Below are 72,089 nucleotides of genomic sequence, written 5' to 3'. Positions count from 1 at the left end.
CAAATAGAGAAATTTAGCAAGACTCTCAACCAATTTGACCTAACTGACATTTTTAGAAAAACAAAAAACCATTTTGGTTTTAGAAAAACCAAAATCTCAACCTAACTCAGAAAATTCAACTCCAAGTAAAACAAAAGAAACAAAAACAATTTTTAAGTGCACACGAAATATATATCAAGATAGATCATTTTCTTGGCCATGAAACAAATCTCAACAACTATAAAATATCTGACTTATATATAAATATTTTTTGGCCACATGGAATTAAGCTAGAAATCAATAAGAGAAATACCAATGGAATAATTCATTGATTGAAAAAAAGTCATCAGTGTTATTAAAAGTATTTTGAAATGAATAAAAATAAAAACACAATGTATTAATATTTCTGAGATCCAGTTAAAGCAACTGGAATTTATATCACTAACTGTTGATGTTAGAAAAAAGAAAGGACACTAATTAATGACCTCAGCTTCCACCTTAAGAACCCAGGGTAAAAAACAGAAAAGGAGAGAGAGATTTAAGTCTAAGAAGAAAGGAAGTATTAAAGATCAGAAGAAAATTAATCATATAGAAAACCAAAAAGCAATAAATAAATAATCAATGATCTAAAGCTATTCCTTTCAGATCAGTAAAATTGATTAACCTCTTTGCTGGTCAGGAAAAGGAAGCAGAAAGGAGACGAAGGAGGAGGGGCAGGAGTAGAAGAAGAGGAAGAATAAGACACATAGTAACAGGAAGACAGAGATGATTTACTATAAATTCCATAGATCTTAAAAGGAATAAGGAAATCTTTTTCTAAATTTTTTAACATTTATTCATTTTTGAGAGAGAGAGAGAGAGAGTGCACAAACAGAGAGAAAGGGAGAGAAAGAGAGAGAGAGAGGGATGGAGGCACAGAATCCAAAGAAGGCTCCAGGCTCTGAGCTGTCAGCACACACCCTGATGCAGGGCTTGAACCCACGATCTGGGAGATCATGACTTGAGCCAAAGTCAGAGGCTCAACTGACTGAGCCGCCCAGGTATCCCTGAATAAGGAAATATTTTGATCAACTTCATCCAATTAAAAAAAGTGAAAATAAATAGACTTCACAATTAACACAAATTGGCTGAAAGACATATATGACCAAAGCTCACTCAAAAAGAAAGAACCCAAATAGGCCAATATCCATCCAAGAATTTTAATTTTGCAGAATAAAACTTCCCACAAAGCAAAAATGGGTTTACTGGTAAGTTCTAACGAACTGTGAAGAAAGAAAGAAAACCAATTCTACAAAACTATTTCAGAAAATTAAAAGGGCAGGAATATTTGCCAAGTCATTCCATGAAGCTCAACAACAAAATCATCAGGAAAGTAAATTACCATGTATTATTCCTCATGATTTTAAATGTGAAAATTCTTTTAAAAATGTAAATCAAAATTAAAATTATATAAAATGTACAATGAGGAAGATAACCAAATGTAATTCACCATATTAGCAAACTGCTAAATAAAAACCATATGATCATTTTAAGGGATGCAGAAAAAGCATTGACAAAATCTAATGTACGTTACTGCTCAAAAGATTCAGCAAACTAGGAATCAAAGAGAACTTTCTCAACCTGATATAAGACATCTATAAAAAACTTAGAATTAACATTATGCTTAACAGTGAGACATTGAACAATTTCCCTCTAAGAACCAGGAAAAAAAACAAGGGTGTCCACTCTTACCATTCAATATTGTATTGGAGGTTCTGGTTGACATAATTCAACAAGAAAAAATACTAGTGGAAAGGAAGAATTAAATCTGGCTTTTTTGTAGGGGACATCAATGTCTATATTTAAATCTGAAGAACTCTGCAAAGAAACTAAGATAAACACATGAATTTAACAATGTAGAAGAACTGAATTTTTCAGTAGCTTCAAAGAATGTAAAATACTAAATTATGAAACCGACTAGGAATATGAAATAGCTGTGCACTGGAAAGTACAAAACATTGCTGAGAAAAGTTATGAAAAGACCTAAATAAATTGAGATGTAGTTGTTCCTTGGTTAGAAACCTCAGTATTATTAAGATGTAAATTCTTTCCAAATTCATATTTAGATTTAACACAATTTCAATCAAAATTCCAACACACATTTTTTATGAAAATTGACAAGTGTATTCTAAAACCCATATAGAAATAAAAAGTCCTGGAATAAGCAAAATAAATTTTGAAAGACAACACAGTTAGTGGATTAGCACTGCCTAATTTTAAGACTTGTTGTAAAGCTACAGTAATCAAGACAAAGTGGTATTAAAGGATAGAAGAATAAATGAATGATAAGAATAAGGTTGTACATATATGTCTTTTCAACAAATGGTGCTGGAACATTTGGATGTCCACAGCAAAATATGACCTTAAATTGATACCTCATACCATATACAACATCAAAATGGATAACTGACTTTAAAGCCTATTGAATTTCTAGAGGAATGTAAAAGAAAACCTTCCTAATTCTGAGTCAGGCAACTTTTTTTTTTAATTTTTAAAAAATTGTTTTAACCTTTATTTTTCAGAGACAGAGAGAGAAAGAGTGCAAGCAGGAGAGAGGCAAAGAGAGAGGGAGACACAGAATCTGCAGCAGGCTCCAGGCTCCAAGATGTCAGCACAGATCCCGACACTGGGTTCAAACCCATGAACTGTGAGATCATGACCTGAGCCAAAGTCGGGCACTCAAATGACTGAGCCATCCAGGTGCCCTGCAAAGGTTTTTGTTTTGCCTTGTTTTTTGTTTTTTTGATACAACACCAAAATAACAATCCATAAAATAAAATAATTAACTGGCCTTCAACAAAATTAAATACTTCTCTTCAAAAGATGCTTAGAATGAAAAGATATGCTGCAGAATTGGAGAAAATATTTGCAAAGTACAGACCTGATAAATGACTTATACTAGAATATGTAACTGACTCTCAAAACTCAATAATTAAGAAAACAATCCAATAATAAACATGCAAATATTGGAACATAAAGTTTACCACAAAAGATAAATGAAAAATAGATAAATAAGAACATAAAAAGATGCTCAATATAATAAATCATTTCATAAATTAAATGAAATTAAAATCATAATGATATACCATTGGACTAAAGTAAAAAAGACTGACCATGCCACTTTTGTTTTTTTTTAATGTTTTATTTATTTCTGAGAGACAGCATGAGCAGGGGAGGGTCAGAGAGAGGAGACACAGAATCCAAAGCAGGCTCCAGGCTCTGAGCTGTCAGCACAGAGCCCACTGCAGGGCTCAAACCCATAAGCTGTGAGATATTACCTGAGCCGAAGTCGGACGCCCAAACAACGGAGCCACCCAGGCGCCCCTGACCATACCAAGTTTTGATGAGGATGTGGAAGAACTTGAACTCTCACTCACTACTAGAGAGAATGTAAGGTAGTAAAACCACCTTGTAAATCAGTTTGGCAGTTTCTTTAAAAAGTTAAATATACATCTATCATATGACTCAGTCCTTCTACTCTTAGGTATTTATCCAAGAAATCAAAAATCATGTCTGTACAAACAGTTGTATATGAATGTTCTTAGTAGTTTTATGTGTAATAGCCAAAAACCGGAAACAAGACAAATTCTGTCAACAAGCTAATAATGAATAAACAAATTGTGATTATATAGAAATTATTCCTTTTGCTATACTGTGTTATTGTAGTAAATAGAGACATACCTTGGAGCTCATCTTATTAAATTTGGTATTAATGTGGAATTGCGCTCCTTTTAAAAGTAAAATATAGGGTCAATCATTCTCAATGTGATCAATTAATTTTGTGATTTTCTTCAAGTCTTGAATTGAAAAGTTCTTTTCAGTGTATTATAATTTCTGGATTTCTGAATTGGCAAGTACCCTAGATAAAAGGATAGACTTCACAACCAACCAGCCTGGGTTCATGATAGCTCTGGGACTATCCAGCTGAGAGGCCTTTGGCAATTTACTTAACCTCTTTACCTTCAGTTTTCTCAGCTGCAAAATGATTATCATAACAGTAATATTTCTCAAGTTTACTCTGAGAATTAAATGTGTTAAAATTTATGAAGAACTTTTACAAGTGCCTGACCTATAATAAGCAATGACTAAAGGTTTGTTATTATTGTTATTCTGATAACAATATTCCATTTTTCCATTTGGGTTCAGCTTCTCCCACCACTCTCAGTCCATATGTGGTGTGGATAATGGTCTTTCCCTTTCTCCAGGCATGTAACTTCAACTTAATACATGAGAACATTCCATTCCTAGGACCAAAGTGATTTACTTAGGGGTAGAAACAGGACCTAATCAGAGCTACTGAAATATAATGAAACGTTTGCAACCTTGGGAAAAAGAGATGAACTTATTCAAATTGTACATCATCTCAGATTATTTGAGGTCTGGAGTTGCTACAGCCACCTTGTACTAAGAAGATTGACAATGAAGGCAAAGCTGAAGGAGCAGGACTGAGAATTAGAGAAATCAGTTCTTAATGACATTATTTCACCCCATCATCACACCACTCCTGAATCTAGTCAAGCACTGAAATAGTCTAGGTTTATAAGCCAATAGGGCTCTCTCTCTCTCTCTTTCTCTTTCTCTCTCTCCCACTCCTTCCCTCCCTGACTCATCTATCTATCTATCTATCATCTATCTATCTATCTATCTATCTATCTATCTTTTATCTTTCTATCACCTATTTCACATAAAAAGTTTGAACTTTCTATCACTTGAAAACAAAGATCCTGACTAATTCAGACATTCAGAAATGCGTAGCAAGTACTAATGTTACATGTGGATTCTGCTTATCTGGGATTAGGTGGAGGGTGAAAAGTAACTCTCTAGCCTGGAGTGAATATTGACAACCCTTTTTATGCTATAGAAAAAGTTAAAACAAATGGCTCTAGTTTTTGGAGAATCAGACCTTGGCCATGTCAATACCCCAGCAACAGGTGATTTTCCAGGGTGCATTTAAGATGTTGGAATGTGCCGAGTACCTATAGCCATCCTCAATAACATAATATGAGAAAAAAAAGTGCCTGTGACTGAAACTGCCTTACTTCAAGTTGGAGAGGAAAAATAATACAACTTTAGTAAGATAACCCCCTTCTATTTACCTTGTAATCTGAGATGGGTACAAACTCAGTGATATGTATTAGAAGAAAAGGACACTGTATTCTAAACCAAAATTGTTGCTAGCAGAGGCTGAGAGATGGAATCCATAGCAAGAAGAAGGGTCAGGTCCTGCTAGAAGTTTCCTCCACTAGCCAGGACATGGAAAAACTACAACCCATGTATCCGATTCATTCCTACGTGGCATGGTGTTGAAATCTCAGGCATTTGGAATCGTACACAGGAATGGGATAAGACGGTTGTCTAGATTAGAGTCAGCAAATTCTTTTTAGAGATGTGAATATTCTTGGTGTATTTATGGGAAGTATGTGTTTCTATAAATATGTGTGTGCGTGTGCATTTTGTGTATGACAGACAATAAAAATAGCAGACTCTATGAATAACTTCTGTTTGTGTCACATACCATTCAATCTTCTCTTTCTTGTTACTTCAGTAGGTTTCTCTTTGAGGGTAAAAGTCTGGCCCCATTTTTTAATCTTTTTCTTTTAATTTTTAATGTTTATTTTTGAGAGAGAGAGAGAAATAGAGCATGAATGAGGGAGAGACAGAAAGAGAGGGAGACACAGAATCCAAATTGGGCTCCAGGCTCTGAGCTGTCATCACAGAGCCCAATGTGGAGCTCGAACCCATAAACCCTGAGATCATGACCTGACCTGAAGTTGTGCGCTTAACCAACTGAGCCACCCAAGCGCCCTTAAGTCTGGTCCCATTCTTATCTCATGGTTCCTAATAGAGTTGACCTTATCTATAGTTACTCAGGCCTAAATGATCAGAGCACTTCATATATTGATTTGCAAGGGATAGGCTGATTACTCAGGTGCTTCTTTACCAATGAAATTAAATGAGACTTTTGTTGAAGGTTCTGGAAAGGAGCCCCTCACTCTCTCCTCACTAAATTTCAACCTAAATGAACAAAAGCAACAAGAGCTATAGAATTCATTTTGTGACTGCCTGAGACCTAAAAAGAGTACTCAAACTGATTAAGTGGAAGAGAGGAAGAGAGACAGACCAGTTCGCAGTGACATCAGGTAAGCCCTGGATCAAGTCAGTTGAAGCCAAAAAACCGTGAGTTCTTCAGTTACTTGAGCCAATAAATCCATTTCAATCTTAAAAGCCAGTTCAGTGCAGTTTTTGTCAAATGCAGCATATTTACTTGCTGATGAACACAGTGAAGATTTTCCTGCTCGGAGCCCATAAAAGCAAATAAATACAAGAATACATATAAAGCTAAACAAATAAATAAACCAATCAGCACTCCACCCTCACAGAATCCAAGCTAATTTGTACTCCTCATTAATTAGGACACTCAAAATCTTATTTTTCCTATTTTTCCACTGTTCTAAACTCTTGAGTTATTTTCAATTTTCCAATTGACCTGATTACATCAGGTACAGTCATTATTAAAATGAGTTACCCACAGTAAGTGCCGAGGAGTTCTTACAGTCAAAAGGATGTTTGAAGTCTGGTCTAAAGCCAAGAAATCTACTTTAAAGAAGCTTTCCCAATTTTTTGTCAAATTGTCTTGAAAAGAGACGTTCAGAGCAGTCTATAATAATGCCGAATTTGTCCCATTGATTGATGGTTTACAACTATCATGTAATGAAAGCCTTGTAAAAATAAATAAGCCTACACACTCCTGTGATTAACCTCTCAAAAACGTCCAGTGACTGGGTATGAGCTTGATTTACTGTGTTGATGGGCTAGGAATACTCTTCTTATTAAGATAGTCCCTCAAGAATGTGTTGAGAAATGATGGAACCTGGGACGATGACTTTGAGAATATGTAGCCTTGCTTGATGGTGAAATTTCTTTGACAATCTTATCATATGGGACAGCATTTCAGATCCCTATTTGCATGGAGTTTGTCAGCCAGTGAGGATATAGGAGTAATTACCACTGATGTTTAGTTCTGTCCACTACTGTCAGCCCTTTGATCTATGCCATCCAGTTTTACTTAACCCAATAGCTAGTCTTCTATATATGCTTTGGTATTAAGGGGAAATTTTGCTTAAGACATATAGTCATCAGAGCTTGTCAATTCTATTCCCCTTTGCTCTTAAGAAGTTTAAGGTTAACCACGTGAAGTTCTATTCAAATTAACTAAGTGACTGGAGGGGTAGTTTGTGAGGTGGCCAGCAGTCTGGCTATATCCCCCACAATCTCTTCACCATGGATATCAGGGTGTTGGTGGCTGGGGTGGTGGAGGAGGCTCCACATGAGGAGTTGTCCCTCAGGCGGGCACTGTCAGCAGCAACCCAAGGAAGAGTCAAGACACATTCTAGGGGTGAAAGCAACTGCCCAGCTCTCTCCACCCCCAGCTTATTGCAATATGAGTTTAATTAAACAATTTCATTGTTTGGGCCATTTTCAGCTGGGCCTTTTATTTCTTACAACCAAAAGGATTCTAGCTGAATAAGAGCTTTTGAGGGGTGCCTGGGTGGCTTAGTCGGTTAAGCGTCTGACTTTCGCTTAGGTCATGATCTCGCGGTTCGTGGGTTCGGGCCCCGCATCGGGCTCTGTGCTGACTGCCAGCTCAGAGCCTGGAGCCTGTTTCAGTCTGTGACTCCTTCTCTCTCTGACCCTCCCCTGCTCACACTGTCTCTCTCTCTCTCTCTCTCTCTTAGAAATAAATAAAATATTTTAAAAAATTAAAAAAAAAAGAGCTTTTGATGCTTCAAAGATGGTAAGAGAGAAAGACCTAGAGAGAGGTTGATCAGAGTTACCATGTGTGCAAACAGGCTTAGGAGAATCAAGAAAGAGCATAAGGGCTACTAGAAGGCTGGTCATAGAAGATGGAACATATCAAAGCAACTCAACTATTATCAGTCATTCAAGGGTGCTTTCTAATTAATTGTAATCCTAGTTTAGCAACAATCTTGATTCCGTCCCCAAACTGGAGTATATCACAACTTATGTCCTGCCTGTAAGCTGGTTCCACTTGCCTAACTTTGAACATTTGTTAAATACATTTTCAGGACCCTAATTCTTAGTTCTCATAACATTTCTCATATGCATTAAAGTCTAGTAAGTTCCTTGGGGCACCTGGTTGCCTCAGTCAGTTGACCATTGGATTCCACAAGTCATGATGCTAGGGTCACAGGACTGAACTCCATGTTGGGCTCCACGCTGAGCATGGAGGCTGCTTAAGATTCTCTCTCTCTCTCTCTCTCTCTCTCTCTCTCCCACTGCCCCTCCCCCACTCATGTGCATGCACCCTCTCTCAAATAAATTATAAATAAATAAATAAATAAAGTCTAGTAAGCTCCTTAACACAACCTGAGCTCCATAAATATAAGTCAACATCACTGCAACAAAAAAGAGGAAGCTCTTTCTCACATACAGCATTGAGAAAAACAAAAATAAAATAAACTTAACATATGTGCAAATGTATTCTACCTTACATAAAATACACATAAAGTATCCCCTCTTACTTTAGAGGAAGAAAATGTAAAAGAACTTCTTATTCTGAATATTGTTTTTCCAAGTATTCAGACTTTGAGAGTATTTCTAACTGCTTCTTTTAGTATCTGTTGATCCCTTCCCAATGGAGGGAAGGATAAAAATTATCTTATTCAATTTATCATAGATATACAGCAGCTATCTATATTTGATATGATTCTCATTTAATTTTTGCAAATAAACTCAGATATTGTCCCATCAGTGCATCATCAGTGCATATTTGAAAATATTAAAAATAATTATAAAATAAATAATAAATAATGCACATCATTTTTCATTCCTTTCTACCTCTCTCATTTGTTTCTCAGATCAGTGACCTACAGGCTCCCAAGATGTCTTTCTACAGGGCACACATTACATTGAGCATAATGCAGAAAGCACAATGGGAAAATATTTCTTGAGGTCCTTTAAATGAGTGCATCTGATTACAAAATTTATTTATTCATATAAATGTTAAAATATTACAATGAAAGCATTATTGGTGTTTAGATGAAATTGATTCAGTGAAAGTGAAAGTTAGAAGTAGTCACTCATAAAAATAATAAAGTAAAACCGAAAAGAAATTCATGTGACTTGAAAATAATAAGTGAACTATACTGACTCTAATTTTTAAATATCCCAATAATGAATTTAAAAATAATGAGCTAACATTTATTGACTCTTCACTGTATGCTTGTTACTTTTTAAATTATTTTACAAATGTCATGCCCAAATAATCTCTATGTTAAATCCATGTTACATGTTAAAATCTATTATTGCAAAATTTTAGAAAGAAATTATTGTCCATTAAATGGGAAGAGCAAGTACGTTGGATGAATGTGACCACCCAGCGTTCAAGATAATTGTTTAATTTCCATAGACTTCACCTGAATCTGTTCAGCTAAATCTACCTGATTTTATTTGAGAGATAATTAAGTCAGTTGCCAGCCCAAACATATGAGCTTGATCACTAGTTTTGGAAGAAAAAGAAGGAAGTGTAGAAGTCACTTAAATCCATAAAAATAATTAGTAAAATTTAATGTAAACTAACATATATTTTTAAATGAATTTAAGGGGTAGTATTAAATTTCTCAATAGATTCAAGTATTTTTAGATTTTCTTTGCATTTGTATTGCTCTTTTTCTATACCATCCTTGTCATTGTTCTTTAAGACACCCTTTGAAATAGGGGCACTTGGATGGCTCAGTCAGTTAAGTGTCTGACTCTTGGTTTCGGCTCAGGTCATGATCTTATGGTTTGTGGGTTTGAGCTCCATTTGGAGTTCTGCAGTGACAGTGAGGAGCCTACTTGGGACTCTTTCTCTCCCTCTCTCTGCACCTCCCCTGCTCACTTACTGGCTTTCTCTTAAAATAAATAAATAAACATTTTTAAAAAGACCTTCTTTGAAACAAAATCTTTTGTAAGAAATTCCAATAAAAAGGACAAAGTTGCTCATATGGGTCCAGAAATATTCAGTCCAACTGTAAATAAGCTAGGCCAATAAACTAGAAACCACTGTCACTTCCTATACTCAGGGATTATGCAGAATCCTAAGGATTACTTATAGCATATTTGCTTCGACTTCTTCCATCATCTGTACAAAGGTATTAGTATCAACATTAAGATGTCTCTGGTTTATTTACACAATTTTATAGTAAAAGGAGTAAGTTATAAAAAATCGGGAGAGTAGTTATATCTTGCCAAACCTTATATACATTTTTTATTTTCTTAATTTAAAAAAATGTTAATGTTTTATTTATTTTTGAGAGAAAGAGAGAGAGAGAGAGAGACAGAGAGCCAGCATAAGCAGGGAAGAGTCAGAGAGATAGGGAGACACAGAATCTGAAGCAGGATCCAGGCTCTGAGCTGTCAGCACAGAACCCGATGTGGGGCTCGAACCTACGAACTGTGAGATCATGACCTAAGCCAAAGTCTGACACTTAACCAACTGAGCCAACCAGGTGCCCATCTTATATACATTTTTTAAAAAGTTAATTTATTTATTTTGAGAGAAAGAGAATGAGCCCGTGCCTGTGTACATCAACTGGGGAGGGGCAGAGAGAGAGGAAGAGAGAGAATCCCAAGCAGGTTCTCTGTTGTCAGCACAGAGGCTGATGGGAGGCTCAATCCCATGAACCATGAAATCATGACCTGAGAGCAGAAATCAACAGTCAGATGCTTAACCTATTGGGCCACCCAGGTGCCCCTTTATATACATTTTTGTGTTAATATATTTATAAACATTTTACTACTATATGTCGAAGGTCGCGCCGGCTCCGACAGGTCCAGGGGTCCCTGAAGGATGGATGGTGTCGGCGAGAGAGTGAGAGAGCTCCGAGATCCGTTCTGATCACCAGGCAGACATCTCCATCCTGTCGGTTTTGGTGTCTTTATTTATAGGTCAAAAGTTAACATGGCATCAGGAAATGGAATTTTTACAATGGATAGCTCTTTGTGATAAGTTGTTTTTGGAAAATGTACAGAAACAGGTTTTACAGAAGTCTTCTTGCAGAACTGCCCCAATTATAGTGAGGTTGAGTAACTAAGAAAATAACAAGGTGTTCACATTTTAATAACGCTAAGATCAAGTCATAGATTTGTAGATACTCTTATCCATCCTCATCACAGCTGCCAGGGTAAGGGAAGGTGTTTGTGGAAAGCAGGCCTTAGGGAAGGGGCTGCTATACACCATCAGTTAGCAAAGGTGTAGGTACTAACTTATCTTCTGCCCTTATCTGTTCCTTCTCTCTAAGTTAGGCTCTTTGTCTCTGGGCAAGACTTGATTTTCCAGTTATATGCTTTATGGCACCAGAGAGCCAACCATACCTTTAAAGAGTTTAGCTTATTTCCAATACATAGAATAGCCTCTTTGAGTGCATTTACCTTTGTGTCTACTTTTATGATTTCTTGAATAGCTAGGGCATGAGAGACATTTTTGGTTAGTTGATTTACATGTTGAGCTGTATGACCATCTTGGACTAACACAACAGTAGAAACAGAATTGTACATGTAAAGGTCAATCTTTTATGACTAGGGGTCATTAGCCTGTTCCTAGCTCAAGGGAAAGTATGGAGGGAAACAGGACCTTCTGGAGACACGATGTCTGTTCCCATAATCAAAAGAAGAAGTTCCCACAATAAGTTCCTTCACAAGGTGCAATCATCATACCAGGGCCGGAATAAGGGGACAAGTCACTCCCGATATTGATTAATAAGGTACCTTAGGGGTCAGGGCTCAAGCAGAAATAATTGAGTGGGGGCGGATATCGGTCATCATCTGATTGGCAAGAGACTGTGCAAACTTGCTTTAACCTCACCAGGAGTTTTCTCGACTAGTGGGCTCAGAATGGCTTCCAACAACTATACATTATAAAATCATTTGTATAATAGAATGTAATTAGTCTCCATAACTATTATATATTCTGTATTATTATTATTTGCATTTTTACATATATATTTATATACAGATAGATGACAGAAACATTTGGAGGTAGTAGATAAGGAAGTGATTATTTGTCACTAAAGTGCCTTAAAAAGTTTTTTTTTAAGTTTAAATGTTCATACTGATTATAATTTTTTTCATTTTACATTACTACATTTTTAATTTTTTAAAATTATACCAGTTCTCCTAATTTTTCAAAAATTATCCTGTCTTCCTTTATTCTGCTAATGTTACCTCTTCCTCAAGGGAATAGAGGTTACAAAGCTTTATTTTACTTTAAATCACATGTCTACATTCTAACATTCATTTTTAAAATGTCTTTTGTTTTACTTTGAACAATCTCAAAAGTAGATTGTTTCTATTAATTTCTTTGATTAAGTCTTTTTTTATTCTTCACCCATTGCACAATTAAATTTCCCCTCAGGCCATCAATGTTGCCACCCTAACATGATGTCTATACTCTGCCTCCACATATCTTCAAGACTTTCCATTCTAAATATAACAAGTTTCCCCAAAGTCATCAGTTCGTCAACCACATTCCTTTTTAATGCCCAAACACAATAACCCGAATCTCCTTGTCATTGTTCTACCGAAAGCTTAGTGCAACATCAGTGTTCTCCAATGTTTCTAGAAATCCTCAGGTAGTGTTAACCTGTTCCACTAACCTGTGCTGGCTCATATTTGCATTCATAGCCTACTGCCTGGGTGGAGACCTCTGTTCTGCTTGTCCTCCTCTATGGTATGATATTTCCACCATCTTGAAGTAGGATTTTCTCAGGCTATGGTTGCCCTCCCCTGTATTTCTTTGGCTCATGTGTAGGCATAGATTTTCTTCTCCATTTTACATAGTGAAAGCAAAACCTAGTCTACAAAAGAGTTAAGAAAACTTAAGTGAAAGCTAAAAGATAAAAATTTAATGACACTATGTATTTACAATTGTCTACTCGAAGTGCTACTCTTTTATTCCAGAGGTATAAGTCCTTTTTAGGACTCCAGTACTAAGTACTTCTATGTCCAGATCCTAGCTTGCCTCACTCTGATCAAGGTCTGTTCTCTACCTGCCCTTGTTTGATAACCATATTTCAGGCTTATGCAGCTGCTAATAGAAGTGACTTGTCTACCTGAAAACAGACATGATTTTCAGGCTGCTTCTACTCCGAATCTAGTTACCATCTAAGTTCTTATCTCTGTCAGGTCTAGTGAGTAGGACCAAAGCTTTATTACTCGTGTCTCTCAAGATGAACCTCTTCATACAAATAACATTGTCTGCTACTGCCTGAAGAAAATGTGGCCATTACCCTGAGGTGTCACTTTACTTCAATCAGACAATACAACAAATAAAAGAAAATCAATATATCACTGTCCTCCACAAAGATCTAACTGATTCAATCAAATAAAACCACACATTGGGCATCAAATACCAGTATGGTTCCATTCTTTTTAACAGCTTCCCCTCCCACTCAAACATAAAGTTTTGGCTACATGCTGGGGACATGGCTTTTGTGAAAAAGTGTTTGAATACATCATTCATACAGTCATTTAAAAAGTATTTATGGAGTACTTACTCTTCGTGAGAACTTTTGCTAGTTCTTGAAAAGAAACAGTGACAAAAATCAATGGAAATGACAACTTCCTGTGGAGTTCATATTCTGCTGCCAGGAGGCAGGCAGTAAGCATACATGATGTTTTGAGCTTTGTAGAAGGTAATAAGTGGTATGGAGAAGACAGTGGAGGGAAGGGAGCCAAGTAAGGGCTATGAGTGTTTGAAAAAGATACACTTTCAAATAAGGGGATTGTCAGACTAGGCTTCAATTGAGAATGTAATTTTTGAAAAAGGACTTGAAAGAGCTGAGGGAGTTAGCACAGTGGGTACCTGGGGACAGAGCACTCTAGAACGCAGTTATAGTAGTTCCTCTTGTTGATGTTCATGTCTCTGGTGAATGTCTGAAAGCACAGTAGGACTGAGCTCCATACATACTATGTTCTTTTCCTATGCATACATGCCTATGATAATGTTTTACTTCTAAATAAGTCACAGTGAGAGATTAACAACAATAACCAGTAATAAAAAGAACAGTTATAACAATATACTATAATGAAAATTACGTGAATGTAGTCTCTCAAAATACCTTACTGTACTGCACTTGTCTTTCTTCTTATGATGCTGTGAGGGCATAAAATGCCTATGTGAAGAGATGAAATGGAGTGAATGACACAGGCATTGTGTCGTAGTGTTAGGCTACTGACCTTCTGACAGTAAGTTAGAAGGAGGATCGTCCGCTTTGGACCGCAGCTGACTTCGGGTAACTGACACTGCAGATGGGGGGNGAGGGGAGGGGGGGGGGGGGGGGGGGGGGGAGCTAACATGTAGGCCGTGTGAAAACCCTAAGGTGAGAGCACGCCCAATGTGTCTGGAAAATAGTACGGGGTTGAAGTTAACCGTAGCAATGAGCAAGGGGTGTAGGCAAGGAAATGAATTCAGGGATGTAATGGAAGATAACTATATAGGGTTGAAAGCTATTTTAAGAACTTTCATTTCTATTCTGAGTGACATAGGCAGCTGAATTTTGAGAAAAGGAGTGGCATAATCTGACAGATGGTTTTCATGAATGACTCTGATTGTTCTTTGTGATTAGACTCCAGCAGAAGTAGGGAGGGAGCAATTCCAGAGGGGCTAAGAAGTCATCCTAGTAACCTGAGACAGAAATGACAAAGGATCAGACCAGAGTGGGAGCAGTGGATGAATATTTCCAAGGCTAAGACAAATTACACATAAGCTATGAGTGAAAGAATCCATGATCAGCTAGAGAGTAAGAGAGAGAGAGCGAGCGAGAATGAGAGCGAGAGAGAGAGAAAGAGAGAGAGAGAGAACAAGCAGCCAGGAGCATAGGTATCATCAATAGAGGTGGGCAAGGTTGGAGACAGTACCGTTTAATAGAGTTCAGTTTGGGACATGAAAAACGTGAAGTACCTCTTTATCCAACAGGCAGTTGGATAAATTAAGCTGAAACTGGGAAGAGAGGTCTAGAGATACTTACTTATCTGACATTGACTCACACGATACTGGACAAGACCATCGAGGGATAAGAGGGACAAGAAAGTAGATAAAAAAGAGGACCAAAGGGAACTCTGGAGGTTTTGAACATCAGAAGGTTGAGAGAAATGGGAGCCAGAAAAGGTGACTGAGGAAAGACAAGGGATGTAGGCATGAAACCGAAGAGAGAATGATACCCTAAGGTTAAGAGAAGAAAGTTTATCAGGAGCCAGGGAAGGGGAAATTGTGCCAATCCTGTTGAGAAATCACGTAATTTGTGTGATGTCAAATTACCTTCAGGTTTGGCTGCACAGAGGTCTTTCGTGACTTTGTTAGAGGAGTTTTGATGGTGTAGTAGGAACAGTTAAAGAGAAAATGAGAGGAGGGGCTCCTGGGTGGCTCCGTCAATTAAGCCTCTGTCTGACTCTTGATTTCAGCTCAGGTCATGATCTCATGATCTCATGTGTCAGACTCCTCACTGAGCATGGGCTCTGCCCGGGATTCTCTCTCTCCTTTTCTCTATGCTCCTCCTTCTCTCTCTCTCTCTCTCTCTCAAAATAAATAAATAAACTTTTTTTAAAAAAAGAAAAGAAAAAATGAGAGGAGTTGCGTCAAGTGTGAGGTAAAGAAATAATCACACATATAGACATTTTACTTATAAACAAAAATAATTTTTAGAGACTCTGAACTGTATAGGTGAATTTAGAAAATAAATATTTTACTTAGGGAAACATGCTTTTCAGAGTTGCAATTCTGCCCCTAATGAAAAAACATTTTTCACATTATTATAGTGTATGGTTTATCCTTGAAGTCACAGCCCCAAACTCCCTTCCTTTCACTCATTTTATACCATATGATAACTAACTACAATTTAAATAAAAACTTTGAAACATTAAAAAAAATTGCCTATAGGGGCACTGGGTGGCTCAGTCAGTTCCTCTCTCTCTGCCCATCCCCTGCTCACACTCTGTCTCTCTCCCTCTCTCTCCCTCTCAAAAATAAACAGTAAAAAAATTTTTAAATGCCTGGATTTTCAAAAAGTAGTAAATAACAATACATAGGAAAATATACATTCTAGTGCTTATAAATTGATAAATGCGCATTTTAGTTATTACAAATTCATACTTGAAAATAAAAGCTTTTTCTTTACTCTAAAAAAAGAATATCATTGCTTCACATTTTTATAAATAAAAGCTTATTTGGTTTGTTTGGGTGATTGTGGAGTAAGAAAATGAGTTTATCTTAAAAGCATATTAAGACATCATTTTTGTAGGATATTAAAAACTTCCTGAAATTTTAAAATTAGGAATTTTTAATACAGTCTGTTCTCATTCAAAAAATTAAAAAAACTACAGGATTTTTGCAGGATCCTGTCATTACATGGCAAATTTTCTCAGATTTTGTGTCATCTGCTGATCACCAAGTCTACCTTTTTTTATATCCTAGTACCTAATTTCTAAAAAAGTATCAGCGTCTAGGCTGAGGATTCTCACAGTTTCCAGGCTTATGTTAGGGTTTGGTGGGAAAACACCCTGAGACAGCTAAGCTGAGCTAGAACCAAGTTCAAAAAAGAAAGAGAGAAATTCAAGAATTCTACAAACTGAAAGGAGCAGAAGCCGATATCAAAACTGGAGTAAACATTAGGACTCTGAGAAAAGTTTGCTGAAAGCACATCAGGTGGTTGTAGTCAGAAGACAGAGTGAAGGAAAATGTGGAAAATTGTCTCCAAGGGCTCCTGGGTGTCAGTCAGTTAATCATCTGACTCTTGATTTCAGCTCAGGTCATAAGGCTTGGGTTATGATCTCACGGTTTGGGCATTCGAGCCCTGCATCAAGCTCTGTGCTCTGTGCAGACAGTGCTGAGCCTGCTTGGGATTGTCTCTCTCTCCCTTTCTTTGTGCCCCTCCCTTGCTGGCTCTCTCAATTTCCAAAATAAATAAATAAACTTAAAAAAGAAAAAAACCTTGCTTCCAGTTTAGGTTAATGTATCAGCAAAGACATTTAAGTAGAACAAATTTATGCAGGTACTAGATGAAATTCATGTAGGTACTGGAATTCATTTCAGATCTTTCATTCAAAACCTAGTTGCTTACTGTATTGTAAGTTTGGATACAATTGTGAAAAAAGGCAGCCTAAGTATTTGATAAATATTTACTGGGTACCTACTATGTGCCAGAGGTAAATAATGCATAAATTATCATCTCTGACTTGAAGCAGTTTATACTCCGTTTGAGAAAATAGAGTTGTAAACAGCTTATTTCAATGCAAAAATAAATAGATATACAAATGAAAATGAAGCATGGGCACCTGGGGGGCTTGGCTGGTTTAAGCATTTGATTCTTGGCTTCAGCTCGGGTCATGATCTCTTGGTTTATGAGTTCGAGCCGTATATTCAGCTCTGTGCTGACAGTGCAGAGCCTGCTTCTGATGCTCTCTCTCTCCCTCTTTCTTTCTTCCTCCCCAGCTTTCTCTCTCTCTCTCTTTCTCAAAATAAATAAATAAACTTAACAAAAAAAGAAAACATATCAGAACAGAAACAAATGTCAAAGAACAATACTTTTTAGGTGCATACAGAAACTGATGGCATATGTAAACAGTTCGTTTCAACACTGTCACAAGGAGAAAAGGCTAAAGAGGCCAAGTCAAATATGATCTCTCTTACCAATAAAAGAGAATGGTTAGCTAATCATGGTTAAAGTGAACATGTAAAAGGAAAGCCTAGTGATCCTTAGAATCCCTCTTTCTGGTTCTTGGTTGGTTAGGTGAGGACTTAACTTCTATTTTTTTTTTTTATGTTTATTTATTTTTGAGAGAGAGAGAGAGAAAAAGAGCATGTGCAAGCAGGGGAGGGGCAGAGAGAGAGAGAGGGAGAGGGAGACACAGAATTTGAAGCAGGTTCCAGGCTCAGTGCAGCTCAGAGCCTGATGTGGGGTTTGAACTCGTGAACTGAGATTATGACCTGAATGAAGTCAGACATTTAACGACTGAGCCACCCAGGCACCCAGAGGACCTAACTTCTAAACATAAGGCTACCCAAAGAACCACACTGACCATCAAAATAAAGGATTCCAAATAACTGCTCTCTGACAGGCAAATCTACAAAAAACTGCTGAAGCAATTATACAATTAGCTAAAGATAATTGCAAAAACAGACAGCAACCCATTCACAAACAAAACGCTGCAGGCAAACACAAAATATCTTCCTGCAGCCAAAACATTTCTGAATTAATTACACAATCATTCCAGCCTTTCTAAAGAGTTGGTCATTTTTCAGTAATAATATCATCCCAGCCATGGGATTCTTCAGAAACAATCATGAGATTTCTCAAACATTAAACAGCAGCCAGCCATAATTAGTTGTAGGATTCCTCAAATATCCAGGAATTATTTAGACATAAACCACTGACAAGAAACCTTTTGTACAGCACTAGGCTCCCAGTGGAGACTTCCCCCAATATCAAACCACTTCTGTAAAGTGTTTACCTCCGGACCAACACCATATATTCCAATCCCTAATTTGGACTGCTCCCAAACTCAACAGAACAAATATCTTCAAGCTGGCCGCAAAACTTTGATAAACTAAGGTTCTGAAAATGATCTCAGCTTGCTGAGTGTCAGCAGAACCTCATGGGTTGATCACGGCATCAAACAAATTGGAGAGACACAAATAATCTCAACGGCAAGTTTCTTGTGACCTTTTTGTTCGATTCGGTCATGACGCTGGCTTTACTTGAACGGGTCCTCATGAGTTAAACAAATATTTATGGAATATTCCCAATAATATTTTTTGACAGATTAATTATTCATACATGTCAAAGTTGATTTCCAGCCTGCTGCAAGAGGAGAGCCTCGTGCAAGCCCATTTCAAAATTCCTTCTTGGAAAGGACATCTTATAAGGAAAAGGGAAAAGTTCGATAATAATAGCTGGGTGACAGATAAAGAGGAAAATAAGGTAAAAAAAGGTCACTGTCAGTTGAGAATCAACTGGATGAGTGAGTTGTTAACGTCTTGTTAGGCCATATCATTTAGCTGCATCAGAAAATAAAATATTCTATCAGAAACGGTAATCTCTTCCAAGAAAGAGGTTTGCAAAGTAGATTCTATCAAAAAGTTATATGAGACATGAAGTTTCAGATAATTTTCCTTTCATGGTGGTAAGTATACAAGTCTTTCATTTATTGCCTGTTCATTCAATCTATACTAGGTGTTGGGTAGTATGTTAGATGCAAGAGAAAGCCACACGGAGGAAGATTGGTGGGCACGCACATTGGGGTGGAAAGTGTCACATAAAGCATTTGAAAAGTTCACTTTAAGATAAATCCTAGTGGAACAGGCCTTAAAAATCGTCAGGGAAGGACAATGCAGTTAGGGAACAAGCATGCCAAAGCCCCCGATGTGGATAAGAATGTGGTGGGAACCGGAAACCAGAAGGACAGTCTGGCTAGAGAACAGTGTTGAGGCTACCTGTACACACTGCCAGAGTCCAGGGGACCCAGCGCTGCCAGCCTGACCAGGAAATTGACTCTTTCTAAAAGCATTAGAAAGCCATGGAAAGCTATAGAGTTTTGAGCAAAAGCATGGAATAATCTGATTTTATTTTTAAATTATTTATTAATCATATAACTTTACTTTTAATTTGATCTGTTGCTCAATCATACTCTGGTAACTCCTTTTTTTGTGTTGTTTTATTTTTTTAAATCTTTTTTAATGTTTATTTTTGAGAGAGAGAGAGACAGAGCATGAGCAGATGAGGGGTAGAGAGCGGGAGACACAATCTGAAACAGGCTCCAGGCTCTGAGCTGTCAGCACAGAGCCTGATATGGGGCTTGAACTTAGAAACTGTGAGATCATGACCTCAGCTGAAGTCAGACGCTTAACTGACTGAGCTACCCAGGCGCCCTTTACTGTTTTGTTGTTGTTGTTGTTGTTGTTGTTTAATGTTTTATTTGTTTCTGTGAGAGAGAGAGATAGCATGAACAGGGGAGGGTCAGAGAAAGAGGGAGACACAGAATCTGAAACAGCCTCCAGGCTCTGAACTAGCTGTCAGCACAGAGCCCGACACAGGGCTCAAACCCATGAACCGTGAGATCATGACCTGAGCCAAAGTTGGTCGCCCAACCGACTGAGCCACCCAGGTGCCCCTCTGTTGTTTTAAAAACAAGCAAAATAAGAACCTTGAGTGAAGGACTCACTTTCAAATAGTAAAAGCCTATTTTAAATTAAATTAAAAAGGCCATTTTAAATCTCTGTTCTCAAACTCATAATTTGCATCTTCTCCCTTTACTTAAGAATGGGCTGGAACCAGGTCCCTGAAGCTGTAGAGTGAGTTGAGATTGAGGGGAGTTGGTTCAGTAGTTCTGAGATGACTCCAGACCTTTCCTTCATTGTCTACTTTACTTGGCCCATCAGTAGTTTTTGCTGCTTCATTGGTAAACAGTAACTGGCCCTCAACGCCTTCCCCAAGGCAAGACTTCCAATGCTGGCTTTTTCAGAGGTGTTGTGAATTCTTCACAGGGCTTTGGAGAGCTTGTCCATGGCTGTGTTCAGACACATGTGGACTCCACTTCCTTCTATAGTCTTTGATCCTGCCCCTCAGACTCCCAAACTCTCAGTCACAGTTGTAGTTCCTCAGACTGGACAAGCATCTTGGGTAGGATGCAGGCCCATTTGGCTTTATGATACTGGGCTACATTGGGATACTCTATGATACTTTTTCCCTTTTTCCACACCAGAGAAAAGCTGTTGCGGTTCCTGTTAGATCAACAACTCTTGGCTTGAAAGACTTGATAGAGGGAGGCTGGTGAAGGAATTGATGTTGGTAAGGACAGTCCTGGTAGTTCATTATAATCCCTGGTTAGACAGACTAACCTATATAATGCCTGGTTAGATAGACCCAATTGTTGGGCACTCTTTTTGGATTTTAGTCCCCTTTTTTTCCCTTATTATTTACTTTGTGGTCTCTGGCTCTGGACTATTGTGATTTTTCTAAGCCAACAGTAAAAGTCCCTATTAAATATCCTGTTGCCACTGAAAAGTTCATTGTGTTTGCTGTGTGGAGAATGGCTTTGAAAGTATAAGAGTAGGAATATGGAGTCACCAATACATAAATCCAGGACAGGATGATGGAAGTTTTGAGCTGGATAGCAATAGCAATAGTCAGTCAATTGTTGTTTTTGTTTTTGTGTTATTTTGATTTTTGAGAGAGAGAGAAAGAGAGAGAGAGAGAGAGAGAGAGAAAATCTTAAGCAGGCTCCAAGCTCAGCATGGTGCCTGACATGGGGCTCAATCCCACAACCCTGGAATCATGACCTGAACTGAAATTCAGTTGAGTTGAATGCTCAACTGACTGAGTCACCCATGTGCCCCAGTCAATACTTAGTAATGATCATCTATTGTATGTCAGGTTTCTTTAAGCCCTTACAATTTGAAAATGAACAGCACAGATAGAAGCCTTGCTTTCTAGGAATTTGCATTCTAGGTGGGACAAATGGACCATAAAGGTAAATAAAATGATGATGATGGTGATATTGATGATGAAGATGATGAATCTCATAAGAATAACTGCTGTGAAGAATATAAAATGTGACTGTGGATTAGAAAGGAGTGGATAGATTTGAGATCTACCATTTGAGATCTCATGGAAACCCTAATTTTGGGATTTGGTGGCATATTGGCTTGGATGTTAATAGTCAAAGATGACTCCTAGATATAGTATATGATCATGCCCAACTGTGAACGGTTATGTCACTTACTGAGAAAGGGAAGACAATCAGTGAAACATAAGCTTTAAGGGAAATTCAAAGTTCAAGATGAGATGTATTAAGTGTAAATCTGTGAGGCATCCAAATGAAGATGTCAAAGAGGAATTTAGAATTAAGTTATATAACTTCAACGAGAATCTTCATCTTACAGATGGCATATAATGCTATGAAAATAGATGTGATCTCACAGGCCAAACTGTAGAGAAGGAAGAGAATTTTAATGTTAACAGAAGCAGAGTTCACATAAAAGTCTGTCAATAAGACTTGATTGACAGGGATATTTATCTTCCCTTTTTCCTTAAAGATCATGCTTGACCTTTACTTTTCAAGTTTATTTTGGGCACCATTTCCTTGAGAAAGCTTGTTCTTACCACTTACTTTGGGAAAGCGAGATGAAGAGAACAGTACTGGTTGGGATTCTAGAAGATAAAAGCTAGGGAAGGGAAATCGAGGGAGCTAGCCTGTGGCTATTGAATTTTAAGCAGACTTAGAATTGAAAGATTCACTGATGAGACTAGCTTAGCAATCATAGAGATGAGCTAAACTTTAAACCTGTTGATCTAGGAAGAGATATAAAAATATTAAGTTAATATTGAATGGATTTACAGGAAGGACAAACAAAACAGAGTAATGAGAGTGCCAGTAAGAGGTAGAACTGAAAGATGTCAGGAGACACAGGCATAAAGCTGTCCATGTCACCATCATGGCAGTCAAGGATGCAAGGTCTTTGGTAGGAAGCTGGCATTTCAATCAAGAGGATTGAATTGCTTTGGCAAACAGAAAGAAGATGCTCAAAGGCATAGGAGTTGAAATTAAGTGGTGTGTTCTCGTACACATTTTTTGTTGGATTATTTCTGGACATATCTCCCCCATCTTTACAACTATTTAGATCTATAAATGAAATTTACATATGTTGTATTCCATGGAAAATCCAGAGCCTAACGAGAGGTGGGAATAAAAGGAAGCAGTAAAATGTTGAGTGGTCTCAGGTAAGGACCCTAAACCTGAAGAGTACAACTGTGAACAAATGTGATCTCTAGATTTACAGTATATATTATGAAGATGCCTTTGACAGCAAGAAGGGAATCAAAAGGGGTCATTATGAGGGTGAAAGAATATAAAACTGTTAGTTGCTTTGGGACCAAAAATAAAACACTCCAAAATCTGATAAAAATTTCAAAAATCTTCTATTTAAAAATGTCTCTTGAAGAGAGTAATATTTATGCAGAATGCTCATTTTTATGGCTTCAGAAATGCATGGCTGGGTACAGTTGAGCTGTGCCTAATCAGACATTGTCTAAGGCTGGAAAGACAGCAAATGTGCCCTGATACAATCAACTGCTTACTGAGCGTCTGTTCCATTGGTTTGGACGAATGAATTGAATCAATTACTTTCATTCCATCACCAAATACTTAGAGTACGTGTTTTAAACAGCACATTTGGGACCACTGATTGGTCAGTTAAGCAAACAAGTTGGTTAAAGCACATGAGTTTTACCAAGAAAAATGATGTAGTTTTAAAGTATTTTTCTTTCCTCACTCACATCTAATTCAAGGATATTTTTGGTTTGTTCTGTTCTGTTTTAGTAACTCAGCTTTGAGTTTTTTCCAAATCACTCAAATTAATTTAAATAGCCTCTCCCTTCATACTTACATCTCATTAGTTTATTTATTTACATAGTTCATTTATTTATTAAGTAGTTCATTTATTTATTAAGTAGTTATATACCAAGTTACAATACTAACTACATCTGGAATGGGTAGTGTCTTTTTGTTTTTATTTTTTAAGAGTTTATTTATTTTTGAGAGAGACAGAGACAGCGTGAGTGGGGGAGAGCCAAGAGAGAGGGAGACAGAGAATACCAAGCAGGCTCAGGACCCTCAGCAGGGAGCCCCAGAAGCCATGAGATCATGACCTGAGCCAAAACCAAGAGTCAGACCTGAGTCACCCACATGCCCTTTAGCAGTGTCTTCCTAAACTACAACTTAATGGCTAAGAGAAATTTGTAGCTATACTAACAAGTTGTCTGCTAACTGTATTCTTGGTCTTGGTTGCTATGTTTTAAATTAGGAAATGAGAGGATTGATTAATTCGGCAGGTTTTACAAACGGAATTTGGATAAGAGACTTCTTACTGTATACATTCTAGGATATGTTCTAGTATATAGTAATAGTTTTGAATAACCTAACTGCAGCTCTTAAAAATCCTATTTCCTTATTTAAAATACACATCAACACCCACACTACAGTTACTGAGGGGCCAAAAGGGCTGGGAATACCATGAGAAAATAAGAAAAAGGAAGGTAATCGAAGAGAAGGAAAATCTGCTAGAACACAAAAAGTAGGTTGGGAAAGTCAAATGACAAAGTATATTCTGATCTTCCACTTCCAGAATTCCTAAGTTTGAGCTGATTTTATCCTGTATTTCTTCCTACTACTAAACTTCAAGTTTCTTTGAAGTAGAATATTGACCAATAAATTAAATATTCTTAGTTATGTTCCTGGGGCCTAGATTCTTAGAATTATAGCCATACCAATAGTAGAATATTCTCATGGGTATCAATTTCTTTTTTTTCAATCTACATTTATTCTTTGCCTCCTACCTATCTCTCATTATGATAATCACAATAAAATGAGACCAAGGAGAAAAATATAAGAAAAATGAAATCTTGAAGAAAGACAGCTACATGTCTTTTCTTGTCCTAACCCAAGTAGAAGAATTGTTACAAATGGCATCTCAGAAATTTGTTTCCCTATAAGCCTGCCCAGGCATCTTGAGTAGTGCTCACTAACTGCTTATATACCTGAACTATCTGAATTTGGAGGTTAGTCAGTTACTCTGTAAAAACATGGCAACATGGTTATATATATTAGAAAAAAATCATGTTTTAAGGTAGAGTTAAAAAATTTTTTTAATGTTTATTTTTGAGAAAGAGAGAGAGAGAGAAAGAAACACAGAGTCCGAGAGGAGAGGGGCAGAGAGGAGACACAGAATCTGAAGCAGGCTCCAGGCTCTGAGCCATCAGCACAAAGCCTGTTGTGAGACTTGAAATCACGAATCGCGAGATCATGACCTGACTTCTGACCTGAGCCGAAGTTGTCACTTAACTGACTGAGCCACCCTGGCGCCCCCAGAGGTTTTTTTCTTTTCTTTTTTTAACATTTTATTTAAGAGACAGAGAGAGACAGAGCACAAGCAGGGGAGGGGCAGAAGTAGAGGGAGACACAACATCCAAAGCAGGCTGCAGGCTCTGAGCTGTCAGCACAGAGCCTTGATGCAGGGGCTTGAACCCACAAACCAAGAGTTGGTGACCAGAACTGAAGTCAGATGCTTGCTCAACCAACTGAGCCACCCAGGAACTTGTTTCAAGGTAGATTTGAAAACTACTTTGGCAAACCATGGATGGGAGAGGGTGATATTATCTTTCAATATGAACATGGTCTTAATCACTTTTTCTCAGCTATTCTGTCCTTGCTCTATTATAGAGTGAATTCTCAAGGTAACTTGTAGCTGCTCTATATCATCTTGGTATAGCCTCAGAACTGTTTATATATGTATGTGTGCATCTGCTCATATGCTTTCACCAGGACTGATCCAAACACTTTACAAAATGCATCTGATTTAAAACAATATTAATTTGTTAAGGGAATCAAAGAAAACCAAGACTAGAAAAAAAATTAAAGTCAGCACCAAAAAATAAAATTATATATTCTTTTAGAGTTTTTAAAGGTTGTTTTGAAATGTAGCTTTAAACATCCCCGTATTAAAATCAATGAAGAACACACAATCAGCTTCAAGACTGATAGCTTCTATAGTACATAACAAAAGAGTTTAAATAAAGAAAAAAAGGTGTAGGAAAAGGCGTGAACTCATATTGAACATATTTAGATATTAGTGATATTATCCACATTTCTTAAGTAATGAAACTAGGTTGAAACTCTTCTGAATTTACGTGTCTTTTAAGTTAGAGCAGCATAAACTCTCACTTCAAAGTCCACGTTTTTCTCAGTATAACGTGTTTCCTCTTCATGGAAGGAGATAATTAAAACAGGCAAAGACACCAACTTTTCAAAGTTCTCTTATCTAATGAATTATTTATTACTCTTCTTTTTCTAATATGGTAGAGTTCTCTTTTCTCAAACACTTTCACTAAGATTTTTTTTCTGCTTCAGAAATTAGTTTTGTAATTAAAAATTAAAATAAGCAGAAAGACATGAAAAATCATTATGTTAAAGGCTATTTTCTCAATTGAAATTTACTGCCCTCTTGGATGTTGTTCCATGTTTTAATGTTCTGAATTTTAAACCAAAGTTCAGTCTTTGGTAGTTGGGATTTATAAACTGCCAAATACTTCTAAGGGGAAAAAATGCATTTCAAAGCCTAGGGGGAAGAGGGACTCACTTTGCTTTCTTGACATCAAACAGGCCTTGTAAAACAACACATTGATCAGTTAAATACAAATGAACTTGAATCATATGGATATAATTCTCTTAAATTAAATTTCCTTTAAAATAGGGATGGAATTAAACATTAAAAAGGAGAGGTTCACAAAGTCAAGCTTTTTTCCTTTGACATCTGTCTGCATAGCCTTAAACCCTGAAAGAATAAATCTTAGTAATATTAAATATGTGACATGCTGTCTTATTTAATACATAACTGATATATTATTGTTCATTCCATTGACCATAAGAGAATTTCATTTGAAAAATAGCTCAAAGTAGCTATAATTTCCCTCCTCATTTTGTTAGACAACTTAATTTTTGGCTTTCTTATGTTTCAAGACTTGTGAGGAAATCATGGTGAGTCCAGGGAAAGAGACTAAGGGTCACTCTCTCAGGTTTTTGGTTTGCAAAAAGTCAGTGAAATCATGGACTACAGGATTGGTGGGCATCACTGAAGAGTGGAAGAAAGGTATTTGGATATTAGGAAAAAAAGGATTGATGCTGTCAGCAAGAAGGCAGCTAGGTCACAACAAATCTTCATGGAGACTACAGATGCCTAAGGGGTCTGTTCAGAAGCGGCCCGCTTATGGCTGATGCTTACCCATCTAAATAGCGATAACAAACTAAAAGGGCCCAGCAGCTTCACAGTCATTCATAGGGGATCTTTTAAATAAGTCAGTTAAAGTTAGGAATAATTAAAAAGAAAAGAACAGCTTACTTGCCAAGGGCAATAACAAAAGGAAACATCTTTGGAGAGGCATTGGCATAAGGAAGAAGGTAGTGTTTGGAGAACAACAAAAGCCTCCTCTCCACCTCTCTTTTAAAGGTCTAGCCTATCCTGGAGGAAGAAATTAAAGTTTTAAAATTGATTTAATGTTACTCTAAAGTTATGGGACTTGATCATTAATAGAGTCCACTATTTAGCAAGATAAAGTATTTCAATCCAGCAAAGATACTAAAAGAGAATGGCTTCTTGCTTATCCTTCAAAAGCATGACACCAGTTCTCTTTTTTTACTTTACCTGTAGTTTCATAATATCTTTCTACAACATAATTAGGCCTGAAACATTAGACCTGAAAAATGCAGAGTTGTTTTTTTTTTTTTTTTGGTTGTTGTTTATTTAACAATTGTTTTGACTATCTACCATGTGCTTGATGCTAAACATAGGAGATGAAAAATATCCCTTAGGGAAGACAAACTCACATGGAGGTGATTGGTACACAAACAAATGTATCAAAGGCCAAAAGTGTATTATCTCAACAATTGTTAGCAGAATTCTTTTTGGAAAGAAAGAATGTTTGGTACAGCACCTAGATAAGGATCTTGAGACAGAAAGTAAGATGATAATGAATTAGGGATTAGCAGCAATACTCTAGGCAGGAATAATAAATGCATCCATGTAAGCAGGATTGACAGTACAGATAGTAGTGAGCTTAGAGATAACAGGAATAGGCCAAGTTTTAAAAGGCTTAAGAATATCCAAAGAATTAGATGTGGAGATAAGATTTCATGAGGCCAGTATTATCCTGATACCAAAGCCAGAAAAGGACACTACCAGAAAATAAAATTATGGATGTATACCACAGATGAATGTAGATGTAAAAATTGGCAACAAAATATTAGCAAAGCAAATCCAACAGCACATTAAAAAAGTCCTACACCATGATCCAGTGAGATTTACCCTGTCATTCAAGGATGGTTCAACATACACAAATCAATAAATGCAATATGCCACATTCATAAAATAAAAAATAAAGATCATATAATTATCTGAATAGATACAGAAAAACCATTTGAAAAACACAACATCCTTTCATGATAAAAATGCTCAACAAATTTAGTTAGATAGGACATACCCCAGCACAATAAAGGCCACATTTGACGAGGCCCCATAGACAAGGGGATCTAAGATTTAGAATGGTGATTATAGCTAATAATACTATATTGTATTCTTGAAAGTAGATCTTACATGTTCTCATTAAAAAAATAAAAGATGGTGATTTTGTAAAATAATGGTGTTAGCTAAGGCTGTGGTGTCCACGATTTTCCAATATAGAAGTGTATTCAACAGGTTGTATACCTTAAGCTTATATAATATCATATGTTAACTATATCTCAATAAAGTTGTAGGGGGTAAAAGGGTAGGTATTATTACTATCCTCATTTTAGACTTACCAAAACTGAACAAAGAGAAGAGCCAACATATGAATCCAGGTCTGTTTAAATTCTAAAAGCATTGACTTTTCAGCTTAATGTACTATACTGCACATATTGATGAAAGTGTGATCTATTTCTGAGTGGCAAGTTGTATTAGTACTGCAAATTCTCCATTGTCTCCTGTGCATTTGCCCTTTGCCATGTAGCTCCCAATTCTTTCTTGCTTCCTGCATATGTGCCTTTTGCCATGTAACTTTATAGGACTTAGTATAGACAAAGGATAACCTATCTATCTTAGCTCTTGTCTCAGCCATGTAACTTGCTTTGGCCAATGGAATATAAATAGGCATGGGCTTGAAAAAATACTTGCATGACTAGGCTAACCCCTTGCACCTCTGCCAGTACCATGAGAAGGGTTCAGGAGAGAATAAAAAACACATGAAACAAATCCACCAGTGAAGGTCAGCTGAGCCCACCATGTTGTAGATACAAGAGTGATTGTAGCCAAGACCAGCAAAACTATCCATGCATGCCTTGCCTACTTCAGCTGCCCTCAGCCAATTGACAGATTGGTTTATTTTTTTCAATGCCATTATTTTTTTTCAATGCAGAGATAAAAAAAGAAATGGCTCGTGATAATTTTCTGATTTGATCAAATGGAAACTGGGGCTATTAATCAGAATATAAAAATTTTAGGGGAAATTTCTCATTCATTTCTATTATGTAGTTTCTAGTGCCTTTAGGACATTATCTAATATTTTCCGGATATTTCTCAACGGCAATTTCTAAGCCCATCTATGCTTTTCTCACTTTGAAGAGATGACATTCCCCATAACTCATAGAGAAAACAAAAACTCATTTTCTCAGAGTTAATATAGTAAAAATCCTATTCCCAAGCTAATGATCTCCATATCTCCCCCAACCCCCATCATTGTCTATTAGTCTCAGTTGAATGGAATATTTCCACCATTCAGAGCTAATTATTCCATTTATACTTTTGATCTCATTTTGTCCTAAATTCTCAAAAATTATTCATCAATTGTTTCTTTCTCTTTCTCCTATATTTATTCAATGGCTTTCTGACTACTGGTTCCTTTAAATACATTGTATAAATACAACCAAGCCTATCTATACATTAACATACAAATGCACATGTGCATGCATGGACACACACACACACACACACATATAATTTAAAGTTTTTCTTACATAATAAGTAGGAGTCAAAGGAGGATGGATGGAAGCAAAGCAGTCAGAATGAGTGCGTATTTAAAGGCCAAATAACCTAAGACATTACCATGAGAGTAAGTTGCCCTTAAATACTAACCAAAAGAGTAAGGAAAGATTCATTTAAAATTATTAGATCCATGGTATGGGAGGCTTTGGATGCCAGGCTGAGGCATTGGATATATTTTACAGGCAGTGGAAAATCACCATACAAAGGAATTCTTGATGTTTATATTTGTAGCCCAAGTTTAAGTAATTGTCATTTCATTAATTTCAGTTATAAGATTAATTTATACTTAGCTCTACTTGATTTACCCATTCAGTCATTCAGTCAGCCAGTGTTTATTGGACATATATCTTTTTTCACAATCCATTTTGGGAAAGGGAGTTATACAGAAAAAATAAATGTACATCTGAACATTATTAGTTTCCTAAGAAATTACTTCATTAGTACTCAAGTTTTCTATGATTTTATTCTCTGCATATTTTTAAAATTATTTTTATTAATAGTAAATTTAGTTCCTAGTGCTAGTTCTTTAATTTAAAATCTGTGTAATGTATTCACTTAAATGCATATCACAAAGATTATAAACTTAGGCTGATATAAAGATTAATGAATTAGGACATAACATGACTAATTTCTCTCTTTCTTTTCTCATCACTCTTCATATTCCCTAATATAAACTCATATTCCCATTCATTTGTGTCAGATATTGCTCATATTTTGGTCAATCATCAATTATTTGTGATGAAAGCTTTGAGCCATGTTTTGGCAAGAAAAGAGCAAAGGACATTGCCTGTGTAAGAAATAGCATGTGCAAGTGAGTGGAAAGAAAGCAAACATAATAATCTACCTGGCTAATGACGTTAGTTGGCATTTAAATATTTTTAAATAGGTATGGGAAATATTTGTTTTTTGTTTTTTATATTGCTTTTTTATTGGACTATAGTTAACATACCATATTATATTAGTTACAGGTGTACAACATAGTGATTCAACATTTATACACATTACAAAATGATCACCGTGATAAGTATAGTTACCATCTGTCCCCATACAAAGATATTAAGAGAATATTGACTATATTCCATATAAACAGTCATCCCTGTGACTAATTTATTTTGTAACTGGGAGCTTATGCCTTTTAATTCCTTTCACTTATTTCACGCATCTTCCCACCCCTCTCCCCTCTGACAAAATTTTTTAGGTTACTCTGAGGTTAGAAGACAGAGAACATGGATGTTTATGGATATCTGGCAATGAAAGAACGGTTTATTGAGCATTTCACCAGAAACAGCATAGTATGGCCATCACACAATATAGATATGAAATGATTAGACAAGTATACAAAGCTCTTGATTATACCTTGTGAGGATAAAACATCTGATTTGTTCCTGGATCCCAAGCAGGAAGTGTATCTCCCTACTAAAACATTAGTCCTTCTGTTTCTTTTCACTAATACATGACAGAAAACAAAAAGATGGTTAATGTTTTAATAGGTAAGTCTCATTGCCCACTTGTTCATGGTTGGTCCATTGTGATTGTCCCTATATTGTGTCTTTAAGCCCCTTTGTGACCTCCAAGAATACCTAATGAGACTCTTTATCTATTCCTAATTTTCAGGAGTGAAGATAGATCTTTTAAGAAGTTGCCACAGTCATCTAGGTGAAAATATGATCAGAATCTAATGTGATTTTTCATGGCAATGACTCGGAAGGGGTATACTCAAAATTACATAGAACAGTGTTTTTAAAATCCAAATTGTCTACATCCATTAGTAACATTTTTGAGCAAATGTATCAGTTACAATCAAATCAGAGAAGCAAGAACATCATGAGTGATATAAAGGGATTTATCATAGGGATTCATTTTTACAAGATCCTGGAAGCTGCTTAGCCAATCTATGGAAGTTTGTTGCCCCTACACCTGAATGTGAAACAGAAGATAGTATGGACATACCAGAACCTGCAAGGACAGACTGGAGCTTAGGAGGACACACTGAAGCCTATATCCATCTCTCCCAGCTTCTAAGCCTCCATCTTGGATGATGAAGATGGCCTGCAGTAGGGCTGGTATATCCATTACAGAGCTCCACCTGCTCCTGGCCTGTGATCTAGTGAGGCTGAAGTAGGTGATTTGGCTGGAGCTGCAGAGCCCGCAGACATAGCTGCTGACCACTGGCAGGGTAAGTTAGCACATTCACCTCAGTGTGGGTGCACTGCAACAATGCCTGAGTTGACAAAGACATTCTGAGTATAAATACATTGGCTACTTCATTTCCACTTACCAGATCCTGTGTAAATGTCTCTTGCAACCAACTTTAGCTAAGAACCGTTCAGGGAAGAGAATTCTGGGATAGTTGGAGACACTAATTGCTGGTTAAACAGTCTATATAACAGTATCTGGATCCAGCTTAGCCAAACTAACACAATATGAAGATATAACAGACACTACATATGTTGTGTGTACTTGGGCTTCCATTACATTAAGATAAATGTGATAAGATAAATTTAAAAACAGTATAAATAGATTCTACTCCCAAATGCCAATGGACTGTTTGATAAGGTCATAGTAAAATGACTTAGATGTTATTTATTTATTTACTTACTAATCTATTAATTTATGTAGGCTTTGTGATTTAGAGAAGCCATGCAAAAATACAAAAATGAAGAATCTAGCAATAATTTTAAGAGGATTTTGATGAGATGGGACATAAACTGCTGACTTTGAGGTAAATGCAAGATAGTCAATTGGAGTAGTTCAATACCATATTAAATACATGAATGCAGATCATAAGACTACAGTGTCAATTGGGAGATAGTTTGAAATACGTATAGAAGTGGAAGGCTTATATCCATGAAAGTTCATTAATATAGGTAAAGTGAAGAGATATTACAATATGTTCCAATATGAAGCTCAGAGCTCAATATAAAACAAACATATCTAGTATTTTCCATTCAATCTAAAGATAACTATAAACAAAGAGAAAGTTGTTGTTAAAATATACTATATTTCATTTTATATCTTAGTACTTAAAAGTGCAAGAGATTTCATGAATTTGAAATTTCCTAATAAATTTGACATACATGTGTTTATGAAACAAAAATTAAAATTTTAGGTAATTCTGAGGAGCAGTCCAGTTTTGCTTTAGAAATATGTTTTTGGAAAATATTAAGTTTTTAAAATATGATGATTTTGTTACATAGGAAAAAATTTTCAAATGCAATTATATATTTCTTCCCATTTTCATAAATCTTCATCTTAATGTTTTATTGTGACTTTTTGTGTTATGTTTCCATTTAAAGTCAGTCTTTTATTTTTTCTGCCTTATGCAAACTTTGCAATTCTTTGGAAAGATCATTTTCATTATCGAGGAGTTAGCTTTTTGGTTTTGGGAAGATCAATATTTGTTTTGGCTTGCCCTGTTTATATAGATATAGAATTTAATCAACTTAAATATATGGTCTTCATTTTTCAATTGGAAAACTTGAGGGACTTTGAAGAACTCCTATAGGAAAAACATTTCGTTCTCAATACATGCTGAGGATAACAATTAATTGAAATTTCAACATATACATTGTATATACAGCTGTCTGGATTATGACTGCAGCAAATCCCTATGGAGACCAGATTTATTGACTTTGATAAATGATACATATATATATATATATTTTACCCAATTTTCCTTAAAGCTGATTTTAAAGTAGGAAACTGGATTTTATTTTGCATGTAAACCATACTACCTTGTTGATGGGCACATACAATCAATTTTGCTATAGCCAAGAACACATGAAGATCTTCAAGGTTATAGAACAATTAGGTCACAGTAAAATGAAAGAGTCATGCTGTTAATACTTTTGGTGGAATAAAATGATAAAAATTACTGTTTCCCTCTCTATAAATTTTGTCCTGACCTCTGCTATACTAACACTTTTAATGAAGAAATACAGAGTAAGTTCTAAGAGAAGCTAGTCAAGAATAAAAAGGCTTAATGCTGACCCAAATAATATTTTACTTCCAAGGTTAAAAATAGAGATGGAATGCCCTCAGTGGTTGACTTTCTTAAGCAAAGGCGGTGGTGGTGACAGCTGTTACCATTACTCAGCACTTTGAAACTGTAATTATCACAGGATTGCATTCTATACCATTGCATTCATTTGTTAGGTGTGAGTGTATTAAAGAATAACAGGATTCTAAGTCTAGGTTATTTGTGGGCTGAATAAGTCCCTTGAGCATAGAGGTCACAACAGAACATATTTTTTGTTCTCCATTTTTGCATTTGAATTAATTGAAACTCTGAAATTATATAATGGCTTTGGAGTTTTATGAACAATATCAGTGGCTGAATATATAATTTCTTAAAAACTTTGAAAACATTTTTTGTCAGTTTTGTAAATTTGTGTTTATTAAGAGAAACAGAAAAATATTACATCTCCATATGTTAATTCTTGTCTAAATTTTAAGTTTTGCAGCAGACACCTCTAAAATAAGGAAATTCATTTTTTCAAGAATGATGCTGCATTAATTATCATACTCAAAGTACAACATCTATATTCTTCTAAAGAATATATAATCATTAACTAATCACTTAAACAGATAAAATGATATTTCTCTACTATTCTTATATTGGATAAGTTAGAAAATACTGCTTTTCAGAAATGACTTGTTAATACCTACACTATTATAATTGTATTCTGATTCATTTAAGTAACGTTTTTGGTAAATGTCTACTAATGAAATTATATATTTAAAAAAAGGGCCTTCTGAAAGTGCTACCGTAGTTAAACTGTAGAGAAAATTGATCAGAGATTTAAAATATCTTAATGAATTCACAAGCTCTCATGCACATCTGTGAGTATTGCCAGTTTGCAGGATCAGTGATGATCAATTATTTCATTAACTGTATTTTGGGGATCAGTTTTTGCAGGCTTCAACATTAAAACAATGCATATATTGGCAATTGAATTTGCAATGTACACTTTTTTCCATTTCTATTTACCAGAATTAAAGGAAAATTCTTTTTAAAAATTACTCTTTCTTCAAATAAGAATGTGATAAGGGTGCACATTTTGAAGCTCATAAAGATCAATTCCGAAGGACAATACTACGGGATGTCTGGTAGTTAAAGACAAATTGATCATTGTTTTAGGAGAGGCATTGGGGATAATTTAAAGTTTATGAACATTCTTCTATCTGCCAGGTGGCTTTGTAACGTGCTATATATCAAAAATGTTATATATATACTCATAGGTGCATATACATCCACACACACCTTATTCTTTCTCTTCTTTTGTAACAAACCTGTAAATTGTATCTTTATCTTGTTTCATGGACGGGGAACTAAGGTTTAGAGAACAGAGTAAACTGGACCTAAATATCACAGCTAGAATGTTCTCTTTATCACCAGTTGCTTTTGTGGTATTACGTGCGATGTAGCAGAGAGAGATCATGCTAGTTTTGTAGTGTGCCTTTTTTATTTCTGCGAAAACAGCTTCTGTGTATAAAACTTAAATACTTATTTAAGTTAACCTACCCAATCCATTGATTTGTATAATCCCAAATGGAATAAACACTTTTTAAAAAATAAGGAAAATAGTCATTCGATCATTGAATTCTCTCAGGACTAAAATTTTAAGATGTCTCAGTTAACAACTATTCTATTGGTTCATTTAAACTATCGAGTCTCTTTATCATGCCTCACTCTCTTAAAGAGCCTACAGTTACAATCTATTTCTAGAAAGACAATCATGAGCAAACAAGGAATCCACAAAATGGTCCAAATTATTTCTTCGTTGACTCTACAATTCACCTTTTAAAGATTATAGACCTAGAATGAGCTTCTGACAGGCACTTTTTTGCTCTGGTCTCCTGCTTCTCTGCTCTACCTTCAAATGCTTGCTTTCTTTTTCTTTTCCCCCTTTTCCCTCCAGTCAGAGACCCGTTTCCACCCTGAAAAAGGTCCTCTAGATAGTGAGTACTGCTTTCAGGCTCTACCCTGTATTCCCTCCTTAACCATGTCACCGCAGACATGGCTTGCGTCTGTAGGATTATTTACAGACAACATCTGTCATGTTTCTATTAGGAAGACAATAACTTACAAAAACAGTGAGGAGACAGACTCTGTTTGTGTGATACAGTCACATGAATGCAGAAGTACACTAGCACCTGCTCATAATTACATTGGCATCAAATACTACTACATGTTTCAAGTCCACACTGGGGATGTGAGAGTAGGGTTTAAGATTTGCTGCTGCTGCTATTGTTGGTGGTAGTGGTTTGTTGTTTAAATCTCTCAAAAGGAATATTGCTCACGTTTGAGATTATTTTTATCCAATGATTGTAATGCTTTCTAGGAAGTTTGTAAATATTAAATAACTGAGCATTGAGTCATGAGTTTTGTTTATTCTAAAATGTAATTTTTTCTTTGTTGAGTAGCTAAAGTGACTACAGAGCTTGAATCCTTAAAAACAACTATGATAAAACATTTGTGGTTCTGTCATATGGCTCAGTCTATGATACAAAACTATCTATTTCTAGGAAAGTACCCTGGGAACAGACTATATTTCCCAGATTTCCCCCCCACCCCATTGCTTTAAGGGAAATTTGCATTTGAAAAAGTATTTAACTCCAACTTTAAACTTTTTTAGAGTAACCATAATAATAATATTAATATTTATTACATAGTGCTCACAATTCCCTAACTCTAATACTCCTGCAAGTGTCTACTGGTGTCACCTACACGTGACAAATGGTGAAGTGAGTCCTAGACATTCTCGTCATCAAAATCAACCAATTATCCTAAGAGGGCAATCTATGAGCCAAGGTTCTCACACAGGGACTCCATGAACTTAAAACTCAGTTTTTCAGACATCATAGAATTATTTATAAGCACCATGTTTATGATGTGCTACTCAGAGGCACAACTCAACACCAAATCATTCCCTGCAATTCCTTTTATTTTCTGTTTCTGAAACATTATGAGCTAGGAGATACTTCTTTAACAATGAGTTCCTTTTTAGTTCTTTGTGAGAAGTCAGGGAGGGATTCATTTTCAGAAATACCAAATAAAAGCTGTGCTAATTAACAATAGCTTTACAACCTATTGGAAATATGTATGTTCCCTGCCCTCCACACACACACACACACACACACACACAAAATGGAGTCCCAAACTCTTAGACAATTCACTTCCTGGTTCTTTTTCCCTCGTCTGATTCATGGGCTTATTTTTGTGGGCTTTGCAATGAGCATGTGCCATAGAACAAAGGAAGAAAGGACGGAAAGTCTCTGCCTCACCTCAGGGAATGTACATTTGTTCCAGTCAGACTACTTTTGGCCTTACATTGGCCCAGGCAATGCCTGGGTAAGGCTGTAACCTCTGTAGTACTCAGCCAATGAGGAATCAGGGGAGGGACTTGCATGCCAAGAGATAAATTGTATGCTGTAACTGTCTTGAGTGCACCTGGCCATCAGACACCCCCCTCTTGCAAGAATGTTGATTAAAACTTTTCTTCACAGTGCTCTGAATCAGTATCCCTCCTTTGACTGGGTTGATGGGCTTATTTCTATCATTCTTCCATCCTTTTATAGGTTTAAAATTTTTTTTTAATGTTTTATTTATTTCTGAGACACTGAGAGAAGCAGCGTGAGGAGGGGTGGGTAAGAGAGAGAGGGAGACACAGAATCGGAAGCAGGCTCCAGGCTCTGAGCTAGCTGTCAGCACAAAGCTCAACTTGAGGCTCAAACCCACTAACCGTGAGATCATGACCTGAGCCGAAGTGGGACGCTTAGCCAACTGAGCCACCTATGCGCCCCTTTTATAGGTTTTTTAAAGTGGTTTCAGCCAAAAAGAAAATGGTTTCTTTAAAAAAGTCAAAGTGTAGCCTAAGACTGCTGTCAGTGTACTTTTGCCAAGGAGACATTGTGTTCTGATTTAATACCATAGTCAAGGGCAGCGTTATGTATAAGTAAAACTCTAGATCCAGAGAAAGCTTTGAATCTCAAATTAATCTTACTGAACTTTATCAAGTTCAGATAAATTTTAGCTTTGTTAATAACAGTTAAAAAATGGGGGGAAAAGGGTTGTATATCTAGGTATATAGTCTTTCAATATCTCTTTGTGGTTTTACATAGGAAGAGTTATGTTGAACTGTTGAGGCAAAGAAACATCAGGATAGAAATGCAGGCTGAACTTCCTGTCAGAGAAAAATGTCTGCTTCAGGAAGCAAGCATGCGAAGAACGTGGGATTTTACTCTTTCATCAAGGTCCTGCTCTTTAAAGGGTTAAAGGAAGCCCCAAAACCTGCAGGGGAAATATCTGCTCCTTTCACTTGGATGATCATTAAAGTCACATTTGCAAGTATAAGAATCACATCATTCCTCCCTTTTCATCTATCATTTTAAATTACAGTACGTAGTCCATAAAACAATCTCATTGTGAAAAAACAAACTAAAATTGAGAGCTGATAAACAATAAAGTGAACATTCCTCTTTATTATCATTTTCTCACCCTATATTTCTCTTCTCACCATAGAAAACACTAAGAGTTTTGCTGAAATATAAATATACTTTTAAAAAAAATTTCTATACAGCATTCCATTAGACATACTGTAATTTATTTGACTTTTATCTAACTGAAAGACATTTCAGATTGTTTCTGTTTTTGAGGTTGTTACTTTCCTACTAAATAATGCTGCATTAAATATAATTTGATAAGAGTCTCTGCAAATGGGTAAGGATTCTCTAAAATGTACTATTTGGACTACAGATCAAATATATATATCTCAAGTCTTGATAGATATATCAAGTTACCACTCCTGTAGTGTATCAAACACTACTTACATCTATCTTTTAAATGATACCACTCTAATGAATAAAAATGATTACTTCTTAATTCTAATTTGCAATTTACTGGTTGCTAGTGTGATATAAATTATTTTCATGTATATCTATTTTACTTAGACATCACAGTTCATATTACACATCAATTTTTCTATTTACTGTTTTTCTTTTCTGTTAAATGTAAGAGTAAATATGTCAATTAAGTATATTGATATTAACTCCTTTTTTTTTTTGTTTTCAGTCATTAGTCTTTTTATTCACCTTATTATTGTTAGTCATATCTTTCTTAACAGCATTACTTCTATCTTACAGATTGGGAATTTTAGAGGTCTGCAACTATGTCTTTTTAAACTGCTCAACACAGTACCAAGCAGAAACGGTTACTTGGTGTGTGTGTGTGTGTGTTTGTGTGCACACACATCTAATTTGTATGAAGGTGATGATGAATCCATAGGCTATACATTAACAAGACAAATATAGTTTACATCAATCAAGAATTATGACTAGATTTATTTTAATAAAGTAGAATTAAATGTGACTGAATAGTATGCAGGGTCCACAGTATATATTTTGTGGACTACAGCACTGTAGCTGGGTCATCTGGTCATGTTCCTTTCCGCTATACATAGGTATATCCACGTGTTAATCAGCTCAGTTGTGACATATATTTATAACCTATGATTAAACTCATAATAGACTGCCCAGAACAGAGCACAAGGTCAAGAAGAGAGTTGGAAATACTAAATGAAAGGGGGATTTATGGCTCTCCAACGTGGGCAATTCTGTTCATCAAAACTAGTCTCCTCAATTAGTGGTTCAAATAGTTCACTTCTCTCTGAATTATTTAAAGGTTGGAATTATGTAAATTCAAGCATTTTGTTAAGCTTGTTTGCAAAGGAAAAATGGTCTCATTTTTTATTTGTGAAGACATTTCTCAAATGTTAGCATGTCTTAAGTTATAAAACTATATGGGACATGCTAGGTTTTTAAATAGATTTTAAGATAATTATATCTGGATGCCTTGAACATTTGAAAAGAACTGAAACAGTGGGGGAGACTATAATTGTAAACATCCTGTGAAATACATACAAAGATGTTGGTGATTCTAAAGGGTATAGTATATCTGACAAAATATTTTTTCACTTAGGAAATAACTAACACATTAAAGATATTTCTAATGCTGGATAACTATGTGTATGGCTATATGACTATTATGGAAATATATAAAAAGAAAAATTACAAAAAAATATCTGAATTATAAGATTGTTTCCATGGCCACATCCAGAAGCTAAATGCAGATTATTCTAGTCCATCACTTATAGAGCATCTTAAAGGCCCACATGAAATTAGAAAGACTGCTTCTCTCACATAGATATGATTTAACTGTGTTTGGAAGAAAGCATTTATTAGGAGGCTCTTGCTGGTTCACACAGAGCATCATGTGAAATGATTAGCTCAGAAAGACAATTGAAGGGCCATGATGAAAGCCATGTCACCAAGATGTTGACATAAGTTGTTCCTAACTTTGCCACCCCCCCCCCACACACAAGAACAACTACCAGCTATTTAAGAAAAGGACACAACTGAGAGACTCTTAGAACACAAGGGGAAGTGGCTATACATTCATTGTGTTAAGCCTTCCCCAGGCCAACACAGCAACATGCAGAGAAGGCTCATGGAGCTTGTAGTTCCTCCAGTGGGGAAAGAGAACCCATTGAGAGAACCAGCATACTGTCAGAATTGGATGTTCTTTGTGGGAACACCTACCCTGATCTTGCACCATCGGGATTGCAGAGGAATTTGCAAGGCTCAACCCCTGGAAATTTGACTGTGACAGGGAAGTAGGGCAGGACTTGCAACAACCAGCACATTTGGTCTTTGGAGACCAAATCCATACCCACAGTGCCTAAGAAGCAATCCCAACTAGTGGCTCTGCTCACCCACAGAACCAAGTCAGTGTTGCACTCTTACCAGGAAATTCAGTGGCTTGCAGGTTTACAAGATTTGAGTCCTTCAAACAAGGAGTTCTGCTGGCCCTCACCCAGAGCCTATGCCCAGGTGAGGAGCTAAAGCATAGCCCCACCCACTGTAGAAAGTGTCTTCCAGCTCCATTTGACCACAAGGGCTGCTGACAACCCCTGGAAGTGGTGCAGCCCAGCAGCACCCAAGCTAAGAGACAGGTGGGTGGAGCTGATTGCCTTCAGATCAAATTCAGTACTGGGTGTAGAGGATTCTCATGCTACCCACAGGCAGGAAAATTAATTTAGATCAAGATTAAGGCTAGCTGCCAGCCACTCTCAACTAGAGAGCCTGTTTAAAAAATTGAGAGTAGCGTGGAGTGGCCTCTCTCCTTTTTCCCCAGGAAAGGAGGTGGGACATAGCCCCACCTGCTGCAGCGAATGTCTTTCTGCCTCAGATGACCAGTAGGACTGGCCACAACTCTTGGAAGATGTGCATGCAGCCCAGTGGTTCTTAAGCCTAGAGGTGGAAGGTAGAGCAAAGCCAGTGGGCCTCTCCAGTTAGGGAATGTAGGATGTGACTGCTTGAGTTAATTCAAGAAAGAACTTTCCTATAGCTTTCGAGCTGCTTTTTCTGCTGGGAGAGGATCTAATTTGTAGCCCTGGTCATTACTGAAGATAGACTTCAGTTTCTTTGTTCATAGAACCTAACCAGTACCCGTGGGAAGCTGCATAGCCCATTTAATAGTCCAGCCTACAGTGGTGTTTGAACTGAAAGTGGAGCTTGTGGCTTCTCCCATCTGCCGAGCAAAACCAGTGGCTTCACCTGACCTGACCCAAGAATTCAGTGCATTCTGACTTGATTTGGATCTCCAAACAATGAGCTGTATAGGCCCTGGGTCCTGGGCTAGGAAAAACAGAAATTCCAGAATTGAAACATATAATAACTGAACTGAGAAATTCAATAGAGTTTCAAAAGCTGACTCAAACATGCAGAAGAAAGAATCAGTGACCTGGAAGATAATACATTGGGAATTACCCAGTCAGCAGAGCAAAAGATAAAAGAATGAAAAAGAGTAGAGAAAGACTATGGGGAATCATGGATAACAATGGAAAACAAATAAATGAACAAACCAATTTTTACATTTTGGATTTCCAGGAGTAGAGAAAGAGATAGAGAAAGGTACAGGAAGTGCATTTAAAGCTATAATGGCTGAGAAATTTTTGAACCTGGGGAGAGAATTAGACATCCAGATCTAATATGCCCAAAGAATTCCAAATAGATTAAACTTATATAGGACTACATTAAGACACATTATAATTAAAATGTCAAAAGACAAAGAAAGAATTTTAGGAACAGCAAGAGGAAAGAGAGAAGTTATATATTAAGGGAACCCCCATAAGACTATCAGTGGATTTTCAACAGAAACTTTTTGGGTCAGAAGAGAATGGGATAATTCAAAATACTGAAAGAAAATAACTACTTGACCAAGAAGCCTGTACCCTGTGTAGCTGAAAATGAAGAAGAGGAAAGACTTAACAGAACAAACAAAAGCTGGAGAACTTCATTATCATCAGACATGTCTTACAAGAATACTAAAGGGAGTTACTTGAGTAGAAGTAAAAGAACACTAAGTAACATCACACAAACAGTGTAAACCTCACTGGTAATGGTAAATGTATAGTCATAGTTAGATTCTGCAGTGTGGTAATAGTAGTGCATAATTCACATACAACTCTAGTTTAAAAGTTAAAAACATGAATGCAATAAAAATAACCATAACTACAATAATCAGCAATTAGTTATACAATATAAAAAACATATAAGTGTAACAAAAAGAACATAATATGTGAGGGAGAGCAAAATTAAAGTGTAAAGCTTACAAATTTTACTGAGTTAAAGATATTATCAGTTTAAAATAGGCTGTTATAAGTTTAAGATGTTTTATGTTAGCCTTATGATATCCACAAAGGAAAATCCTATGGTAATTATACAAAAGAACACAATAAAGAAGCCAATACATAGTGATACCAAAGAGACATCACAACATCAGAAAAGAATTTAGGATAGAAAACAAGGAACAACAAATCTCCAAATCAACCAAAATACAATTAACAAATGGCAATAGTAAGGCTTTATGTATTAATAATGATTTTAAATATAAGCAGGCTTAATTCACTTATTAAAAAGCATAGAATCACTGAATGGGTAAAAAAATTAAACAAGATGCAACAATATCCTGTCTATAAGAGACTCACTTTAGCCTTAAAGACACATATAGAACGAGCACAAGGAATGGAAAAAGACATTTCAAGTAACAGTAATCAAAAAGGGAGATATATATATACTTACACAAAATAAACTTTAAACTAAATATGGTAGAGACAAAGAAGGTCATTATATAATGATAAAAGAGTCAATGAGTCAAGAAGATATAACAATTGTAAATATTTATGCACTCAACATTGAAACACCAAAATATATAAAGCAAAAACTAATAGAGCTGAAAGGACAAATAAACTGTATTACATTACAGTAACAGTTGGGGACTTTTATATCCTACTCTCAACAATGGATAGACCATTCAGAGAGAGAATTACTAAGCCAACAGTGCATTTGAACAAACCTCATGGACCTAACAGGCATACATGGAACATTCTATCCAATGACAGGATGCACATTCTTCTGAAGCAAAAATGGAGCATTTTCTAAGACAGACCATGTATTCATCCTCAAATTGAAGCTTAGCTAATCTAAGAAGATTGCAATTATACCAAGTATCATCTCTGACCACAGTGGAATGCAACTAGAAACAAATAACTAGGTAAATTTTGGAAAATTCATGAATACAGGAAAACTAAACAACAGTCTCCTAAGCAATCAATGGATCAAAGAAGAAATTAAAGGTGAAATAAAGAAAGTTTCTTGAGACAAACAAAAATGGAAACACCACATACCAGAACTTCAGGAACACAGCAAAAGCAGTTCAAAGACAAAAGTTTACAGCAATAAACATGTACATTAAAAAACCAGAAAGGGGGCACCTGAGTGACTCAGTTGGTTAAGCATCAGATTGCTGATTTCAGCTCAGGTCATGATCTCACAGTTTGTGAGTTCAAGCCCCCCTTCAGGCTCCTCACAGAAGTGCAGAGCCTGCTTTGAATTCTCTCTCTCCTTCTCTCTCTGCCTTTCCCTCATGCTCTCTCTCTCTCTCTCTCAAAATAAATAAATAAACTTTAAAAAGAAGGAAGAAGAAAGATACCAAATAAACAACATAATTATGTCTTAAAGAAGTTAAACAAAGAACAGATTGAGTCCACAGTTAGTAGAAGGAAAGCAATAATAAAGATTATAACAGAAAGAAAAGAAATAGAGAGTAGAAAAACAATTAAAAAAATTAACCAAGAATTGGTTCTCAGAAAAAGATAAACAAACTTGACCAACCATTACCAGACTAACAAAGGAAAACAAAGAAATACCCAAATCAATAAACTTATACATGGAAAGAAGACATTACAACAGATATGACAGAAAGTCACAGGATCATAAGAACCTATTATGAACAACTATATGCCAGACAAACTTGACAACCTAACACAGTGGAGTTATTCTTAGAAAAGTACAAGTGATGTGGCTCCTGGGTTGCTCATTCAGTTAAGCATCCGACTTTGGCTTAGATCATGATCTCACATGACCTCACATGAGTTAAAGTCCCACGTCAGGCTCTGTGCTGACAGCTCAGAGCCTGGAGCCTACTTCAGATTCTGTGTCTCCCTCTCTCTCTCTCTCTCTCTCTGCCCCTCCCCCATTGTGCTCTCTTTCTCTCAAAAATAAATAAATAAACATTAAAAAAAGAAGAAGAAAATACAACTTATGAATACTGAATCAGGAAGAAATAGAGATTGAATCAGGAATCAAAAATCTCCCAACAGAGAATGGTTAAAGACCAGATGGCTTCACTGGTAAATTTTATCAAATATTTGAAGAAGAATTAACATGAATCCTTTTCAAAATCTTCCAAAAATATCAAAGAGGCGGGAACACTCCCATACTCATCTTATGTGGCCAGCCTTATCCTGATACCAAAACAGGAAAAGGAAGAGCATTACACAGAAAAGAAAAGTACAGGCCAATATCCTTGATAAACATAGAGGCAAAATTTGTCAACAAAATAGTAGCAAACCAAAGCAAACAGTATATGGAAAGGATCACACACTGTGACCAGGTAAGGTTTATTTCAGGATTGCAAAAATGTTTTAACAAGTGTACATCAATCAATGTGATATACCACATTAACAAAATACAAGATAAAAATAATATTATTATATCAATATATATAGAAAAAGCATTTGACAAAATTCAATATCCGTTTATGACCAAAACTCGCAACAAAGTGGGCATAGAAGGAATGCCATAATAAACGTTATATTTGACAAATTCATAGCTAATATCATACTCAACAGTGAAACAGTGAAAGATTTTCCTCTAAAATCAGGAACAAGATAAGGATGCTCACCTGTTTCTTTTATTCTCTATAGTATTGGAAATCCTAGTCACAGCAAAAAAACAAAACAAAACAAAGAACAAAAACAAAAAAGAACACAAAAAGTACAAAAGACAAAAACAAACAGAAGAACAAAACAAAAACAAAAACATGCAAATGTAAAAGGAAGAAGTAAAATTGTCACTGTATGTAGATGACTTGATACTACATATAGAAAATACTAAATACTCCAACAAAACCTATTAGAATGAACAAATGAATTCAGTAAGTGACAGGATATAAAATTAATATACAATAGCCCAATGCATTTTTCTACACTAATAATGAACTATCAGAAAAAGAAACCAAGGAAATGATCTCATTTACAATTGCATCAGAAAGATTAAAGATCTAGGAATAAATATAGCCAAGGATGTGAAAACCTGTATGCTGAAAACTACAATACATTGATGAAAGAACTGAAGAAGACACAAATAAATGTCAATACTACCAAAAGCTATCTATAGATCTACTGCAATATCTATTCTGACTCCACTGGCATTGTCTAAAGAAGTAGAGAAGGAAAATACTCCTAATATTTATATGGAACCCCAAAAGATCTTGAGGAGTGAAAGAACTAAGAAGGCAAAACAAAGCAGGAGATATCACACTTTCAAATTTCAATCTATACCATTAACCTATAGTCACCAAAACAGTATGATACTGGCATGAAAACAGACAAATAGACCAATAGAACAAGATCAAGAGCTCAGAAATAAGTCCAAGCATATATGATCAACTAATATTTGACAAGAGAACCAAGGCCACTCAATAGAGAAAAGACAGTCTTCAATAAATGGGGCTGGGATAATTGGATTTTCATATGTAAAAGAATGGAATTGGACCTGTATCTTACATCATCCACAAAAATTAACTCAATATGGATTAAAGACTTAAATGTAAGTCTTAAAACCACAAAGCTTTTAGGAAAAAAAAATAAAAATAAGGCTCTGTGACATGAGTCTTGGTGATAATATTTTGGGCGTGACACAGCATGAGCAACAAAATCAAATATAGACACCTGGGGCTACCTCAAACTAAAAAAGTTCCACACAGACATCAATCAATCAATCAATCAATCACCAACAAAATGAAAAGAAATCCTATGAAATGAGGAAAAATATTTGCAGTCCATATTTCTGATAAGTGTTTAATACCTAAAATATGTAAAGAACTCACATAGCTCAATAGTAAAAAAAAAAAAAAAAGAAGGAAGAAGGAAGAAGAAGAAGAAGAAGAAGAAGAGAGAGAGGAGGAGAAAGATCCAATTAAAAAATGGGCAAAGGTGAGTGCTTGGGTGGCTCTTGATTTTGGCTCAAGTCATGACCTCATAGTTCCTCGCTTCGAGCCCCATGTTGGGTTCTGTGCTGACAGTGTGGATCCTGCTTGGGATTCTCTGTCTCCCTCTCCCTTTGTCTCTCTCAGTCTTTCTCTCTCTCTCAAAAATAAATAAATAAACATTTTTAAATGGGCAAAGGGCTGAAATAGACATTTCTCTGAAGAAGACGTACAATAGACTAACAGGTACGTGAAAAGATATTAAACATCACTAGTCATTAGGAAAATGAGAAGTAAAACCACAATGAGATACCATCTCACACCTGTTGGAATGGCCATCATCGGAAAGACAAGAGATAACAAATGCTGGAGTGAAGGTGGATAAAAAGAGAATCCCTGTGCACTGTTCCATGAGATTGTCCATTAGTATAGCCACTATGAAAATCTGTATGCAGAATCTTCAAAAAATGGAAAATAGAACTACTGTATGATCCAGCAATTCCACTTCTGGGAATAACAAAAATAACTTGAAAAAATGTCTTCACCTCCATGTTTATGGCAGCATCATTTACAATAACCAAGACATAGAAATCAGTGTCTTTCCATGGATGAACAGATAAAGAAGTTGTGGTGTGTTTACACAATGGAATATTATTTAGCCATAAACAATGAAGAAATCCTACCATTTGTGACAACATGGATAGACCTTGAAGGCATTATGCTAAAAGAAATAAATCAGAGAAAGACAAATAGTTTTAATCTCACTTAAATGTGGAATCTAAAAAACAAAACAAAACAAAAACAGAAAACCCAAACTCATATAAAAAGAGATCAGGCTTCTGATTACCAGAGGTAAAGAGTAGGGGGAAGGGCATTAGAGGGAAGTTAGTCAAAAGGTACAAACTTCCAGGTACAAGATGAATTAATATCAGGAATATAATATGCAACATGATGACTGAAGCTAAAACTGTTATATGATACATAGGAAAGTTGGTAAGATAGTAGAGTAGAAGTTCTCATCCCAAGGAAATGTTTTTTTTTTTTTTTTTGTCTTTGTATTTATATAAGAAGATGCATGTTAGCTAAACCCACTGTGGTAATCGTTTCACAATATATGTGAATCAAATCATTATAGTCTACACCTTAAACTAATGGAGTGATGAATGTCAATCATCTCTAAATAACACTGAGGGACAAGAAGGCATCATGAGTTAAAAATCCCAATTTGTAGTATTTCTGAACCTCTATTAAGCAAAATAAAATATACCATAGAGGGAAAATTTATTACTAACTGAAATTGAACTTAATGATGAATGATAAAGAGCTTAGTGTTCCACAGAGGGCAAATATTTAAGAAAAGCCATTCACTAAAGAAAGGATAATTTTTACATTTTGAGGAACAGGGAAACAAATTGGAAGTTAATCCACAGATCCCAGGGTTTTTAAATCTTGACACTATTAACATTTTAGGCCAGATAATGCCTGGCTGTCTGTGTTGCGGGAAGGCTATCCTGTGCACTGTAAGATGGTTAATAACATCCCTCGATTGTATCCACTAGATGCCAATAACACCACTGCACCCTGCTTCAACCAGCAAAAACGTCTTCAGACATTGTCAACTGTCCCTGGGGGTGGGGGCAGGAAGGGAGCGGAACAAGATCACTTGGTTGAGAATCACTCATATATCCCCTTAGTGTTACTACTATAGAGAAAACTTGTTTATGTTAAGGGTTTATCAGTACCTATGGCTGTGCTTGTCACTTTATTAGTCAGTTTGCTTAAAAATGAGCTACTTGGTTGCATATGTAGAAAAATGTGAGACTATCTTCTGCTTGGATAGAATTTTTATGACCACTATACTGGATTCACTGAATAATACTGATCACTTAAAATTATATGATATTATTGGTTTAATTTTAGTCATGCTTTCCCTTTGGAACAGTACATATAAAAGAAGTCAAACTTGAGTCTGAAATTTGTACTTTAAAAAGTTTACATGTCCCTCTTGAAGAAATAGGTATTTTTGACAACTGTAATAACTGGACATTACTAGAACAATGCTAACACAGGGGGTTAACAGCTTGCACTTATACAAAATACTTGAAGTCAGTCAGAAAGCCATTATTATGACCTTGTGCTGACCACATTCTATGAAGTGTTACATGATCAGGGACAGGGAAGTTGGTTAATGGAAGTTATATAGTAGCTAGATGTATCCTTGTCACACTTCATCTAAACTGATACATTGCAATGGTCCACACTGCTCAGACCTGGCAATTACTGTCCAATTCCAATCTATTCCACACTGCCACTATAATGAAAAATAATTAGGAGCCTGAAAATGAGTTTTCACATGAAATGGTTTCAGTGCTTGGACACAATCGCCTTTGGCAGATGGCTTTGGGTTTGCTTTAATATAATAAAGACAGTTAATCATCTCTAAAGAGTGCACTGAATGAATAAACTTTTAACACTACTTTCTACAATGAAACTCTTATATTGATCAAATGTTTAATGCTCAGGGTGGAGGTTTCTTTGGTCCAGTTGTTTGGAATGAGCACATAAATCACTGGAAAATAAATGCATTAGAAAAGAAGAAAATCGGTTCAAATTGATTATCTACTATTGATGGAGAAAAATTTTAAAAAAGCTGAACACTAAAATCAACTACTCTTCCTGAACACTGTTGCTATAATAAAGTTATTTTTAGATGACTTTATGAACATTGATATTGGTAAGGTTGGTATAAATCACTTTATAACAACAAATAGTATGTGTAATGGAGCAACGATAGTCTCCTCAACAAATGGTGCTAGAAAAATTGGACATCTATGTACAAAATAACAAAAATGACTTTAGACACAAATGTTACACTTTCTACAAAAATTAATTCAAAATTAACTGTTAGTTCTACATGAACAATGAAGAACTGAAACTTCTAGAACATAACTCAGGAGGAAATCATAAGTTATGGTAACTCCTAGTACAAACAACACCAAAGACATGATCCATGAAAGACACATGAAAGAAAGACTTGATAAACTGGACTTCAGGAAAATTAAAAGGCAATGCCAACTGAATTAGAAGACAAGCCACAGATTGGGAGAAAATATTTGCAAAAGACACATCTGATAAATGACTGTTATATAAATATAAAAAGAACTCTTAAAACTCAGCAATAAAAAAGCAAAAGAATTCAATTTTAAAAATGGTCCAAAGATCTTAACGGATGCTTTGCCAAAAACATATATGAATGACAAATAAACATACGAAAAGATAATCCACATTTATATCAGCTTTATTCATAGATGCCAACACTTGGAAGCAACCAAGATGTCCTGCAGTAGGTGAATGGATAAATAGACTGTGGCACATCCAGATAGCTGATATCTCAGTCAGTGCTGAGAGAGAGAGAGAGAGAGAGAGAGAGAGAGAGAGAGAGAGAGAGAGAGGAGAAGGAGGAGGAGGAGCAGGAAGAGGAGGAGGAAGAGGAGAAGGAGAAAAGAAAAACAGAAAAGAAGTATCAAGGCATGAAAAGACAAGGAGGAACCTTAAATGCATATTACTAAATGAAAAGTCAATGTGAAAGGCTACATGTGATATGAATCCAACTGTATGACATTCCAGGAGCGGCAACACTATAGAGATAGTAAAAGGATCAATGGTTGCCAGGAATAAGTTTGGAAGTCGGGTGATGAATAGGCAGGATTGTTAGGGCAGTGAAAACACCCTATATGACAGTGTAATGATGGATGGATATCAGATATTTGCCGAAACCCATGGAAAGTCCAACACCAAAAATGAAACCTAAGGTAAACTATGGACTTTGGGTGATTATGATGTTCCAATGTAGTTTCAACAATATACAAAAGCACCACTGCATGAGTGACATTCACAATGAGGGAGGCTGTGCATGTGTGGGGGCAGGAGGTAAAGGACGAGGTACTTCCTCCATTTTGGGGTGAACCTAAAACTGCCCCCCCCAAAATCTTTGAATTATTTGTATGTATGTACCTATAATACCTATATATATTATCTATATAATACATGTGTTATATATAAGGTATACAATGTACATATAATTGTAAAATAAATACACTTTTCATGAAGAGAAAGGAATCCTTCTGTTAGAAAACTCAAATTTTAACCACAAGCTGTAAAACATCAGTTTTTTTTTCCGACAAGTGACAGGTGATTTTAAATTCACATTTCTCAATTGAAAAAAGATAACCCACTGGAAAAAAAAAAGAGAAAAAATATCCATGCTTTAGAATTAAATTTATTTATTAATTGTGTGCTTAATCAATATTGAATTCCATTATGAAGAGCCTACCTTCAGAAATGAACTGAGCTATAATTTGAAAGTATGTAAATAAGATTTGTCATTGTCAGTGACTAAGTGATTTTTCAGAAGCTGTTTCATAAACTGATAGCATTTAAGAGTACTCAGCGAGTGGTGATTTTTCTTCTTTAAATGACTTGATTTTGTAAAACAGTATTAGGATCCTAACAGTTTCCAAAACTAAATAATAGTTTGAGTGTTTATATTCAGCTGCATTTCTAATAGTATAATATGTGACTGAATTTTCTCTTAACTTTGTGAATATGCTTAGATCAAATCGCTTTATTGTCTTTTATGGTATGTAAATAAGTTATATCATAATCAACGTTTGAAGTTTTGATTCATTTTACTTTCACTCTCTTTCACTAAAGGGTACTTAGTATTTTTGTAAATATCCATACTTTAAGACAAATGGCAATGTAAATCTAAAATGGAATTATTGTTTTCGTTTTATTTACTCACTTAAAATGCATTGTTAGAATCACCTTATATACATTTTGAAACTTGTGTTTAGGAGTATATCTGTAAATGGTGTTGCAAACCTAGATATGTCATTCTTTATTTACCGTTGACATTAAACTTTACATTAAATTTAGATACTTTACTGCTAGTTTTCTGCAGTCCTGATTTTCCATGAAACATCTTCTGCTGCTGTTGGGTCATACACGACCCTTGTTCTATTTCTGATTTCAGGTACTATGATTCATTATTTTGATTAATGAATAGAATACCAGTTGAGAAATATCATTGTTTTTACTGAAGGGACATGATTCTTTGAACCTTATCATGAGTCTAAAACCAGTTAGGTATCAATGAATAATATCATAGTGATATTCTCTCACTTTTGTAGCAAGAAGATGGCAAGGAGAAACATTTTGAAATGTCACTTTTTGCTAGTTTAAAATAACATGACACAACTCAGTTCTGTCAACTGCAAAGTGGATTCAGGGTGCCTTGACCACAGTCCCTAGAAAGTCACATTAGGTTCCAGCTTTAGAGTTACATTTTGATTTTCTGTGGTTCTGTTGAGCTAATATGAAAGATTATCTTTTTAAAGAATAATGAGGGTAGTGTTGCCTCTACTGGGAAACTTGACTCACCCATTCTGAGAGACATATCATGGTAAGTGTGCTCTTAATGCCCATTACCTATTTCACCCATGCCCCCCCATCTCCCCTCTAATAACCATCAGTTTACTTTCTGTAGTTAAGAATCTGTTTCTTGGGATGCCTGGGTGTCTCAGTCCATTAAGTGTCCGACTTCAGCTCAGGCCATGATCTTACAGTTCATAGGTTCTAGCCCCACATCAGGCTCCATGTTGACAACTCAGAGCCTGGATCCTGCTTTTTCTCTTCGTTTGTTTGTTTTCTTTCTTAAATTCCACATATTAGTGAAATCATATGTTGTTTGTTTTTCATTGACTTCTCTTAGCTAGTATTATACTCTCTATATCCATCCATGTTGTAAAATCTGACAAAATTTTATTATTTTCCAAGGCTGAGTACTATTCCAGTGTGTGTGTGTGTGTGTGTGTGTGTGTGTGTGTGTGTACGTCCCATCTTCTTTGTCCATTCATCTATGGATGGACACTTGGGCTACTTCATAATTGGCTATTGTAAATAATGCTGCAATAAACATATCTTTTTAAATTAGTGCTTTTACATTTAGGAAAATATTCAGGAATGGAATTACTGGATGATATGGTAGTCCTATTTTTAATGTTTTGAGGTGGCTTCATACTGTTTTCCACAGCGGCTGCACCATTTTACTTTCCCATCAACAGCTCACAAGAGTTCCTTTCTCTCTGCCTCCTTCCACACTTATTATTTCTTTTGCTTTTGATTTTAGCCGTTTCTGACAGGTGTGAGGTGGTGTCTCATTGTGGTTTTGATTTGCATTTCCCTGATGATGAGTGAGGTTGAACGTCTTTTTATGTGTCTGTTGGCCATCTGCAAGTCTTCTTTGAAGAAATGTCTGTTCACGTCTTCTGCCCATTTTTAAATCCGATTACTTGTGTTTTTGATGTTGAGTTGTATAAGTTTTTATATATTTTGAATACTAACCCTTTATCAGATATGTCATTTGGAAATATCTTCTATTCAGTAGATTTTTCAAAAAAGAAAGCTTTAAAAATTCATCCATAAACAAATAAGTTAAAGGGCTTCTCTTAGCAAAGGATTTTCCTATGACATAATTTAAATATTAAAACCTCCACTATACTCTAATATAAATAGATGACAATTTTTATACAACACATAAAGTACATTTTACACATTTAATCATTGAAATATAATATATTTCAATAACGAGTTAGCAACTAAGGTTATAATTTATTTTATATCAACAAAATTATGAAGAAATGTGGGACATTTATCAGTATGCTATCTATAGAATTTATTTTCATCTTAGATCCTTTTGTGGTCTGAATTATGGGATTAAAGTTTTTCCCTAATTTTTCTGGACCCAATATTTAATTAAATTTATACTTTTTACTTAAGTAGGCTGCATAAACAACTGACGAGGAGAATTGTTATATTAGAATCTCATTTAAGGTCTATTCTTTTAAAATTTCTGTCATAGTTATACACACACACACACACACACACACACACACACAATTTTTTTTCTCTCTAGGGATTCCTTCACAAATTTTATTCCAACTGATAGCAAACAAGGTGTGAAATTTGATACTACTTGTTTATCAAAATATATATCTGCTTTGGACATCATTAAACTGCCCTACATTCATTTAAGAGGTCTCTAAACAAGGGTGCCTGGGTGGCTCAGTCAGTTAAGCTTCCAACTTCAACTCAGGTCATGATCTCATGGTTCGTGAGTTCAAGCCTCACATTGGGCTCTGCACTGACAGTGCAAAACCTGTTTGGGATTCTCTCTCTCTCCCTCCCTCTCTGTGCTCCTTCCCCCTTTGTAGTTTTTCTTTCAAAATAAATAAATAAACTTAAAAAAAAAAAAAAGAACTCTCTAAAGCCAATCCCTATGGTAGTTCAACATGGAGCTCTTTTTATCTTGATATCTTGCCATTTATCATTCTCTTATGTTTATACTTGTTTAGCCAACTCACTCTTCATGTGATAGTGCTCAGATTCAGGTCAATCTGAATTCATTCTGCAAGTCAACATCCTTGATGTAGCATTGAATGTGTGTTTTCTCCTTAGCCAGAGAATTCGTATTTTAGATACCCCAACTAATGAAATTTATCTGGTAAAAGATGCTTTGAACAAGTTAAATATAATAAAACTATAAAAAAATATAAGATCATGTCCTCAGAATAAAATCTTTCTTTTTCAGATACATTAAGGAGGATTTTATTCTAAGTGTAATCAAAGTGTCCAAAAAGTGACAACTCTATTTTTCTCTCTCTAGAATTGCTGCTGAATTTTAGCTGATACCAGATTAAGTATTAAAAAGTTGAAGCATTGAATTTGTTGCAGTATGAGGATATGTGAAAGTTTGAAACAACTTAATGTGTTTAATAATTAACCCTCCCTGTTGTTAAAAGATATTCAGTGAAAGGGACTGAGGAAAATCTGGCTGGGTTGTTAGGAAGTCCATCTTGAGAATGGGCTTGACTTATATCCTAAGGCACTTAAAGTTGAATCTTCAGGAAAATGCATTAGAGAATGAGAGAAATGATCAGTTCTATAAAGCTAGAAGTTTGTGCCCTCAGCAGCACAGGGAACAGATTTAATGGCAGCAGGATCAAAGCAGATATACTGGATAAATTGCTATTTTAATAATCCAGGCAAGGGGTGATAAAGGCAAACAAAATAAATACAGGGTAGACTAAATATTTAAAACCAAATAAACCAAAAAAAGATTAAAAGAAAACATAGGTAATATTTAACTTCTATCTGGAATTAAAAGAGTTTGTAATACACATGTTTAAAGGCATCGTGCGTATAGATACATTTGACAAAAAAAGTTTACACACACAGTCATGTAAAAATATTTAAACCAAGCTAATATCAACATTAATATCAGTTTCTCAAAGCTGAGGAAAGGCCTGACATGAAAGTAAAGCATTAAACTTTGAATTATGTAAAAACAACATAAAAACTCATAAGAAATCATCTCAAGAACTTCTTAAGAAAAACTTGGGGCGCCTGGGTGGCTTAGTCGGTTGAGCGTCCGACTTTCGCTTAGGTCATGATCTCGCGGTTCGTGGGTTCGAGCCCCGCGTCGGGCTCTGTGCTGACTGCCAGCTCAGAGCCTGGAGCCTGTTTCAGTCTGTGACTCCCTCTCTCTCTGACCCTCCCCTGCTCATGCTGTCTCTCTCTCTCTCTCTCTCCTAGAAATAAATAAAAATTAAAGAACTTCTTAAGAAAAACTAGCAAAATCACAGCTCCTCCAAAAAGAACACGAACTGCTAATACCCATAAAGCTTATCCACACCACTGATCAGATATGCAAATTCAATTCAAAATAATACTTTGCTTCTAAGACTCAGAGTGAAATTCTGTTACAAGTTTGGTTAAGGCAGTTCTAAATTGTGAAGTCTTCTCATTCTCATCAATTTATCGTCTTTGTATACATTAAGGTATGTACATTTATTTTGTCATTTTGTCAGCCTATATTTATTGAATATCTGTTATGTTTTTAAATTTTTTAAATGTCTTTATCTTTATTTTTTTAATTTTTTTAAATTTATTTCTGAGAGAGAGAGAGAGAGAGAGAGACAGTATGAGCAGGGGAGGGTCAAAGAGAGAGGGAGACACAGAATCTGAAGCAGGCTCCAGGCTCTGAGCTGTCAGCACAGAATCCAACGCTGGGCTTGAACCCATGAACTGTAAGATCATGACCTGAGCTGAAGTCGGATGCTCAACCAACTGAGCCACCTAGGCACCCCTAAAATGTTTTTAATGTTTATTTTTTGAGAGAGACAGAGAGAGATTGTGAGTGGGGGAAGGACAGAGAGAGGGAGACACAGAATCTGAAGTAGGCTCCAGGCCCCGAGCTGTCATTACAGAGTCTGACACAGGGCTCGAACCCATGAATCTGAGCTGAAGTCAGATGCTTAACTGACTGAGCCACCCAGGAGCCCCAAATGACTATTCTGTCTTAAGGTGATACAGTGCATTGAGAATGTAATCAGAAACAGGGTCCTTATGACCCCACAGTTGCAGGAAATATATAATCCTGCTTGTATGTGTGATTTAATGGAATAATTTTGTTTCTAGATTTTAAAAAATCTTATGTCATTTAATTTACATCTGAGTCTGAGCCTGTTTGCTTCTTGACAAATTCTTATTCACATACTTTGGTCAGCATTTCACTTGAGGAGCAGGCAGAAATAAAGCCACGTTATCTCCCATCCAACAATTCCCATGTTTTCCAAAACCTTGTGCATATAGCCTTAAAATCTGGCTCAGTCGGTTGAGCCTCCGACTTTGGCCCAGGTCATGATCACATGGTTCGTGGGTTCAAGCCCCACGTCGGGCTCTGTGCTGACAGCCAGCTCAGAGCCTGGAGACTGTTTTGGATTCTGTATCTCCTTTCTAACCCTCCCCTGTTCATGCTCTCTCTCTCTCTCTCTCTCTCTCTCTCAGAAATAAATAAAACACTAAAATTTTTTTTTTTTAAAAATCATCACAAAACATTTGGAGAAGCTGGTGATCTTTCTGAGGATCTCAGTCCTGTGGCCCTGTGTTGGGTTATGCACGTTAGTTCAGTCCTAACCTGTGTGTGTCTCTTGATGGTTCTAAGGAACTGGGTTTCAATACCAACAGAAGAGTAATGACTAGTAGGAGCGGGCACATGGTACTGTCACAGGAGTACTTTTGGATTCTCTAGTATTTTTCTTTTTTTTTAAATTTTTTTAATTTTTTTATTTTTTTTATTTATTTCTAGGAGAGAGAGAGACAACATGATCAGGGGAGGGTCAGAGAGAGAGAGGGAGCCACAGACTGAAACAGGCTCCAGGCTCCGAGCTGGCAGTCAGCACAGAGCCCGACGCGGGGCTCGAACCCACGAACCGCGAGATCATGACCTAAGCGAAAGTCGGACGCTCAACCGACCAAGCCACCCAGGCGCCTCTCTCTAGTATTTTTCAACCAAAGTGTCATGTTAAAATATTACTTAGAAAGACAAATACAAAAACAGAAACTACTACGTTTCTGGGACGAGTCAGGACACAGGGGACACAGTGAAGAACATTAGAAACAAGACTCTCAGGGACCCGAGGCCTGATTTCCTCCTGCTCTTGATACCGTGTTTCCTGAATTTAAAAACAAAAGCATAAAAGTTTTTTGGTGCAGGGGATATGATTGGGTTATTGGGCACAAGGAGAATACTCAGATTTATTCTAACTGGAGTCAAACCTATGCCATCAGAGAGCTATAGATTCTTCGACTGAGGTCCCTTATTGAATTGCTTTTACCGAATTGAACTTTTTCATACTGGATTGAGAACCATTAGGCTTTAATCTAAAACTATGTTTAGTGTATGCTACTGGACAGGTTCCGTCACTTAGTTTCCTAGGAGAACAAATCTTACCGTATTTGACAAGAGGCACATTGATTAAATGAAAACTACTATGGGTACTAAATTGAAATTTTTCTATAGCTGGAGTTAACATAATTTCACAGTTTTCCAGGCTGTAATTATTATGGATTTTTCTAATGACATGCAAATTTAGAACATTTGTCTTCCCTATTCTGGTGCGTTACTGTGGATCTAGAATAGATTTTCTAGAAGTTTTCTTCTTACTTACGTGTACTAGTTTGTGCTACCTCTGTAAAGTTGGGATGGTCATCTCAAATGTACTGTATGGTTAAGTACTACACTTTTTTCAAGAGAGCTTTAACCTTCCTCTCCAGCTATTTTTAAAACATAGTTTAATGTATTTTAATAGCACAATTACAGGAACAGTACAGAAGACAGACATTAGAAACATGTACTTGCAGGTAGGACAACTCATTTAGAAAAGTATAATACATGGATAGAATTTGTGTGATAAAAATGCTACAAATGTCATTTAGTTGCTCTCAATAAGAAATACACTTGTTTTGAAAAAAATCTAAATGCCGGAATTGTCCATAAAAATTCACCAGGTTAATGGATATTTATTATAGAGTTGAACCACTAAAATTTGTTTACTGAAACATTTTGACTTGTATTAATGCTTTATATCACTATTATATATATATATATAATCCACACACAAAGAAAAATGGAAAAACTGCCAATACCTAATTTCTATCTCTTATTTTTCCACTTGCAATTATATACTTAGGTACCTTTTGACCTCATGGGGGGGAGGAGAATTCAATAACAGGAAGAAAAGAATTTTTTAAATAATGAAACGTTTCATAGTGAATTCTTAAGCACATTTTCCGTGTATGCAGCTGTCAGCTGAATGTCTTTGGGTATAATTGTTACACGTTTGGAATGGAAAGCACACAAATTGGTGTTTTTCTTTTTCTTTTTTTTTTTAATGTTTTTATTTGTGAGAGAAAGAGAGAGAGAGAGAGAGAGAGAGAGAGAGAGGAAACGTGAGCAGGGGAGGGTCAGAGAGAGAGGGAGATACAGAATCTGGAGCAGGCTCCAGGCTCTGAGCCAGCTGTCAGCACAGAGTCCGACGTGGGGCTCGAACCCACAAACCTTGAGATCATGACCTGAGCCGAAGTCAGACGTTTAACCGACTGAGCCACCCACGTGCCCCATTGGTGCTTTCATAAAGGCCAACTAGGCAGACCTCACTTGTCTCCTGCAAAGCACCAAGAGCTGCACTCCAGAAGCGCAGATCTGTTTTGAAGTCCTTGAGCAAGGTCGTACACCAGACTGTGCAAGGGACGTTTGCCCTTGCAGTGAACTTCTGAACACATCTCCGGGAGTGCCTCAGTACCAGACCCATAACAATGAGGTTTCTTCCCTCCTCCAGGAGAGGGCGTGCTCTTGCAAGCAGCTTTTGGAGCTAGTTGCTTTCTGGGTACTTTGCCACCAGCCGATTTAAGGGTAGTAAGCCGTGAGGGAGCCATGGCTTAGAGTCTCTTTACTATCCCTTTGTCTTTCGTCTGGAGTTTCGTGGGCTAGAGGCAGCCCTTGGGTAGACAGCCACAGGGGCTGCTAGCACAATTTTCCACGGAGCTCCTAACAGTATGACTGTGTGCATTCCCTATTGTTACCATCAGAATTCTCTGCCATTCAAATCCCTGCAGAAGCCTGGCTATGAAGCTGACATTTACAGAGAACTGCTTGAGAACGTGCTCGAGTCTAGTACTTCTCTTTAGATTATAACAAACCCATAACACTTAAGACTTGCTTCTCTTTGTGTCTGACCCCTGTGGAGTTAATTTTACTACACTGATGGAAGTTCAAAGAAGCACACCCTGCAATGAACTATTTCATTTACTTTAGACTTATTTTTCTGTAACACTAGTCACTAGATCCTAGTATCTTGCATTTGAGGAATGACCTCTCCACTCTGAACCCACTATTGGAAAAAGCTATGGATTTGCTAAGCAACTCTTTTCTTCATCTTAGTCTTATAAAAATGGCGAGTATTTATTCTTGTAATTTTTCCACTGCAAAGGGTCTAATAATGAAACTCCCTACTTAACACTCGTAACTTTAAGAAACATACTACAGTACTAATTATATACCCTGGTCACATTCATACTTTCCAGCCCTGAAAGTTCATTTCTAGGAAGCAAATATAAATAACTTATCAGAAATTCAAACAAATTTGTGTTAAAATTCCTCATAAAGTTATTCATAGCCAAACCTAACCCAGCCTTGATTTAGACGAAGGTAATGGTTTAAAAAACTGTGGCATACGCCCAAGATAGAATTTTAGTCGGCTATTAAATGATGTTTAATAATAACTTCAATGACATGAAAAACATTATACTAAGAATGTAGGATTCAGAACTGTGTTACACAGGGTCTAAAGTATCTAAAATTTATACACACACACACACACATACACACAGTGTTTAGCTTTCAACAGTGTGTTTGCACCAGATTTTTATTTTTATCCCTATGAATTTCTGTATGGCTCAAGTTTTCATAATAAATATGTACAAATTTTGTAATAATTTTAAAGATTGTAGGTTTTTCACAAAAAGTACACACACACACACACACACACACACACAGACACGGCAGTACTTAGTACAATGAAAACAGAGAAGAATATATGAAACTGAAAGCTTTCCATGATGAAAAATAGATAGGAAATGATTGATAGACTTGGGCGTGGGGTGGGAAGGAGGGTGGAGTAGAAGTACAGGGATGAAGCATAGGACACAAGAAGTTGATAATAAATACATAAATTAGGAGAAAAAGTAGATATATGAAAGAATAAAAGTTCACTATTAGACTTGGCATTTTGAGGTGACATCTGGACCACCATGGAGAGTGATCCATTGGGCAGTTAGATATTAATATAAGATCTAAAACTTAGGACCTTTTTGAAATATTGTAGCGTTTTAAAGATTCCAGTCCTTAGTATTAGGAGTGGATCTTTAAGTTGCAAAGTAGATGTGATATTGTTATAAGAAACATGTGCTTTATTTTACCTTGCTATGTCAAGAAACAGATTATAGCATAAGAGTTTCAAATTAAAAAAATTAACAATTAAGAATATTTGCATTATACTTGTGTACAGCTACATCGTAGACCTGAGCTCCTAGCAAATAGCTCAGGGTTTAAATAGTTTCTCTAACAGCACTCACTGGAAGTGGATACCGTCCCAGGACTAGTTTTGCTTACTTTCCTAGGGGTCTCTAGCAAGAAGGGTAAATGCTTTCTCTTCTCAAGTTGAGCCACGTTTTCCATTTTGAAACCTACCTACCAGAAATTAGCATCAGATCTTTGCTTCTCCATTGTTCATGAATACACATATTATCAAAGATGGGAAAGTTTTAGGAGAATGACAAATATTTTTTTTTCCTCAAGAATATAAAAGTCAGTGGTTCCAGCCTGAGAAAATATTAAAGTGATTTCCCAGGAAGTTCTAGCTTAGTTTTCTTTTTCCCTGACATCATCATATATATGATTTATGATTTACACAAAGTCAAAATATGCCTTATTTGTACATGTTACCCAATATTGTCAAGTTTATTTAGAAAAAAACAGAAGGTGGTTATTCACTTTTTTCAGTGAGTACTTGAATAAAGATTGAAAATACCTGCATTTTTCAATTACAGCGTCGCATTTTATAGGACATAGTAACATGCCGCGGAGTCAGGTTTCTTTGCTTGTCACTTCACATCTAGGATCCCAACATAACGCCACCCAGCAAGCAATGCTATGTTTGTATAGGCAGCAATATGATATTTTTCCTGAAGTTTAAAAGGCAACGTAGTTTCACATTTTGTGCATTCAATTTCAATTCAAATCTATGGAATGAGTGGGAAAAGGTTGAATATCAGACCTTGATTATTTTTTGTCACTGGGCCAAAGCCTGGAAACCACCTCAAGTGGACCTTTATTTTCACCTGCAGCCCTGAAGCATAATTGAATTGCTTGCTCAGCAATCGTGCAACACTCAATAAGGGCGCAAAGTGAACAATTGACTTCATAATTTACCAGGTGCGCACAACTTCTCTGTGAATACAGTTAATTTATAAATAACTGCTAAAAGTCAGACATTAGGTCAGGATTTTGCATAGATGAATGTTATGCACAAGGAAAAACAACGTCCTTTTATAAATTATTTCATTCTGTTGAATGAGACAGATTGAATAATTGTTATTGCAGTGTTAGAAAAAATATCTTTAAAAAACACATTTTTATTAGATCATATTTATAAATAGCCACTATTCTCGTGGTTATTCGTTTAATTAAGAATAGCTAAAGAAAATGTTTATTTTAGAGTTAATTTTTAAATGTACAGAAAGATTATTGAAAATAGTAATCCACATGCCTTAAATATATTGAGTTCTGTTTTAGTATTCAATAAGAGAATAGTTACCCCTAAATAAACATAAATTGACAATGTTATATGTAATGCAGAGTAATCTGCCGTAATTGTTTTATGAGAATAAAGTGGGAGTATGTTTTTCAAGGGAGAAAGGCATAAGTAAAATGAAAAATCATGGAGTTTCTTACACTTGCATGGAATAATCATTGCCTGATTTAGTGTAAAGTACACTTTCTATCCTGGCCATATGCTGCCTTGTTTATAGCTCACAAGTATTTCAAGACAAAATTGGTTGGCCATTCACATATTTCAATAGATCTACATCCAAACTGGTAGAGGAAGAAAAGAACTGTGTGCTTGGCTCAGAATTCACACTGACAGCATTGTATATTTATATATCTTATATAATAAATGCCATTGTTGGAGACCTTTTGTCACTAGTGTGAAGCTGGGCTTTGTTTTCATAGCATCATTTCTTTTGTCCTGGATCTTTATCTGACATTTAACAAGTATAACAGCTTTTCCTTTGGTTTATTATCATTGTTAAGGTGGACCTATCATTGCCATTGTTGGAAAATACGCACATTCTTTCTCTGAAAACAATTTTACCAAGTTTTCATGGTTAAAACAAACTTATAGGGCCCCAGGAACAGTGAATTAATGAAGTATGGAATAAACATAAAGACAGAGGAGATTAATTAATAATTAATTAATTAATAATAATTAATAATAACATAAATATTGCCCCTAAGGTCTCAGTTTTTATGGCAGAAGACTCTTCTGTTCTGATTTGACAAACATCACTTAGAGACATTTATGGCAGTAGAAACTCTGATGTCTGGAAACTCTTCCTAAGATATTTGGAGTTCTTAGCAAACATTCTACAAAACATGGTAACTTTTGGGGGGCTCGCAGCACTAAGGGAAAACTAGGTCTGCTTTCTGAATTAGTTAGGAGGGTTGCCGCAGTTTAATGAGGTATGCACAGTGTAACCGTATCAATTGCTCCAGGACTGTAGTTTTTTTTTACCAAAATAAAATTAAATCTGGCTCCGGGTTTCTACCTGGGAGAATTAGTGAGAAGTCTGAGATGAGTTCTGACTGGTGCCCTTTTCCTACTCACCTTGCCCCACCTGCTCCCAGCCCGTCTTGGCCACGTGCCACGGCCTGTATGGACCCCATTCCTCCTCCTTAACAGAGCCATGTCTCTGCTGGTCCTTGACCATGCCTCGCACTGCTGCTGCATGCACCATGCCGAACAGTTGTCTCCTCTGACATCCTGCCTTGTCTCAGTCAGTGTGGGAATATGGTCTCTGCCACCTGCCCCGTCCTGCAAATCCAGTCAGATGTCCACTCTCCAGAACACCAGCCATCGGACAACTCAAAACAAAGAGCCCTAACCATCCTGCCTAGGGGCTAGAAGGAAAATTGTCTGATAATTTTGTTTCTGTGTCTGTAGAAGCAAAACCCATTTTTTTTAATTTAAAAAAAAAGTGTGCTATCAATTAATTCACCACCAACTCCTTTCGGTATAAAAGGCAGGTGACTGTGCTATTTTCACCTTCCCTTTGTTTTTGTCATTTCTCTTGAGTAGCTGGGAAGGTTGTAGGTGAGAAAGAATGTCTTTTGTGTCTTGTACAGTTTGTACATGCCTTGTGCATATTTTGTTGCTGCTGATTTCTTATGAATTCTGTCTACTGCTTCCCCACTTCATAGAAGATGGTTAGAATTAGATGAAAAACTATGCTTCTTTGTCTTGGTATTATTAAAAAAAAAAAAAAAGTAACTACGCTGAACTTCAAACTGGCTTTCTCCTCACGCTCAAGCCATAGAAGCAAGTGTCATATCGAACAGTTGAGTCCCGAATTCTTACTAATTTTTTCACCAAGACTTTGCCAAAGTTTAGTTTATAAAATAGGGAAGAAAGGGCAATGATAATCCTATTAAAAAACAAAGATAAAGATCATGTCAGACAATTAAGTAGAGATCAATATCTATGTCAAGGCTTTCACTAATTAGGTAGCAGATATCTAATGGAGAAACTGGGTTGGAAAAGTTTTTGTTAATTTTCAATCAGATATAATATTCTAAAAAATATTCTCTGTGCTTCAATAGAAAAGTAAAAGTTTTTCCAATATGGTTGAAGAGTAGATGTTAAGTATGGCACAGACAAGCTTCTGTCAGATGGCTCATTCTATTTATTTCAAAATGGTTTAACTGCTATTGAGGATCAAAATTAAGAATCATGTGCTCTTGGCTTGCTTATCAAGAGCCTCCATTACTATTTGGTTTTGAACATATAGGTGGAAATGAATGAGTAAAACATCTTCACCAAATGTGCTATTGGGCTGAGTTATTAGCATATCCTTCGTGCATTCTAAACTCAGTTACAGCAGTAAAATAAATTTTTGTTTCTCAGTCTAAATCTAATGCTGAAAAAACTTCAATTTGAGAAGATATCCACTTAAGTATTAAATTGAAATCCCACAGGATTTAGGCAGGAATTGATGAAATGCTGCCTGATTGCCCTCAAATGTTTCCCTAATGTAAGTAACACTTGGCTCACTTAAGATCAAGTCCAATTTTACTCCACATTTACTCTTAAATCCTAAGTCAAAATAATTGTTGGATTTTCAAGATTTGGCTATGGTAACAGATAAAATAAAAATCTATTCATTCCTTCAATGAATTACTTGGATTTAATTCTGTTGGAATAGCAGATGACACACGTTTATAACTCTGCTGCCCCTCATGTAATTAGAAAAGTAGCATTACAGGTGGTCTGCAACTACAGAAAAATGTCACAAAGAAGCCTCAAGTAGCATGGCATTCTTGACCTTAGGAGATTATTGATGGTGTGTATATGGATTGAGTCATGGAGACTTCAAGTACTGGTAATAAATGATAGTGTCGTTCTAAGAAGGACTGAGTATAAATTGATGCTTTAATGAATAAAGAAAATATTGCCTCTCTTCCTCCAGACTAAGGTTTGTTTTGTTTTGTCTCTGCATAATTCCCAAGTGAAAAAAAATTCTCTTTTGATTAAGACTTAGGTATGAACTAAAGTGATTTATAGTCAGATCAGAAGCCAAGAGATTAGTGCCAAAATAGTGGTGAGATAATAAAATACTGAACTTGGATAGAATCCAGGCCACTCCAATATGAGTTGAAAAGAAACTGCTGATCAGCTAAGATAGACCACGAAGGCTGTTGTCTGGCTCAACTATTAGCAAGAATGATGATTCCGATCCATTTTTTGGTTGGTTTCACTCAAATTTTCTACCTGCTTGTTCAAGTGTTATATCCGAAATTGAGAATACGCAAATAGTCCCACGCCTGGTGTCTCTTTATCTCTTATGAAGGAAGTTTTAAGTTCAGTTGTCCATCCACAGCTGTGAGGAACAGAAAACCACTTAACTTACTGCCACTAGGCTACAGTAGGCAGCTCTAGCATTCAGGGTTGGCCTTATTTCCATATAAGGAAGTCCCTGCATCCCCAAGACCCTGGCTTTCCAGGCTTAATTTCTATTGCTGCATTGGATCGACAAACAGTCTCACTATTGGCCCCCCTACAGCTGTTTCTCATAATAAAACAGAATTCAAGGGGCGCCTGAGTGGCTTAGTCGGTTAAGCGTCCGACTTTCGCTTAGGTCATGATCTCGCGGTTCGTGGGTTCGGGCCCCGCGTCGGGCTCTGTGCTGACTGCCAGCTCAGAGCCTGGAGCCTGTTTCAGTCTGTGACTCCCTCTCTCTCTGACCCTCCCCTGCTCTCGCTGTCTCTCTCTCTCTCTCCTAGAAATAAATAAAACATAAAAAAAAAATGAAAAAAAAAAAATAAAACAGAATTCATGTATTTCCCTATTAAGACACACTCCTTTAGCAAGAGTTGTGGCTGGACCTGAGAATGCCAGCTCTCAGCTCATAAGCTTCAACTTCTTTTGACACCTTTTGATGATCAGTTACACCCCATCATTGCTGGCTGCATGTCAGCACTTCCCAGTCCAAGCACAGAGACGTGGCTTTCCTCCTCATTTCCTATCTCATTGTTTAAATAAAACTGGACTATTTAGAAATTACTTACGTAGAAAAGGGAATAAATAAAAAGAAGCTGTAGGTCAATATTGTGCTTGACAATTCCAACTGTCACTTTGGGGTTCACTTTTAAGGCACTGCTCCTAGTGGCAATGGCCATCTCTCCCCACTGCCAAGAGTTACCTCAATCACATGTTCAAAAATCAGACTTCAAAAGGGAAGCTGAGATAAATTATGGTTTTGTTTGAAAAAAAAAATCCCTTAATCCCTCTGCTTTAATGGCCTCCCCCAGTAAAATGGCCTGGAATGAAGTAAACATATTCTTTCAGAAAGAAAGTAACATTTCATGACTAAATAAAAGTGTCGGATGGCATAGGCAGATTCTGTCTAACATCAAGGGTTTTCCTAGATTCATCAGTAAAAATAATAATATTTTAACTGAATTCTAAATATTTATGCTTAACATGAAAATTCTAAGCTAACTTTCAGAGATTAAACAAGTATAAACTCAGACATTTCTGAAAATCTTTTTTTTTAAATGCCAGGCTAACTTATTTTTTTAATGTTTATTTATTTTTGAAAGAAAGAGGGAGCGTGAGCAGGGGAGGGGCAGAGAGAGAGGGAGACACAGAATGTGAAGCAGGCTCCAGGCCCTGAGCTATACAACACAGGGCAGAGGCTCAATCCACTGAGCCACTCAGACACCCCCATGAAAATCTTTTAAATACATACTAACTGTCCATTGGCTGGTATCTTTAGAGGCAGAGATATCTTGTGACAACTGGTAGCTTGTGTACCTGATAGCTGATATGATCAAGTGGAAATCATGACAGCTGATCTTTAGGGGAAAATACACATTTTTTCCCCATAGAAGATAGAGGGAAGATAGTTGCAAGGTGGTCAATAAGCCTAATATTGTCTATATGTATAGACTATGGTGTTGAGTGGGCAGAATGTTGAGCATACCTTTGAATCTCTGGTCATAGACGAAGTCCTGCTTATCTGGCTGGGAAACTCGATTTTGGATAGAGCTGGGAGTGGGAGCTCTGAGTCTGTTGAAAGTTAGGCTTCCGTCATCTAGCCATGTCCTCTGAGACACTTGAGCACTAAAATGAGTATAAATTGATTCCATCTCCCTATGTATACTCCTTTCCCTCCATCCCAAATATTCTAAAAATGTCAGAGCCCTCTACAAGGACCAACTTATCTGGGAAGCAGTTTGTTCCAAAAATCTCACTCTTGCCCCGCTCTTGCCCGCTGGGATTCTACTCAGGAAGTATTGGGCTGAGCGAGCAAAGTCAGTTATATCTGAGCCAACAAATGATGTGTGTGGATCTTGTCCCAATTTTGCCACTTACTGGCTCTGATACCATTTCCTTCCTCTCCATAATGCCATAGATATAAAATGCTTATTACTATATCTCACAAAGAGTAAGTTCTCGAACTGCAGCTAGCATCTTTTTCTGACATGATCAAAAGCCCTGCCTCAGTGGTTCTCCTCTATGTTGTATTCCCTCCTGATCTTGTCCTTCAGCCCAGTGATCTAGGTACAAAATGCTTTCATGTTTTGTGCTCTAATATGACTTGAGAAACACTGGCCTGAGTGTCCAGTATTCAACCTCAGGATAATTACAATGGGGGAATGTTTTAAAAAATATTGTTAATTTTTGTATATTTCATTCCAAAGATGAAACGTGCCTCTTTTCTCCCCCCACTAAAGGAAAACAAGCTTAAATTAGAGGCTGTCTGGTATTTTTTAAAATGCATAAACATATGTTTACTATTGTGTAGAACAGATGTAATTTGACTGTAGTTGACTAATTCTGATTGTGTTTGGATTATGTCATTGAAGAGCAGTCACAAAGAATTTACTGATTTAAGTCTTACATAATTTAAAAAATCGTTCTCAGAAAGCCATTATGTATAGAAAATCTCTCTCTCCTCTTACCTTCATTATTGTTTAGAAAAGCAATTGTATCATGCAAAGTGGTCATTGAGTCTGTAATCTACCAGATTCATGGGGATGCTATTATGATGTCAGAATATGTCAAAATTCGGAAATGAATGAGCTGCTTTAAATAATCATTTCACGGCTATTTTAGTGCAATTATAAAGATCTACTAATGTTTCTGATGCTATAAATATGTAATGTAATAAATATCACTTCAATTATTAAAAGAAAGACAAATTAAGGAATTTAGTAAATTACAAGGAGCCACTGGAGACTGGGAGGAAAAGGGTATATGTATATGCAGGCATAATTTTATGATTTTTTTCACTCTAACATCTTATCCTTACATCTTACTTATCCCTTTCTTTTTTTTAATCCTCATAGCTTCTCAATTGCCATCTTAACAATGATTTGAGAGATATTAAAAGATAAATGTCTACAGTGTTATTTTAATGACTTCTATGTTCCTTTTTCTGTTAGAGAAATAAAATTCTTTATAACGAATGCTCTGTGTTGATCTGGCTACTGATGAATGCCTGGTGTTATACCCAGTGAGGAAAGCAGCAAAGAGAGAAGAGAGAATTTTGAGGTATATACCACATTTTAGGGTACACCACGTCAGCCAAGAGGGGGATGCCCGCTGCAGTGCCTCTCATGAAAATAAGATTTTTGAGTACCTTTCAAATTAATATGCCAGTCCAGACTTTTTTGGCATAATGAGAACATCTTTCATGTGTCAGAACAGGTTTTGATTATAACTATATAAGCGAAAGCACAGATATGTTGATAAGGTGACCTTCATCTTAAAGTTTAATTGTCCAAAGTACTTATAGAACAATCAAAAACTGAATAGGAATAAAGCATGTGAGTCATAGGGCTACCTGACCTTAGAATTCAGCTGTTTATGTTTGAATGAAAATAGCAATTGCAAATACAAATCAAATAAAAGTCCACGTAAATGGGCAGCCTATGTCATCACTTCACTGCTTTTTTTCCCCTACCGAGAAGAATCAAGATGACTTTTTGGCTAAGTCGATCCTTATGCTCACAAATATGTTTGCCCCCTAAGAATTTAGGGCATTTGCAAATACAGTTGTTAAAATGGCTTACAGCTATCCCATAAAAAGCATGCTTTTTTTTTTTTTTTTGCTTCTAGCCTTATTTTCATGAAATGTCTCTCTTCAAGAGTGTGTTGTTTTATTTTGCAAATTCCATACAAATATGCAATTGAAATAGATTTATTTGTATAGTTTTGTCAGATTTGGGGTGTTGCATTCATTGTTTGGTGCCATATTTAGGGTGGTGTGTTTTGAAAGTAGACTACCTCCTGGAGGCATTGTACATAAGCTCTTTTCAAAGGTCAGGAAATGGTTCTGGAAAGAAACTCTATCTGAAAGGTGTATGTTAAAAACTCCCTGTCTGCCTCTTCCTGGATTTGTTTTTGTAGATGATACACGAAGCATTTGGCATTGTCATCTTTCAGCTTTTTTTTTTTTTTTGAGAACAGCTTTTACCATGTTTCTACTGCTTCTTTCTTGTTGTACCTTGTACCTACCAAGTTTTATTCCACTTCTTCCCCATCATTTCTCTCCTGCTCTCCAAATTCTTTTATTCTTTCAAGCCAAATTCCAATGTCATCTCTTTCATGAAAACTTCTTTGAATACATCAGTCATGTATATTTATTTTAATTGTTCATAAGAATTTCCCCCTGCCCCCCTCTTAGAGCACCTATTACTCTTACAGCAACCACTGGAGTGCCTTATATAAGGTTATCATCTCGCTTTGGGATGTTCAGGGAGACGTAATGCTCTGGCATTTTGCATATAGTAGGTTCTTAATAAATACATATTCTGGAAATGTTGCCTGAACATAATATTATCCTACTATGTAGTAATGAGTTAACAACAAAAGCTAATTTCATGCATTCATGTATGTACTTATACAATCAGTTACAGTACTAACAATTTCCTGTTGATGACAAGGTCAGCTGGGTAGTTATCGAATTTGATCACTGAAACTGATAAAATTCCTATCACTATTTCGTCTTCTTATTCATAGTTGTTCACTTAAAGGTTAAGCTGGCTTACGAAGGGCAAACATGATCAATATTAAAATCCAGTCTTGACAAGTTTACTGCATATTTTTGTTTTGTTGCATATTTTTTTGATACAAAGCAACTTATGACAAACTAAGTCGTCATCAAACAAGTCTTATTTTTGGTATTATGTTTTGTATACTCTGTGGCCTGATCCAAAAGTTTCAAGGGTTTAACATAGAGAGAAATGGGGAAAAAAAACAGAAAACATGCATGTGAAGTACGAGAATTATTTTTTTAAATAAATGCTAGTACTTACTAGAAGTTAAAGATCTGTAGTAAGAGAGAATCCACTTTAAACTATCATAAAAACATTGAAATTTCAACATTAAGTATTCATAAATTACGTTGAAATGGGATATTGAGATTCCTACTTTGGACATGGTCTTTCATTACTACAGTAATAGTTTAATCATATAGAATCACAGAACATAATTTTATTTCTATGGACACATGCCTACTTTCTTTCTTTTATTATTTTTTTATTTAATTATCTAGGGGTGCCTAGTTGGGTCAGTCAGTTGGGCGTCTGACTTCGGCTCAGGTCATGACCTCACAACTTGTGGGTTCGAGCCCCATGTTGGGCTCTGTTCTGACAGCCCAGAGTCTGGAGCCTGCTTCGGATTCTGTGTCTCCCTCTGTGTCTGCCTCTCCTCCATTCATGCTCTATCTCTCTTTCTCTCAAAAATAAATAAACACTAAAATAAAAAAAAAAATTTACTTATTTAAATTCAGCTTAGCCAACATACAGTGTAGTATTGGACTCAGGAGTAGAACCCAGTAACTCAGCACTTACATACAACACCCAATGTTCATCCCAACAAGTGCCCTCCTTAATGCCCATCACCCATTTAGTGGGTCCCCCTATCTATCTCCCCTCTAGCAACTGCCAGTTTGTCCTCTGTATTTAAGTCTCTTATGGTTTGCCTCTCTGTTTTTATCTTATTTTTCTTTCCCTTCCCCTGTGCTCATCTGTTTTGTTGCTTAAATTCCACATATGAGTAAAATCATGATATTTGTCTTTCTCTGCCTGACTTCTTTAGTTTAGCATAATATCCTCTAGTTCCATCCACATTAATGCAAATGGCAAAATTTCATTCTGTTTGATCGTTAATGGGTACTTTCTTAATCAATTCTCTGTTCCTTCCAAGTATGCAAGAGCAGTAACAGAACCATAATGGAGACTACCAGCGAAAGAAGACCAGGCAAGAGCACAGGCTATTCATCCCTACAGGAGTCCCATAGTTATTTGGTAGCAGAGGGATATAAATTCTGTAACACACAGAAGCTGAAGTGCCACTGAGAATGTTTCATGTTACCAATAGAAAAGAGGAAAATGGAAACCAGCATCCATACTTCCTCTAAATCATCTGTACTCAATAAATACTGAGTCAAATTCTTGTTTTATTTTTTCCTTATGACAAATATACTTAAGTAATTGGACGTTTCCATTTTATGGAACTGGGAATTTTACTCATATTGAAATCCACAATCATAGCTTTTCATATGGAAATTTCTATTCCTCAAGTATACCAGCATAGGAGTCTAGCTATTATTACTTCGAACTTTGTAGAGACACCAGAGCTTGACGTTACAGAATGTATAATGCATCGCTTACAAGCGTTTCAGATTATAAGGAAATTTATTTACCACAAGTACGATGGTTCCTTTGAAAATGAGACTATTATTTTAAAACTGAATCAAAATGGATCTAAATACTTATAAAGGATGTCTTAAGCAATATTTTGAGGGCCTATGGGATATAGTGCATCTAGATAACTATTTAGGGAACAGTTTTTGTGCTGTAGAGATTTGGTGACTTGTTACTAATCTTCTTAATTTATCGGATGACGTATAAGCAAACTCTAGGCTTAGCCTTCTTTACTTTGGATAGTGCTTTTGCCACACTGTCTCAAAACTTTATTAACTATTTTTATTACACTATACTATTGAAATGAGGCGTCATTAATAAGAAATGAAGAATAGCAAGCCTACCTTTGCAATTGTTTCTTAGCTTTATATTTTCACATAGCACATTGAGTCATACACACTTAAAATCGTATAACAGAGGGGCACCTGGGTGGCTCAGTCAGTCAGGTGTCTGACTTTGGCTCAGGTCATGACTTCACGGTTTGAGGACAAAGTAACCTCACGGTTTGTGGGTTTGAACCCTGTGTCAGGTTCTGTGTTGACAGCTCAGAGCCTGGAGCCTGCTTCGGATTCTGTGTCTCCTCTCTTTCTCTCTGCCCTTCCTCCACTTGTGTTCTCTCTCTCTCTTCCTCTCTCACTCTCTATCTCTCTCACTTTCAAAAATAAATAAATAAACATTAAAGAAATCCTACCACAGAACTACTAGAATAGAAGGGCATTTTAAAGTCATCTAACCCAGAGAGTCATAACTTTATTATACCAGCAAAACTCCTTTTTTCCCAAATAACATTTATATGAATACGAAATATGAAACAGATGGGAAGTGTGGCAACTCTGGTTAAAGAGGACAAAGTAAGCTCACCCTCATCCTCACCCTCTGCG

The 72,089-nt window shown here is 36.2% G+C and overlaps 1 pseudogene; it reads right to left on the bottom strand.

Moving 5' to 3' along the window:
• Positions 1-57,921: 57,921 nt before the first annotated feature.
• LOC120224397 lies at positions 57,922-58,592 on the bottom strand (annotated as a pseudogene).
• Positions 58,593-72,089: the final 13,497 nt, after the last annotated feature.

The sequence above is a fragment of the Hyaena hyaena genome, unplaced genomic scaffold (assembly GCF_003009895.1).
Source record: "Hyaena hyaena isolate Hyena2069 unplaced genomic scaffold, ASM300989v1 scaffold_1168, whole genome shotgun sequence".
In the NCBI taxonomy this organism is placed as follows: Eukaryota; Metazoa; Chordata; class Mammalia; order Carnivora; family Hyaenidae; genus Hyaena; species Hyaena hyaena.
The sequence above is the reverse complement of the archived record's forward strand: the minus strand, read 5'-3'. Positions and strand labels throughout refer to the sequence as shown.